Source organism: Mytilus californianus, unplaced genomic scaffold (genome assembly GCF_021869535.1).
Source record: "Mytilus californianus isolate M0D057914Y unplaced genomic scaffold, xbMytCali1.0.p SCAF_9, whole genome shotgun sequence".
NCBI classification, from domain to species: Eukaryota; Metazoa; Mollusca; class Bivalvia; order Mytilida; family Mytilidae; genus Mytilus; species Mytilus californianus.
In genome coordinates this window covers 90,447,844-90,519,932 of record NW_026262745.1, presented here as the reverse complement: position 1 = coordinate 90,519,932, position 72,089 = coordinate 90,447,844, and the positions used below count along the sequence as shown (strand labels likewise).

At 31.5% G+C, this 72,089-nt stretch overlaps 2 protein-coding genes and 1 long non-coding RNA gene across 3 annotated transcripts; 2 read left to right on the top strand and 1 right to left on the bottom strand.

Moving 5' to 3' along the window:
• The first annotated feature begins 13,429 nt into the window (after positions 1 to 13,429).
• On the top strand, positions 13,430 to 27,781 carry LOC127714028 (glutamate decarboxylase 2-like). Its single transcript, XM_052219978.1, has 9 exons — positions 13,430 to 13,438; positions 14,110 to 14,189; positions 15,186 to 15,357; positions 17,322 to 17,332; positions 19,244 to 19,331; positions 20,572 to 20,721; positions 24,122 to 24,226; positions 26,481 to 26,570; positions 27,578 to 27,781. The coding sequence occupies exons 1-9, from the start codon at positions 13,430 to 13,432 to the stop codon at positions 27,749 to 27,751; spliced, it is 879 nt and encodes a 292-aa protein (XP_052075938.1). The 3' UTR covers positions 27,752 to 27,781.
• A 14,475-nt stretch (positions 27,782 to 42,256) lies between these two features.
• On the bottom strand, positions 42,257 to 49,166 carry LOC127715999 (uncharacterized). The gene is made up of 2 exons (XM_052222100.1): positions 49,125 to 49,166; positions 42,257 to 47,432 (listed from the first exon to the last, which is right to left on the bottom strand). The coding sequence occupies exon 2, from the start codon at positions 47,418 to 47,420 to the stop codon at positions 46,080 to 46,082; it is 1,341 nt and encodes a 446-aa protein (XP_052078060.1). The 5' UTR covers positions 47,421 to 47,432; positions 49,125 to 49,166; the 3' UTR covers positions 42,257 to 46,079.
• On the top strand, positions 48,192 to 69,110 carry LOC127716047 (uncharacterized). Its single transcript, XR_007988728.1, has 3 exons — positions 48,192 to 48,289; positions 66,556 to 66,823; positions 68,400 to 69,110. It is a non-coding gene; the product is annotated as an uncharacterized LOC127716047 (long non-coding RNA).
• The last annotated feature ends 2,979 nt before the right edge of the window (positions 69,111 to 72,089 follow it).

The following is a 72,089-nucleotide window of genomic DNA, read 5'->3' as shown; positions in this document are numbered from 1 at the left end:
GGCCCTTTTACCTGAATTTAAGCTGAAAAGTGACAATCTCTCTTATTTTTGTTTTGGCTTTCCATAATTATTTATATTTTTATTCTTAACAAATGTTCCTAGAGTGATCGTTTGTTTTTGTTCCTAAACAAATATCAAGTATAAAAGTACATCTTTGATTGCATTTTATTGATAAAAATCTATATTTTATTAAGACAAATGTCCAATTTACATAAGAGTTTATATTGGAAATAATTTACGACAGCTTGAAGGGGTCATAAAACGATTTCCTAGATATCTTTTTACTCCTTTTACCTATGACTATCATGTTTTAAATGTTATCAAATATTTATATTTGTATTATTTTCAAATAAGAAATTTGAATATCGAACCGACTGCTAGCAGCCGGTTGGATATTGAATATTGAATAATCAATAACGAACCGACTGGTAACTTCACATCCATGTTTTAAAGGTACTGTACCACAAAACAAGCTAGAACAAACAAATGTCAGTTAAGTGGACATGATATCCCTACATAATCGGGTTTCATTTCGAATTTATATACATGTCTGTTTTTTCATGATTTTGATTTGTTTGAATATATTTATCGTTTACTGTACACAAGTGGGAAAGATAATAAATAGAAGTTTGTACATCATTTATCGATGAAAAACTGACATGGTCATTGCAAAGAAAAAAAACAGAAAAACATCTAAAAACAAACAAGTGTCTACAAAATTCTACTTTTTAAATAAAGACTAAGCAAATAAGAACCACAACTAGCCGGACTTGATATCAGCTGCTTCAGGAGAATAGGCATATATCCTGCTTTAGCTATGGTGCTTTTCGTATATCAGATGATTATATATTTGTTAACTGACACCACAAGATTTAAACTTCTGTTACAATGTTTACACAAAAGGACTGACCTGCATTTGATGTTGTCTAATGTTAATTCTAATAATAGATTGAAATGTTACAAAAAAGTAAAGGATGTACTTTGTTTTGTAACGGTATTGCATTTTAAGTTGTCTGAATGTGTCAAATACGGATGATAAACTCGAACATTTCTGTAAAAAAAAAGTCAATAGTTTAGAATACTTTCAATATATTTTATTTAAAATATTAATGAAAAAATGAATTAGAATCTCTTTAATAATACTATTCTTTATACAGGTTTAAACTAGTATATCGGGGCCTTTTTCAAGCTGAATATGCAATATGGGCTTTGCTCATTGTTGAAGTCCGTACGATAACATATTATTGTTAATTGCTGTATAATGTGGTCTCTTGTGGAGAGTTGTATCATTGGGAATCATGCCACATCTTCTTCATGTTCTTTGGATTTTTGGAAGGGTAAATCATAACTGAACTGGTAAACATAACTGAACAAAGTGTAAACCAAACACTCGGATGTCAAAACAATATAAAAAGTTTTAAAAAAACAACATTTTTTATTTAATACTTAAAAATAGACAAAGTCATTTCTACATCCAACAACTAAACAGTTATCATAAACAACAAAAGCGGAGAATATTTGTCCCGACAGCTTATGGATTAATATTATTTTCCCAGAACAGTTATTTAGTTTATTTCTTTGCTCAACTTCCAGCAAAATAAAAGACTTTTATTTTTACACGAAATATCATTCAGTTTGGAAAAATTTGAAAGAAAATTTAAATGGATCTTTTGTTTTAGTTTTGATTATTCATGACCTTGATGAAGAGAGTCCACAGAAAAAGTAAATGCTGAGGAATAAACAGCTGGCTCTACTTTCACTTTCCAAATAAGGTATCCTTCAAATAAAGACAATCATTGGACCCAACAAAAATCACAATATCAACAGCAATAGATGAAGAAAAACACTAAATCTTCAACTTTGAAATTCTATATCTGCAAACAAAAATAAAATTTGATAGAATGCATAAAATTCCTTCGAAGTAGAACAAAATATAACAGGAATTGAATCATCTGCTCATTTAGGTTGGTGTCTGTCTGTACCAAGTCATGAATATGACAGTTGTTATCCATTCGTTTGCTGTGTTTGAGCTTTGGATTTTGCCTTTTGATTATGGACTTTCCGTTTTGAATATTCCTCAGAGTTCGGTATTTTTGTTATTTTACTTTTTAAGATGAAGCATGAATCATACAAGTTCAGATTGCTATTGCCACATGTTTTGAGGATAATTTGCAACATGAACAGTCATTTGACTAATTTATCATCTTTCAGGTACATTCCATATCATAAGTAATTATATGCACTAGTTTGAGCTGATCTGTTTTAGTGTGTTCTTCAATCATAAATTAAAGTTAGGTCAGTTTGTTGTTAGGTGAACCTTTCATTCTGGATTAGCTATTGTAAATATAGTAACAAACTGGTCAAATATCGTTTTTAATCAACTTTTTTTACTTGTTCTATGAGATGACTGATAAGCAATACCTATGTTATTTTTTTTTATTGGAAGTAAACAAAGGTAACTGTAATTTGTTGTACAATAAGCAAACAAACAAACTGATCTTCATTGTTTTTGTACACACTCAAGTATTCACATTGATTGTTATCAAAATCAGCTAGTATGTTTTTTTTTTATGAATGCTTTTGTCATTCATGTTATGCTTATCAGTTTATTTGTGTGCTGTATATACTATTTCTCATTTGAAGAAATGAAAACCAATAAAGCAATGAAAATACATCGAAACAAGTTACTTTGTCTTAATTTAGAAAATACGTTTACTTGCAGTGTTTCAACCAATTTCAGTCAAACCAAGGCAATAACGATGGAACAATGTTTTTGTTTTCTAAATATGCCAACAATATTACATACGGTGTTTTCTGAATGAGAAAAACTACTGTAGATTTGAGAATTAAGGTGGTACATAACACTACAGGGAGATAACTCAGTAAAAATCTACTGAACGTTTTAATAACGTTCTATTGTAAGGGAAATATGAAGTTTCTTAATGATCAAAATTATTGTTTGTCAAACTGTTATGTATCCAATGAAATTTTTCCGATAAAGTCTGTGGTTCAAGTTTTTTGATTTTTTTGTATTTTCGTCAAAGCATCAAGGTAAATATTTTTGTCAAAATTTTATGAAAATTAAACTAGCCAAATTAATTTTGGTCAAGGTGTTTGGTACCACCTTAAATACGAAAAGTGAACAGTTTAAACACACTTGAGTCAAACTGTCCGTATAAGATAGTATCCGTATATTTACTGATTAGTTGTCTACTCAGTGATCTAGCCAAAATTTCGTCCTTTTGTTACGATTGAAATATGTTAAACATCTTGAATCGTTTTCAGATGTTATAAAAATGGCTTTATACAAGCACTGCATTACCAAGGACCATTGATGAAAATAAATGCCTGTTTTTTTTTTATCTACCTCAAAAATACATATTCAAAAATAATGTGTGCCTCAATCCTTCCTAGTAAAACAACACTATCGAAATTAATGTTTTACTATTGTTCATGGTTACGATTTCAATTTACACGCTAGTGCTAAATGTGACGATGATTAGACGGCATTAACACTGCAGTGCAACAAAAACAAACGCCTATACAACATACATAGAAACGAACTATTTTATAACAACTGCCATATTCCTGACTTGGCACAGGATATTTTAAGAAAAAATGGTGGGTTGAATCAGGTTTTATGGCTAGCCAAACCTCCTGCTTATATGGCAGTGTTAAAAAAATATTGCTAAAATGACATCACTACGTGACAGATATATAGCACAAACAAACGCAAGAACACTCAGCACAGAGAAACGCATAAATAGATAATATAATAGTCGTTACAACATGTAAACCGCAGTTTAACAACGAAGATCTTTAAAATTCACTCCAATATAACAATTTTCATCTTTAAATTGCTCATCTAGATGAATATATAATTAGCATCTGCTAACAAATGTAATTTCCACATGAATATTAAGCATTATTGATGTGTCATGGTTACAAGGCATGTTTTTATTTATCTTATGAATGGCATTTCTAAAAAAGAGATGCCAGTATTTTCCATTTTTTTTGGAATATTACACAACGGCATTAAAATTTTGTTATTTTTGGTCTCCAAGGATGAATAGTTTTACACAAATTGAGAGCTCTTTAAGTCCTCTGTTGCTAATATATATGTCGATAACAAAAAAAATGACAATATTTCTTTCTCTTTTAATTAATATTATTGTACTGGATAATTGAGTACTTTTATACCTCGGGATGGATTTCTAGACATAAAAGTGATGAAATTTATGATGTAAGTTTCACAAATCTTGGACATCATAAATATTAAACGTTCAATGGATTTTATATATATACTTTAACACCTAAACATTTTCTATTGTCAATTATTAGTAGTGAACTTCATCAAGCGTGAATTGAACACGTTAAAAATGTTATATTTGCATAACACATTCTAAGTCTCATTTCAATGTATTTTTTATGGCCTATCATGGTTCATTAAGTATGAAACGTTTGCATGGTTTACATATTAAAGTTTCTGTGTGGGTTAATTGAAAAGGAATCACTGATCAATAAGTCAACGGTAATCAGTATTCAGTTTTATCAGCATCTGTAGTTTTTATTCCGGTGCAGGTTATTTGACATTGCTACTTCAGTCATGATTTATTGATTATGAATGTTTTGCATAGTTTACATGTGAACATTTTGCCATTTCAATTTCAACATTTGCATCATATTATCACCATATCTTGAAGTACAATATTTTTTAACATGAAGGCGAGACTTATTTCTCTGGCAGCAGTCTTTATTAATCCTTTTCGTAACATACATTTTTTGTGAAGTATTTGAATCTAAAACGTTTTATTTTAATGAAAGCCAATTTTATCTGTTATATTGTGTTTTATGTACGGCACAATTAAAATGTTCGAAATTCATTGCATGTATGTGTCGTTGTTATCTTTTGAATTTGAAAAAGCAGCTGCCAAAATTTCTCACAATTTATATCGTACTTTTTAACATAAAGGTGATACATATGTCTGTGGCAACAGGTTTTATTAATCTGATCTTTAAAAAAAAAACTTTATGATGAAATCTTTCAAAATCAAACGATGTTTATTTACTGTTATATTTTACTATATTTAATTAAGACAAATTTATCTATTCCAGTGTGTTTTATGTACGACTGCATGTATGTGTTGATTTCGCGTAAACAAATACATATGATTTTACTTCCATTTATTGTAGAAGAGTGTATATTGATGTTTAACATAATCTGTGTGTGACAAATAAACTCAAACTCCTCAAAAACACTTTCTTTATCTATGTCTGAAACATTGCAATACAACCATTCTCTCTCTGTATTTTCTGTGAAGACGCTAAACGGAAACCGTCAAACAAAACGTTCCATTTGCTAAATAGATGATCACGTGCAAAATAGCAATATTTTAGGCCAAAATTTTCAAAACTGAACCGGTGCGTAAGAAAGCATTGATTTTATATACAAACCCAAACGTTTTAATTAATTTGAAACAGTTTATTTTTTTAAACAAAATCATTTCTAAACAGTAAAATCACAAGCCGTTCCCAGAGTACCACATAATTATATAAAGGCAAACATATATAAGTGATTTGAAAAACAATACTTTTCAAAGAATAAAACGTAAGTAACCACGACAATCCTGATCATGTTTATGTGGTATCTTAAAGCATTTTTTACATGTATGGAAAAGGAAACTTTTTGTAAGTTTAACTTTGTAGAACTATAGACATTTGCGATGTATTTTCTAAACAATATAGCATAGACTAATATAAAACCGATGACATACACAAAGTCAAATTCAAAGTCAGCATTAGTTTGCCATTTATTTCAATTGAACAGTGACCACTTAATTCGGACAATCATCGAACTCTGTCAAAATGGGAAATATATCTATACAAAGAAATATATATAAAACCGACAGACTTCAGACACAGATTTGTATATTTAATCAGCATAACAACAAACTTTATTTTTTGGACAAATTTACAAAAAAAAAAAAAAAAAAAAAAAAAAAAAAATTCCACAAAAGGTGATTTATTGAAACGATAGTATGATGACTATCAGATTAAAAACCATAAATTATATCTTTCCAAATTATTTCAATGATAAATTATAGTTCTTATTGATTTCAACATCTCAATTGCATTCCAATGCAAGTTTAATAAAGTCAGTCCCGTCAGTAGTATGACTGAATGCACAGTGCAATGCATGCATATATTTTTAACTATTTTATATCTTTCTTTTTGTAATACACTATTTAATGAAATAAACATCTTGGACTCGTATCTATGCATATTTTCAGTAGCAAATTATAATGTGAATGAAATATTCAAATGTTTCTATACTTTTTAGTAATGCCTTATTTTAGCGACTGTGAAAACTGTGGGTAAGTTTATTTTATGTTTGTGTCTTTTCACCTTTCTTTTTTTATTGATCTTTGATTTTGTTTAAAATTTCCTCTTCTTTTGCAATGATTGTTTGATGTTCAACCCATTATAATGTGTACGTAATGTCTTACAATAGTATTACTTTACAATGAGATGCTTTACGTATGTTTCATTTAAATCACAGTTGTTGTGTTATGTTATACTGTCTTGTCAACGCGGTGTCGAAGTACAACCATGACTTGATTAGTATATTGTTTTACATAAAGTTGCAATCCATCATATCTTTGTTATACACCAAGACCAGTTCGAATGTTGGGATGATACATCACGTATGGTTTAAAATTAAGGCAAATAGCTTTCTTTACCTTTAATTTGTATTAATTGATTTTTTCTTAAAGAAATGCACACATCACCGAGACAGCTAATTTTAATCAATAATATTTGACAAAAAAAAAAAACCAACACATCTTTTGAATAAGTAATGATTTTTGTGGTTTTCATTTTTTAACAACATTGTCATTGTTTAGTTCACTTTAACTCTTTTTTTCACATTCTTCATCTTTGTACTTGAAAAAATAAGTGTAACATTTGTTACAGGAGTAGAACATGGTTCGATTACATAGATGAGGAGTAAAGCAATAAGCTGTAAATTATTTCAACGATAACGTTTAAAACGTTCTGGTTTTACCTAGAAAACAGTGGAATACTAAACAAAGACAACTCTGAATTCAAAACACTTGAGTTAACTATTCGGGAAATGTCTTCACTCAAGTTTGAAGTCTTTCTCAAGTCAGAATGTTCTTATGTAGTACATTTTTTCTTGTATTTTTATTATTTTCAAAAGCTTCATTTGTTGTAAGATGTGTCAGATCTTTGTTGAAGCATACATTAAGCTTATTTAAAAATGTTACATTTTATATAACACAAATTTAATGAATATACAATCTGGTGTTGATTATCAATTACAGTAATTTCCCCAACTTTATCTTGACTCATCCATTGTGGTTAAAAAAAAAACAACTTGTCGATCGGCCCCACCTTCCCACCAAAGTTTTGAAAATGTTTTTTTTTCAAATGTTGATAAGGTTTTAAAATATCTTCTTTAAACAATATACATGTTATAGCATAAGTATACTCATTTCAGATTCATTCAACAATTGGGGCCTCGGTGGTCCAATGGTCTCAGTAGTTCTACTACTGTAATCACTAGCCAGTCAACACTGAGGTTGTGAGTTCGAACCCCGCCCGTGCGGGTGCACTCAATTCTTATCTTAATTGACAGGAATCATCAGTTATTCTATGAAAGTTCAATGGTTTTCTCCGGGCACGCCAGATTCCTCCACTAATAAAAACTAGCCGCCAAGAAATAGCCCAAAAGTGGCGCTTAAAAGTGGCGTTAAAACACCAGAAATCAAATCAAATCATTCAACATTTGATATCAAATAAATCGGTTGGACAGAACTTTATTATTTCATTAAGTCCATAACACATACTCATTTGTTTGATATATAGATATAAGAAGATGTGGTATGAGTGCCAATGAGAGAACTCTCCGTCCAAGCCACAATTTGTAAAAGTTAACCATTACAGGTCAAAGTACGGTCTTCAACACGGAGTCTTTGCTCACACCAGACAGCAAGCGATAAAGGGTCCCAAAAAATGACTAGTGTAAAACCATTCAAACGGGAAAACCAACCGTCTAATCTATATAAAACGAGAAACGAGAAACACTTATGAACCACATCAATAAACATTAGGTTCCTGACTTTGGACAGGTGCAAACAAATGCAGCGGATTTAAACGTTTTAATAGGTACCAACGTTCACCCTTACCTGAAACAATAGTGTAACATCACAACATAAAAAGACACACTATAAAATATCAATTGAAATGGCTTAACTAAATCAAAAGACATATTAACACAAACAAATAAATATACACTGAACGAATAAATTTGATCTATGACACAATGTAAATACAAAATCAAATATATATATATACCTCATCAAAGCAGGTTATCGTTCATATCGCTAATAAAGTACGGAAGAATGCATACTATTGTGTCAATTTAATAGAGAACATGAGTTCATCTGAATTGTTGTTGTTCTGTCATGAGTTTTATGACTGATTTGTCTTTTCATAATTGTTTTTCCTTCCGTTTACTCTTCTTTTGATTTTGACTTCAATGGCTTCTTTATATCCCACTTTTTTAATGTCTATAAGAATTTTGGTATAGATCAACCAGAAACCTTGTCTGCAAACTTTAAACTATTTTTGTAACGTGCACATGGTTCTCTAAATTGGGGTTCCGTTTTTTTTTTTTTTTCTTCCCACATATATATCACAAAAACGTATAACATCACACGAAGCTGTAATTTCAAGACATCCGAATAAACATAAATACAATATTTTTCTTCAATTATATCAACTTATGTGTGAAAAATCATCAGGTACTTGAATAGTGTCAATTTGAGTTTTTGTCATTATAACCTAATCAGAACAGATTTTTGGGTCATTAAAACAACCCTGGAACTAAAGTCTGAATAACTGAGTACACACCTCCACGTACTAATATCAAATAAGACATCTATATACCGTTCGAATGGACAGAGGTGCTATGATATAACTTAGAAATGGGAAGTCGTTAATGTTAAATTGTATGACGGTTTTACCTAAGTTTCTGTTTCTTCCATTAATCTGTCATTTCCTAATTGATTTTTGAGATTAGAACATCGGTAAACGACCGTCGCCCTAACTGAACACTCTGAATTCTAAAGAACATTTCATTAACCACCTAGTAAATGTCCCGTTGGTGGTCTGTTTAGAAAGAAATTGCTATACATTGAAGAAAAAAGTAACATACTTCTTCAGAATATGTAGTGAATGCACATCTTTCACATAAAGGCACTAATACATATATGATTGAATTCTCTTTACAAATTCTGCAGTTTGTCTGCTAAATGTTATCCTACATTAGCATGGTAATAAGATAACGATATAATAGCGCATCGTTTTGATGGATATGCGTATGGCCAAGGAGGGTCTCGAACGTCCCATTACTAACACATCTGTCAAATCAATTTTTGAAAACAACTTTTTGATTTTGCCACATTCCTCATGGATCTTTTTCGTGACAAAACTTATTGTTTTCAATTCTAAAGGAGAAGCGTTTAGATATCCACCATTTTGTGAGTTGATTTAATGAACATATCATATTCGATATAATATGTTTTTTATCAATGCAGATATAATTGATTTCTGAAACTGTTTGCTAAAGATTCAAACTAAAATCCGTTATTATGGTATTAGAGGTTTAGCTAGCTATACAACTATCACAAGATGAATCCACCATTTTCTATATAAAAAAATTCATGTACCAAGTCAGGAATATGACAGTTGTTATCCATTCGTGTGATGTGTTTGAGCTTTTGATTTTGCCATTTGATAAGGCACATCCCGTTTAAAATTATCCACTGGGTTCAATATTTTTGTTATTTTATTTTCTATCAAAAGATAATGACAAAACTAATAACGAATTGTGCAGTTAGGATGCTAATTTGGCAATTTTGCATATTTATATTTCGAATGGTTATCAGGCCCATATAGTCTTACAATCATTGTATGCTTCAGATTTTATCGAAATGATGTTTATAAACTCTTAGTTGTTCGTATTAATGTTTGAAAATATGCTAGTTAAACATAGATTCATGATGATTCTTGTCAATGTCAGTCAGTATTGTATATAATAGAGCATTAATCATTCAGATGGCTATTCGTAACTTTATATCGTATTTTAATCTTATAAGGCAAATACATTAAAAGCGTGTTGAAAGTTTAATGATCTCAAAAATGATATTTCCTTTTTCATTTTACTGCTTTTTATATCTAATAGCTATTGTACACACATCATGTCTGGTCGTCCGGTGTACATTATTATACAACGATCATTTTTAATTGTTATATTTGTTCAACAGGTTTATACATTGTTATATATGGATTTACATTTAAACAAAATATATATTTCACACTTATTTTTCTCTGATTTTAGAAAACAATCACCACCAACACTCTACAGTTACCAGTGCAACCAGTGTTGTTAAGTAAGCTATGAAGGAAGAATGTGTAAAAATATTGAACATGCAAAGGTGTTTATAAGAAACTGTCAATACGATGAATACCTGTCAAAGAAAATAGTAAGATTATAGATATTTACACGAGGATAAACCAAGAAAAACACAATCTTTCTAAAACGCAATATCAGCAATATGAAATGATAACAAATGACAGGGAGAAAAGCGATGATTACAGATTTATATTATACCATTTCCATACAACGCCATGAAAAGTATTAAAGGTGAAATAGCATAGTGAAAATACACAAACCTCTTTATCATGTTTATAATTGTGTAGAATAACTGTACTGTTATACAAAGGAAAGGAAATATTAGAATTTACAAAATTGTATACAAGACTGTGTAGATCACTCTTTAATCCTAGATATGAAACAATATAATATGCTACAAGTAACATAACCAACCGTGTATACATATGAATAAAAACTTCTACTTAAACTGTTTTGTATTACTTTTTCAAGACAGAAAAAGCTGCTGTGTAAGTATCATTAACAAACTATTTGTTGTTACAAGTTTCTTTCAAATATTGGAAAAAAAACTAATTATGAATTGTGACCACAAAAATCAAATACCATCGTTTATGAAATATATTTCAACGCAATGTATTGCTTTCGTAATACCTTTTTTGGCGGCGGGGGCTTAAAAACAAATACAAAATATAGATTTCTTGCTAAGGGTAGTTCACATTGACTGGTTTCTTTAAATTAGACAGTTTCTTCAATATCTAAGCCTTATTTCAGAAAGCAGAAACGCGTAATAAAAATATTCGTTTCGATAAATAATTGTATATAATTCATATCGCATTTGAATATATCTGATGGAAAACAGTATGTACATGTTTTTGTTGACAATAAAAAAATAAAGACAAAAACAGCAATATGGTCTCATCGCACGATATCGAATTGGAATATTTCCTACAGAGTGTACAAGAGTATAGGATGCAAAATTATCTGACTGATCGCAAAGCATGAAAAAAAGGAATTACGCATATAATTATCTTCATGATTTTCACCTGTGTATAATTATTCTGATGCTATATTTTCTTATCTGAGAACTTTTATTTACTTTGAGAATTTTTACAGAATAAAGTTCATTCCTCAAAATGTAGAGTGTATTAAAACAAGGAGCAGTGGCAGTAAATAAGTCGTTTGTTTGTTTGACAATTTTATCTTATTTATCCAACCTTGCATTTTCTTTTATAGCGAAAAACCGTGAGTATAAGTTCATATCACTTTTTACATAAGATAAATACATACATATATTTAATCTCTAAATTTACTTGTAAAACAGATAAATGGCAATGTACAAAAAAAGACCGAAGATACAAAGGGGACATTCAAATATCATTCGTAACTGATAACGCAATTGCAAAAACTGAAAGACAACAACATGGCAAACGAGTCCACAAAACAATTCATAGAAAACCACACTGTGAGCAGCCTGAACCCTAACAAAATCTGTCGGTGATCGCAAGTATAATTTTCCATTCAATCAAATAACATAGTGGTCTTGTGTTAAATTGCATAACAGGTATTTCGTCAACTCTTAGCAACAAGTAATATAAAAAACTGGTTGATATCGTTAGTCATAGAGAAAATGAATATAGTCTGCATGTAAACATGACATTTTTCATAGTCAAATGGTTCATCTAGATGTATAAATAAATGTATATATATATATATATATAATCTATCTTCCACGAAATGTGATTTCCGCATATATTTAATGAATCCTGACGCATTTTGTTATACGTGTTACAGTTTCATATTTATTTATCTAATGACTTGCACAACACTTTAACAAAACATATTAATCTATTTGAACTTGTTTTGGATAATTAGAATTATTAAATCTGGTTATAGTTGTTTTCGTAATATATTGCATATTAGATCAAAGATGGCAGTTTGTGTTATTGTATACACTACAAACCAATCCTTGTTTGTGTGGAGAAAAAGCAAATTGATTTTTATAGTTTGTTCTTATGCTGTGCTTTTTACCGATCACCTAGAATTGAGGGACGCCGTATTGCTCAGAGACATGCGAATACCAGTCAAATTATATTTATGCCTGTCCCAAGTCCGAAGACTGTAATGCAGGTGTTGTTCTTTGTTGCAGTATATAGCGTTTTTTGTTTGTTTTGGTGTTTAGTAGAAATGCAATCATGCACTATTTTAGGTTTATATAAATTGATTCTAAAGTTTTTAATACTCATATGGTTGGCTCGTTGACGGTAAATCACAACTGTCTGAATATAGTTCCATATGTTTTAACGATGTATTCCTTAAACTTGTAAGTTTCGTTTCATATGTGGTGTGTCATAAATCTTTGACAATGTGTGCAAGTAGTTACGAGCATTATTCGACTTAACTTGAGTAACATAGTGGATGTCACTTGTGGCTTTGCATAGGAACTACTTATCCTTCGGGAACATCTGCATTCACTTCGGTTCTTTTGTAGCTTACTTTTATCAATCTGCAATTGTCTGTGAAGTGTGGACTTTGATTTTGCTAGTATTTTTTTTTTCTTTTTGAACGTTGTGTAGATTTCATTGTTCAAAGTAATTTTCCATTGCCCCCTCATGTTTCAGTTTTCTTTCCTATCGATATATGTATATGGAGACGAATGTGTATCTGGATTGCAGTCTCTTGTACGTGATTTTTTCTTTTTATTCATATCAAACATTCATATCATTTCGATCTTCAATCGTACGAATACATTAAGGTTATTTTTTAATGTTGCATGAGCATTTAGAAAAAAAACCCGGTTATTTTTTCATTACGATTATCATATAAGAAAAAAAATGAACTTTCCTTGTTTATAGTGAACCTATGAACATAACGTCACTTAGAAAACACAAAATCGATAGATATATCAGTGTATTGGGATTTCAAAAGAGGCGGGTATTTAGAGAATACTCCAAAATGGACTCCGTAATTGAGAGAATTCTACAAATGAGTAAGGGAAACGTAGCTAACCATTTTACAAAATAATAGTTTCAGAATCTTCGGCAAATTTATTCAGTTTAACTGAAATGGAATAACCTTAGAATTTGAATTATCTTTAACAAAAAAAAAAAATGAAAATACTACTATAAAAAACTGGATTAATTCACATGATTAACATACTAAAATTGTCCATTTCAATGTTAGAAAATCTATACAATGCTACAAAAAATGTAAAATCACAAAAATACTGAACTCCGAGGAAAAATCAAAACAGAAAGTCCCTAATCAAATGGCAAAATCAAATGATAAAACACATCAAACGAATGGACAACAACTGTCATATTCCTGACTTGGTACAGGCATTTTCAAATCTAGAAAATGGTGGATTGAACCTGGTTTTATAGCGCTAAACCTCTCACTTGTATGACAGTCGCACCACATTCCATTATATTTACAACGATGCGTGAACAAAACAGACACAATAAGTAACATTGTCAAAATATGGGTACAGCAGTCATCACTGTGTCACAGTCTCAAAACAAACAAACATTTAACAAAGAAGCACAAAAAGCATCCATCTAACCATTTGTTTTGCTGTTCTTTTTTTATTTTGTCGCCATGTGTGTACTTCCATATTTTTGGCGAAATTTTTTCAGAGTCATTTTTCTATCAATAAAGCTGCCATGTTGCTTGGAATTGGTCTGGACAACGTAATTGCAGTAGACTGTGATTCAAAGTAAGAATTCCTCACCTCTACCTGCAAGCAATTACTTCCATTAGAATAAACGAATTAAAAAGACCGAAATGAATAAAATTTAAACATGTTAGAGTAGAATGAAATTCAAAAAACACATGTTCCGTCGGAATGTTAACAAAATTCTTTACAGTACCTCGAGTGTGTAATTCCTCTGATTTATTAGATATATATATACTGTTCCGCAAACCTTCCCAAACGCTCCGTATTGTATAGCAAATAAACGAACACAACAAGTCACGGTTACGTATTTCTTAAATAATTCTCATCATGTACGTTCGGAGCCAAAAATTCATGCATGAAAAACAAAAATTGGACCTAAACACAAAACCTTATAGGGGCTAAGGATGAACCGTATGGTTATCGTATATCAGTTACAAGACATGAATGAAACTGCGAATATGTCGGGAACTTGACTGATGATATCTGAGGCTCAAAATCCCACTAGACAGTATAGACTCATAAATAAAGAAGTTATACCGGGTTAAATTTGAAACACCAAAAAAAAAAAGAAAGAAATTATGAAACTATTGTTACAATATACATTTATGCTTGATACCTATTTAGGCTAAACAAAGATAACAGTTAAGTGACTGAATACACATTAATCAGAACAAGCATGAAAATCCCAAACCGCAACAGAACATTAGCAGAATATCTGAGAATCGTATGGAGAGAAATACAGTTTTAGCTTCGATATACTATACATTTGTAATACGTAAATGTAAAGAGTAAAAGTATAAGATTTTTTGTTTTAATATCGGAATGCTGACTACATAGATGATGAATATTAACCAAACGTATATATTTTACTTTGATGTCTTTTGTATATTTGATTGGGTCAATTCTTATTGAATTAAAACATTACTCTAATTGAAAGGAAGTTTTAAACAATATCACAATTGATAACTGACAACAAATTATTTTGATAAACTATAATATCCTTATGATATGAATGAAGTATATTTGTATTTGAAGTGGGAAAATGAAGGTAGATGTCTTGCGTTCAAAAATAAAACACTCAATTGCAAACCAACAAACTCCTTTGATGGTAAATGCGACATGTGGAACAACAATTCTGGGAGCTTTCGACCCGCTGGAAAAAAATGCCGATGTATGTGAAGAGTTTGGGATGTGGCTACATGTAGACGTACGTCCAAACAGAGATATGTAATACAAACGAATAGCAACTCCATTTATTCTATTGAATATATGATACGGTTTTTTTTTCATTATTTTTCAAACTTCTTTTTCACGTACAAATGATTCCTTCTATCTTATTTTTTTTCTCCTCAATTTTTAAGAATTTTTCCGTGTATGGTTCGAAAGGTGTGAAAAACGTATATTTTCAAAAATTAAGATTTTATAAACATTGAAAGTAAATAAATTGACATCAAGATATTGAAAATTCAACGAAATCACAGATAGATTGGTACATGGTGTTGATATTTTTTGTACACCTTATGTTGTTGTTGATAGTAAATATATATGATGTTATAAAACATGGAAAACTAAATGTAATTTTTGCAGGTATCATTTGAGTATTTTTGTGTTAATTCGTACATGTTCGATGAAATCACGAATACTGCGTGATACCACAAAATTTCATGGCATGGCAGAAGGGAGCATAGACAGCATGATTTTTTGGCTCGTTGAATACACATACTTTGTTGGAAAAGATGTTATTTTTATTTTATATAACTTTTTTGACAACAACTTGTAAGGGAATAATTAATCCTGTTACCGGTAATCAAATGCAGCGATCATTACTTCGTCATTTCACTCTACCCAACTATTTATTTCTCAAAGGGTGAATTCTTAAATCTGCTTAATCAAAATTGAGTTTGGAAAAAATAAGAATAATGAAATCCGAAGCGAGATGATATTCTCATTTTTGTCTATAAGTGACAAGGTATAAACAGGAGTTTCTAACACGCCTGCCGGAATGTTAAAAATGTACAAGACTTACTTTTGTCAAGCATACTTCTATAAAGCATTTTAAGATACTTTTGTCAGAGGTAGAAACTAAGATCACTGATGCATCTAGTACATAGTAATTTTTCATCTTTCCTTAGAATATTGTTAAATGGATTTAATGAGAATGTATCTTCAAAAAACAAAAATTACTCTTTACTAAATTGAATCAGTTATTTTTTTCACTTTGTGTCTTTAATTATAATGATGAATGTGTTCTAGGAAGAGTCTAAATATCTAACGTCATTGCTCACAAACTGTTTTTATGAAATGTTTTGCGTTTCACTTATACAACTGCGTACGAAAAACGGACATGCGTGGAATACTAGTATTTGATTGAAGTTTTGTTATGTAGGATGATCTTTTAATTTATTATTATTATGACAAACCTATGATAGCAAGGGGATATTATATTTTCTGGTATGTGAGTCTGTCTGTTCGTCCTATTCCAAATATGAAACTTTTAGAACTGTATACCAAAATAAAGTTTGACCCGGATTTAGTGGTTCACTGAACATGGAAATGTGATAATGTGAGAGGACACGATGTCTTACGGCCACGTATTCTTGTTTCAAATGTTTTGAATATACATACTTATACATGTATATGTGTATCTTTCATATTCATAATCGCCTCTTTGGTCTTTTAGTAGCGCGCTCGTATCGACAGTAGCTTGAACTTTGTTTCTATTGAAGCAATGAAGCAAACGACTTAAAACTTGGCACTCAGAGCCTTAACTTGGTTAAAAAACCGCAATGCCAAACGGAAATGGACGGTTAATAGCAAATCAGAATAGCAAAATAGCTTTTAGCGTTCACAAATTAAAAAAAAAAAAGAATTTCAAACAGGTTTAATTGATTGATTGATTGATGGGACAAAAACTGGATGCATATTCAGGACAAGTAAAACAAAATAATTGAATAATATGTAGACTCGGTCGACCAAGATAACAGCATGCATTTCAACTGCAACTGGAAAATGAGAGCATGATAGACAGGGGAATACATCTTTTCTTGAAACAGTCCTCCTATGGATCCTTGTTATATTTGTTCTGTGCATGTAGAGCTAGTGGGGGCTTTTGACAAAATGCATGGCTTATAACAACTGGGTGAACTATGAAGTATGGTTTCTATTAATCAGGTTACATGTCAGTAAGAAGTGGACCGCAGTTTGTCTCATAGGAATGCCAAATATCTGTTAAAAATGACGTCCACCTAAAGTAATAAGTTCGTTGTCAAGAAAAAAATCAAGCATCGTTGCAGGTTCAAAGTTATGACCTCTTGTTTGAATATTTTTTTTACAAGATATTCTTTGTCTGTCTTGAAAAAGATAGTTGTTCGTTTGATTAAAAGAAAGTTTTACTGATACTTTTGTTAAGTTAATCATGTGTAGAGGGTGTAAACGTTTGGAGCCATCGTCACTCTGTACTGTTTACTATGAAATACACGGTATATATTGTCTCTTTATTTTATTTTTTTTCAATAATAAAAAAATTGGTGAGGCGGTTACCTCATTGGCTCAATGGAATCTACGCCACTGCTCGAGTGCGGGTGGTCCTGGGTTCGACACCCCCCCCCCCCTTATGTAGCTACATATGTGGTAAATGCATAGAACTTTAACATATTCCACTCCTAATGTTGCCTAGTTTAGGCCTAGTTTAGGCCCCCTTTTTCAAAATCCTAGATTGGCATCTTTTATTGAAGTCTTATTATCTAATGTTTTTCTATGTTTCCTACCTTACAAACTCACCTCAATGATCTTTTTATTAAAAACAAATTCGGTGACCCCCTATAAATTGTTTATCAATGAAATGGATAAAATACTATATATAAGTAAAGGTACGTCAAGAAATATATAAAATATTTTGCCTGGAAATGTCTTTTGTGTTTGAACTCAAGTAGCATTTGCGTTAAACAAAACAACACAGAACAATCCATAATCGAGCACACCTTTTGAAATACAATTTATTTAGGGATTTTTTATCTATACGTTTTATGATGAATGGAACATATTTTTATTTAGAAATTAACTGGAATATTCTGACAAACACTGATTTTGACATTTCTGAAATTCTTCTTATAATAATTGCCCCTCATTTTTCATCATGTTAAAATTATCTAATATGGACGAAAATTCCAGAGTATGATTTAAAGAGTATTTGCATACTTGATTTAAACTTGAGCGACGTATTCAACCAAATTCAATGGTTGGAAATAACCATTTTCATTAGGTCCGTACGTCGAGTTACGTACGTATGTCATTTTATTAGAAATCTCTACTAAGATAATTCCTTGACGTATATATTCAATTTTGTTCTGCTGTATAGCTTTAATATGTTTCTTTTGCAAGATCCGTGTTTTTCAATACAAATTCATCTTTTCTGCGGAAGAATGTTAATGTTGTAATGTTATACCACTTTTTCATGTTAGGGTGAAGGTTGGCGCATGTTAAAACGTTTAAACCCCCTGCATTTTTATGCACCTGTCCTAAGTCAGGAGCCTGTTGTTCAGTGTTGGTCGTTTGTTGGTGTGGTTCATTTGTGTTTCTCGTTTCTCGTTTTTTATATAGATTAGACCGTTGGTTTTCCTGTTTGAATTGTTTAAAATTTAGTCTTTTGTTAGGGCCCTTTATAGCTTGCTATTTTGGTGTGAGCCAAGGCTCCGTGTTGAAGGCCGTACTTTGACCTATAATTGTTTACTTTTTACACATTGTGACTTGGATGGATAATTGTCTCATTGGCACTCATACCACATCTTCTTATTTATAAATAAAACAGCAACAACTTTATCCTACTTAATTTAAAACTGAGATAAAACTTTAAAATATGCAGATGTTTCTCTATAATGATTCGTGAAGAACTACACAAGCGTTCACTAAATATGTATGTAACACCTTCTTATACACAAAGACAATAAAAAACGCAGTTGTTTATAAGTAAAAACACAAATAAAACATTAGTACATAAATCAAAGCAGGTCGAGTTGAAAAATTGTGATACAGTAATGAAATTGAACATCCGGCATATTAATATTATCGTTAAGATAGAATATTTTTATCTGAAGGGCTGATTCTATGACATGGAATCCACACAAGATGATGGGTACGCCTTTGCAATGTTCAGCTATTTTGTTGAAGGAAAAGATAATAATAGCTAATTTAACATTTCAACTGAGTATACTCGAACTCTTAGTTAGTTATTCATTTGTATGTATCTTCTCTATATCATATTTCATATATTACTAGCCAGTTATAGGTATGAGATATAAAATATCTTATTAAAATTACAGTGCTTACGCTGCTTTTAAAATATCATTGAAAACTAATCAGCGAATGCACTTTCGACACTTGTTTGAACATTTTTCATTGTCCATATGTTTATAAGTTGCTTTATAGAGTTTGATTGTATTCGGAGAATCTGCTCATCAATTACGCACAATACAAACTCTGCCAATCTTACCCCGAGAACGAGGATCGAGAAAAGCCCTTTAATAAAATTTTGATGATCTATATTTGACCAGACTTTTATCTTTCGAGGGTTATTTAAAAAACGGAGTAAATTTAAACACAGACAAGAAGCTGTCAGATTGACAGCAAACCGGATTTTCCTGCATGTTGGTGTTTGCAAATCTGGACCCCAAATCAGGATCAAATTAAACAAAATAAATGATTATTTTTAGGATGTTGAAATGAAAAGGCCAAAAACAATCTAAGTATCATTTTTCGCTACTTAAAGGTCTACAACTCAGCAACGATGAAAGCTAAAATCTTAAAAATCGAACTTGACCTTCATTTAGGGACAGGAAACAACATATCTAAATTTACAAATATTTCGTCATAGCGTTTACAAGTTATTGCACGGACACTGTTTGACAGCCGCCCACCCGCCATACATCACCAAATTAATAACCGATATTTTACCTTGGAAATCCGGTTGAAATGCAGTTATTAAGCAATAACCCTTTTTGATGAACATATCACGAAACTCCTTATTTTTTTTTTTTTTTAACATTATTTGAAAATGTTAACTTTCTGTCTATATGAATACCCCTATTAATTCAAAGTTCATTCATTTACGAAACAGAGTTTATATTATGTTAATCATTTGGACTGTGCTGCTAAAACCTCAGTGGTTATCCATTGTAAATCCAGTTGATTCATATAAGATTTGACCACAGATTAAATATTCAACAGTTGTTAAAGAGTTTAAAGATAACATTACCCCAGGCTTGAAATGTGAAAATTAATAAAAGAATTGAAAAAAGTCTATTACATGACAGCCTAAACTTTTATAATGGTAACTGCAAATATTCAGTAACGAGAAAAATAAAACCGATTTTCCAAATTCCCAAAGTGTGATATATGTTATTTTTTTTGTTGAAAATCATTTTAGGGTGTTTTACTGGATGTCAACCAAACTGGTGCAACATACCTATATCACAAAGACAAACATTATGATACAAGCTTTGACACTGGTGACAAGTCTTTACAATGTGGACGTCATAATGATGTCTTCAAATTATGGTTAATGTGGAGATCGAAGGTAAATATTGCAAATGCGGAAACAAATTTTGCCATCCTCTAGGATACTTAATCATTAGGATATTTTTTTCAGTGGCTGTCACTAATTACAAAATAATCAACTTTTGTATTGATTTCATCCTATGAAGGGATATCAGAAATCGTCAAAAGAAAACATCACATAGTACAACAGACCATATTAACTAACACCCGACGCATCTGAAAGAAAGATATATAATGTAGATACAATGGATAAGCATTGGTTTGTTAAAAAGATACCACGAACCTTTTTATCCATTGTGTCTTGTTAAGACGTCTTTTCAAAATAACAGTTCTTTCATTAATTAAACTCTATTGTCAGTGAGTTCAAATAACCACCTAATTATCTCAAATGATTCACAAGAAAGAACAAATAATTAGAATTTATATATAGGGAGTCGATTTAAATCATTAAATCATGAAGACAAAATCGTAAGCACTTACATTATACTGTACTGAAATTTCCATTTCATCATCATTCATTTGAATATAATCGACAAATCTATAATAACAAACCAACGTTAAAATGATTTACTCTCCATTATACATTTAGGTACATCTCACCTCGATTAATCTTCCTCTTAGCATATTCTTGAGTGAAAGAAAAGCAGTTAATCTATTCTTAATAACCCTTTCAGTTAAGATTTGTCATAGACCGTTTTAAAAGTACACCAAACGAAACTAACTGTTAGAGATGTGCGCTTTATATTAACGGTGTTTGTCTCTCGTGCTGCGTGGAGGCCTTAGACAGTTTCCCCGTGCTTGATATGTATGCTCTTCTGTTTTTTTAAAGCTATGGTGTGTTTATCCTTGAGATAACTTCTCTGATGTGTGCCACAGCATTATCTCAATTTTAGGCCAGTTGTGTACTGTTACGGCCAGAAATCACCTTTTAATTGTAGCAAACAAAAGACAAATATCAAATATAAATTTTAGAATCCATTTATGCATTTTTGTATTATTCAAAAATATAAGGCAATATGTGTTCTAGAAGAATTACCAGTCTTTCACCTTTCATTTGATACCTTAATAACCAAAATGTATTCTACATAGTTTAATATTTACATATATGCGTAGAAACTATTTTGTTTTTAGTATGTACTACTTTCCAGTACGTTCTTTTTTGACCGGGTCCGATTTGGTGGTGATACATCTTACAAAGTCTATTCGAATCATTTTGCAAAGAATTCAATTCAAACTGTTGATGGGGACCGTCTTAAACATGTTATGGAATGAGAGCTTTTTAAGTTTTTTTCGGAGTCGAAGGCCTCACTGTTACTTTGAGATGAAGAACAGCAAAAAAACGCTGTTCCTTTGCTTTTTGTGTTTTTCGCTGTGCATGTACTGATTTTGTGTCATGGATGGATACCCCATAATCCTTTGTTTTTCTATTATACGTCAATAAGACAGCAGCCCAACGACAAAAATACCAAGGAAATTTAGAGGGTAACATATAGTTTTCAACAATAGATAGGTGTCTACAAAATATGTCCAGTTCTAAATCGTCACGAATATATATAAAGATTGTGAATAAATTTAACAGAAACAATTAAAAATATGCAATAAAATCGCAATTCTCCAGATGATGCGACAATTTAGGAGAAAGCATGATAATAAAAAAAAGTTAATAATTCAAACGTTACCAACGTTTACTACTTAGAGGTGTATTTTCCCCTTTCTTTACCCAAGGGAACTTTCCTAGAAGGCGTGGATTGAATATTGTCCGCATCTTTTCAAAACGTTCATGTAAATTGATTGCGTCATGTGTCAAAACAGTTATTGACCAATCAAATCGTTATACATCAAATAACTTGCACGGTCGGTAAGTCCTACGTCGTTCGAGTCAAGTGGGGTCATCCGAGCCGTGCAGATTAAATTACATATACCGATTTGCTTGTTCAATAACCATAACTTATAATACACCAAATAAGAACAAAGGAAATACTAATGGAGAAAACAAGGATTCGAACCAAAACCGACAACTTCTAATTTTGATATAAAAATAAGAAGATGTGGTATATTTGCCAACGAGACAACTCTCCACCAGAGACCAAATGACATAGACGTTGATTCTACAACTAATTCAATTTAACCTCGCAGCTACTAACTTATATTATAGATCGTCTATTATTAAAGTATATAAAAGTGTGTGTATCATACTTTAATTTCGGTTTTAATAGGACAAATAAGATCATTCTAAAAAGTGAAGCGAATAAAAGTGTGCCGTGTGTATGGCTGTTCAAATTCACCCCCGTAAGAGAAGGCTAAAATGTCCAATAAATCTATGTATTGCATGAATTTTTTTTATATAATACACATGTATCTAATGAAAAATGTGTTTACTCCTTATAATTCTCAACCAAAACATTTGTTTCGTTGGATACTATTTTAGGACATACGATACATTTTTGATCCCACGGTGATACATACAAGCTGTAGAAAAATCAAATATGTAATAAAAGATGTTCCCTCGTGTGCTTTTTCAGAGGGAATTAAAATCAGTAGAACAATGCATCTTTCCCCGATATGTCATGTCGCGAAAATAACATTTTACGTTAGCAACGTCATTATATCCCCTGTATCTTTATACCGAGCGTTGGCGAGCGTTAAATGTTGACAAATATAATGCCCACCCCTGTTAAAATGAGCATAGAGCATGGCATGATAGAATTTAGATCTTTTGTACTTCGAAACGGTTCTATAATACACGTTTGAAAGGCAGCCAGTTTGAATTTATGAGCCAAAACGATATCGAAAATCAACCGTTTCACAATAAAAATTAAACAGATACATGTAAACTTACTTTTAGAACGATTTTATTTAATTTCATAGCGAGCAACACCAACACAAATGTCCATTTTGTTCTCCGGCTTTGTTCAAAATACAACTGAAAAATTCAAATTAAATTAATTGTGACATCAATCACGTTCAAGCCATGTTCTATTGCAATTAGAACACATGGCTTTATTTCCAAAGCGAAAGAAGAAAGTCATATTATAATTGTATTTTAACGTCAAATCCACGGGTGACATGTCATAACTAAGGATTTGGCCGCCATGTTGACTTATTGAAATCAATAAAATGTGGGAATAATGCAATGAACAAGAAAATGAAACACCTACCTCCAAACTCTATTTCAATGCGATATTATCCGAATTTGGTATCAATAGTTATATACAGTTATTTCTCTCTGAATTTGCCGTTGTTTTATACTAATTGTTTCTCCTGACATCAGTTCCTCTTTGTGTGTGTGTGGTGTTCAAACTTAAGTTTTGTGTGTAATATTCTCTGAACTATTAAATTAAGTTAACGTTTCGGCTGTTATCCTCTTCCATCATGTTTGCATTTTTGTAATACTCGTTTCAATCAATATTTTAATTTAGGGTGATAATGGTTTTAAAGATCAAATTGATTCGTGTTTCACATTGTCAAAATATCTTGTCAGTGAAATAAAGAAGAGACCACGTTTCCAGCTTGTTTTGGAAGAGGTAAGAAATTAATCGTGATTGTGTACAAAATAAAAGATTCCATAAGTTCGGCAGACAGACACGTGAGTGATTCAGACATAGATCGTCAGTTAATAAGTCACATGGAAAATTAGTATATAAGTCATATGGAAAAGAAAATCATTAAATACTGTAAACTGAATAGTTTTCGTGGATACTTTTATCGCGTTTATTGTTTTCTATCCGAATTTGCAGTGATTTATTATCCTCGCAGTTTTATCAGTTTGCTCATGTATCTATACATTAAAGCGAAGTTCCATGTTTTGTATGTTGACGATATATATAAAGCGTATATTTTTGTATTCTTAAACGTTGCTAACGAAAATAAGTTGGTTTACAGTAAGCCGAACAGACAATGATTATATCGGTCACAATGGCATGAAACCGCCAGTAAGTCAGTCACTTTACACAGTTCTGAATTTTTTTAAGGTAAGGAAATATTGATACATATACTTCTACTATTTGTGCGTGATTGGAAACTTAAATAAATATAATGAGACCTAAATGTGCATGGTGTCCGCGTATAAAGATCCCATTTTTAAATTTGGTTTCGCTTTTTGACTTTTACAAACGCATATGTTGACTTCCCTTCTAACTTTGCATTAACTAAAAGCAAAATGTTGTTTTGTCCCATTTATTTGTCATTATTTTATTTAGAGCAATTCGAAATAGTTAAGAATAAATGAAAAGATAATTCAATTAAAAAAAAAAGTGTTTGACATGAAATTTTGGAGTTACTACCCGTTCTTCACATCCAACACAATTGACATATAGCATATATTTTTTTTGGGGGGGGGGGGGGGGGGGGGGGGGGGGGGAGGTATCTGGTCTTGTCTTACTTTAGGAACAGTAACTATCAGATCTAATGCAAATATCAGAAAGGAGACGACAGATAACACGCATGCACGATTAATGTATAAGGTTTGTCAATAAAAGGGAAAACACATCATTAAGTATTTCGACAAACTTTTTTTTTAGACAAATCTTACAAGTTACTTTCTTTAAAAAAAGAAATGCAATCGTGAACCTAAGTGCCTGTATGGTATATAAGATCAGATAATTGTTATATAAAAACTGCTGTTCAATGTTGGATATAATTTTCTTGTTAAATAAATAATTTCTCTCTCTCCCATCCCACTCTCTTCCGATAGATAACATTACAACATGCTAAATAGGAGGCAACCACTGTATGTTCCATTCTGAGGTGCTGTTTTGGAAATTAGAGTAAGCTTTCTGGCTAAAGTCGACATGTAAATGTGATAACAGTCTTTGTTTTAATGAAGTTTAAAGAAATGAATCATCATTATTTGATACTGTAGCCAGGTTAAAAATAATTCAAAACCCTAAGTTATATTCTTATTTGTTAATCCCGTACTAAAACCGTTATGGAAAACCAATTACACTGGTTTATATTAAATTAGTTTGTTTAAACAAATCTCTCTTTTAATTTCATAACTTGTCCTTTTGTAAATTAGCCAAAACACAATGAATTTGTTGATTTGTTTTTTGTATACGATTGTGTGACAGACGGAGGGAAGCAGGAGTAAGAGTGCCAATTCAGTATAGCTTATGTCCAGTGCGCAATTTAAACATAATTTGTTACTAAGTTGTGCTATGTTTTGTTTGTTTGCATCTTTTCTGGACGTAGAATTTAATTGCTGCTTAAACGGACTTTGCTGATTTTTTTAATAACGCTAAAATGGCTCAGTTTTAAAACGCTCTATACATTGACGATCACTTAATCTCCAATGTGAAACCAGGTTTTAATTTAGAAAACTTAACATATGCGACTCTAATTTAATTAACTATTGATGTAGGATATCATTCACCGACCGTGCGAGGGATGTACATCCAGTCAAGGTCGTTAAACACTTCCAGTTAGATATTATTCAGCTGCAGCCTCGATTAACACTTATCTCTATAGCAACTGTACAACGCTAATGCATATTCATTAGATCAATTAATTACCTTTTACGCAGGACGCCATAGAAAAGAACAGATGTATTCCGAAAAGACAGTAGGTTTTCCGGTATTCCGAAAGACTACAACATCAGGCAATATATATGCGTGAACCCTCAGTAGTTCACGCAATAACTCATGTAATTTTCTGTAAGTGTGAGAATACACGATCATGATTGATGTACTTAACGCAATTTGTAAGTAATCCTAGACCAGATTCTATAGTCTTTAAACTGAAGGGTTTTTTTGGTAAGAATATTTTATTTTTAATTTTCAGATACAAGGGCCAAATATATGTTTCTGGTATATACCTTCGGGTATTGTCATAACAGACGAACACGATGAAGGGAAAACACATCTGAACAAGGTCATTAGTTAAACTATATACACATATTTTGGAACTATCTTTTTCCCTATTTTGTTATCATCTAATTTTTTTCTCTCTTGTTGAGCCTTTTCAATAAGTTATCACGTATTAATTAAAGTGTTAATAAACAAAATATTTGTTTACTCTTGTTGAACATGCCTTTTCCAATAAGGTATTTCTTATTAAGTCTCTCTTTTTGACTTGTAAGCACATGAACGCTTTTGCTACCGTTTTGGAAGTTTAGCCAATGTCTACTTGAAATTGAATGCCAATTCGTTACAAATGTATGATCATTCAGGGTAAGTGGAAAAGTAAATTACAGATAGAGATGCCACGCGCAGTATTTTTAACTTTGTATATTACGTTGTCTTTGGTATATATATTCATATAAAATATGTGGTCATAGTTTGGGTGTGTGTGGGGGGAGGGGGTTAAAAGAGACAAATTATCAAAATATTACATTTCTTTTGTAACGCGATTTGTATAATTATATGCATTTTGGCTCACCAATATCGTCCGCTCATTAAACGATTCTTTGGTACTGGTACGACTTGCGCAATATTTTTTGCTTTTAAGAGTTCACCAGTCATAAACCTAGTAGCTTTTGAAACCTAAGATTCTTCTCAAATACAAGTAAAAATCGTTGAAAGATAATCATTCACTTGGGGTTCTACTTCTCTTAATGCTTCTCTGTGATGCCAACGTTCTCATAAAAGATAGATTACATGAGCACATGTATCTGTACAATATCATCTTTTTTTACAATTAATATGAGGCCAATGCATCTGTTTCCTAATGCAGAAGACAAAACCTACTGCAAGAAAATTGGAAAAAGATGTATTGCATAGAAGGAGATGTGGTGGTGGGATATAATTTCAGGATAACGAAAATGCAAAGTTCACAAACTCCATACTTTTCAATTATATTTCTTTCTACCATTTGTTTTAAAACCCTTTTTTTATTTGTGACTGTTTTTTTTTTCTTTATTTTGCATTATTTTTCTACAGGTTGCGCCGAGTTTGAAAGCCCTTATGATGGAAAAGGGTACCATTATGGTCACTTATCAGCCTCTCGGAGATCTACCAAACTTCTTCCGCATAGCCATCTCAAACCCAGAAATACAAAAAGAAGACCTCGATTTTGTTTTAAATGAAATTGAAGAACTAGCCAAATGTTTATAAAATGTTCCAAATAGAAGTGCGAATAATGATACTGTCACTTGGTGTTGGCAGACAGATTGTTGTCGTCATGCAAGTGTTTAGATTATAAGGACTTAGTTTATAAAACTTGTAATCTGAAATGTTTGTTAAGAATATTTTTATTTGTATTGGTGCTTTTTATTTAAAGGTCATTGAGTGATCTCTCTTTATAAAGTTATTGCAAACATGATAATTAATAAATAACGCAGATAAATAGATCCAATATACATACTTAAATAATTATCTGCCAAAAACTAAGCGTGTTTTCATAGATAGAAATCAACCTGTAGGAAATACAACGATCAAGCGTATTTTTATTGTGCTATATAACAGGACTAAAAGCATTATTCTCAATTGGTTGTTCTTTGCATCTGTTATTTACATGCAACTATTACTATAAATGTCGTGGACTGCATTTTTCGTCCAGGTACTTTGTACTTGAAATGTTATTACCGTCTTCTCGGTTGTATTAACTCTTACCATGCTGAATTGTTTTCAGAAAATGTCTGATTTACGTTTATTTGCAAAAATATGCAAATTATAGGCAAATGAGTCATACCCTGCTGCTGATATATTCCATATGTATTCCATTAAAGCTAATATAGGGGATAACGGGGCGGGAACGTTGATATGAAGAGAATAGGAGGGTAGGAGGGGTAGGTGGGCCGAAGATATATTTCACAAAGGTGGTCATCGGGTGCAAAAAGCGTTAATTTTTACCATTTGTCGTCCTATTTCCTGACCTGGAAGACGGAGGGATGCGGATAGATGTGTAGTCTGCATATAGAGTGACCCCAGTGAACACATTGACCTGAAAGTATAAGTATGGTGTTCTACAAAGTTTGGTTTCACTTGGACCTGAAACCGGAAGAAGTCGTTTCCTAAGTGTATTTCACTAATAAACACGAATAGTAGTTATATATCCACTGGTTGACACTATTTTTAGAAGTTTGAGGCCTCTGTACTGTGTTTCCCAGCCACCGAAGGGAATGCCTACCCCCCAGAAAACCTTTTTTTTTATCCGATTTTAATTTACGAGGTTCGTATTTGGGCTGAAATTGCACCTTTAACCTGAGAAACATGACAATAAATAGCCTTAGGTCGAAGGAACATGCATGAATTTTAAATTAAGTACTATACAGTTGACTTCTAAAAGTATTTTTGAGGTGAGGCCGTAATATTACGGTTTCAGCATTTTAGGGGTTACGAGTTGAGCGATGCATGGTCTTCGGAGTGAATGCTGTTAGCTACGTGATTGGAAGATATTACTGACTCAAGTTCGTTGATAGGTTGAGAAAATTTGAAACCTAGTAAATGCCTTCGAATCCCACAGGGTATCGGATTCGAACTTTCTATATCTCAACATAACTTGACTCAATTAACGCGATATATTTTCTTTCATAAACTATATCTTAGAAATATAAAAATGTATATTGAAATTCGAAATCTTTACCTAGAAATAGGAGGCGAAAGATACCAAAGGGATATTCAAACTCGTAAGTCGAAAACAAATTGACAGTCTCATGGCAAAAATACGAAAAACGACCAAAAGACAGGTGCTCCGGAATGTTAAGCAAATCCTGCTCTTCATGTAGCACCCGTCGTGTTGACGCTTAGAAGCTTTACTATTTAAAACTTTTTAGTAAAAAGTATTAATTCTTCAAATTTACCCTCAATAGATCCATATTTTTTCCAGATAGAACTCTAAGTTGTTGGTTCAATACTGTCTCGCATTACAAGATGTTTTTGTATTATATTGTTTCCGTGTCAAATATGATAACATTATGTATAAATTGAAAATTTGTTTTGGTAAAATGTTCAATAGGAAACAACTGTTTGGAAAAAAAAAACACATTTCAAAACAAATCAATGAATTTCTGTATTTTTCATTTCGTTTATAGATAAATTTCCAATATAAGTTACACTTAGAGGTTGCACTTTATAAATACAGCTCTGTCACAAGCCACGCCTCTTTTGGGGAGATATATTATATTCATAGATATGTTAATTTGCTAACGTACTAGTTCCCAGATATGATCTCTGTGTTTCATTTCATAGAGACATAACTTGGGAATGTTACCAGTATAGAAAAACATGGTAGCGCCTAAAATTTAATTGTTAGGAGGTCCAAAAATGGAGGTAGGCGTAATATAGAATTTCAGTATAAGTTTGAACTCTTAGAAGTTCAGGGCATATAAACGTTGAAAATATGCTGCACAGCCCTATATTTTGACCTTTGAATAAAATAGTAGTGCATAACAACTTTCCGTTCTGGGATATAATTTTTTAAGAAACTTCATAGTAAAAGTGGCACAGTTTTAGCCCCAAAGGGAGTTCCTATGGGAAATTGCATTGTCTATATTTACAGAATTGCAACCTAGAGTACAAACAGGGTTTGTTTTCGGCATCATATTAACATATTATCATTCTGATATACATTTATTATTCAGCAGACATTTAACACCTTCAATCTTCATGTCTATTATATCATATAGAGTGAGTGTAAAATGGGTATACATGTATGTGATATTATGCTCTTAACCTTTTGTTTTTTTTTTGGTCAGACGTCCAATTCAGAACAATGACATATTACACATTACATTTGTACTTCCTTTGTCTATACCACCTTTTTATCAATTCAAATTAGTTTCAAAAAGCCTTTCTCTCCTAAAAAAGCATTAACTTGTGTGCAAATGTTGAATAATAATGTCTGTGCTATATAAATACATTCATGTAGTAAACACTTGTCATATATTACTGCAAAGAGACGGATAGATTTTTGGAAAAGCTAATACTTGTTTATAGTGTTTTTTTGTCATTTAATTATCAATGATTGTTCCGTTATCTAATTTTCCTTTACATGCATGGCCTATTACAATGATTCCGAAGTCACACCCAAGTATACACACGTAAAATATGACAAAAAGCTGCGTCACTATAACCATCGATCAGTACATAATTGGGACTAGGAAAATGTCAGTCGTTCTTCCTGATACCCCTCGTTGGTCTCGTGGTAGCGTGTTCGCCTCAAGTGCGGGCCGGGTCAAAACAAGGACTTGGTATTTGCTGCTTCTCCGCTAAGCACACGGCATTATGGAGTAAGAGCAAAGACTGGCTGGTTAAATGTGTCGGTCTAGTACAAAGCAGGGTAAATATTCATATTACAATAGCATGTTTCCGTCCTGAATATGCATATCAATTTGCCGCTGGACGTTAAGCAGCCATGCATCATCATTATCATCATCATCCTCATACCCTACCTTTAATTAGAGTATACTTCACATTGCTATAAGCTAGTGAAATCGCCATATCAGAAACAAAGTCTGACATATATTTTAAACTGATTATGATATAAGTCAACGCTATATACATAGACAAAACACATATAAATCAATAAATAAAGAATAAAATATAACAGAAAATAATACAATAGTGTTACAAAACTACATGTCAATTATTTTTTTCGGTGTCTATTGCGAAGTACAACATTAAAGGACAATACTGTAATGTATGAACTGAAATATCTACTGATTTTCCAAATAACATAAGCTGGTTTTCGGCTGACTAACTCTTTGTTCATAGTTTGAGCGAAGCGTTAAATACAAGAGGTTCCAGTTTACCAATACGCCATGCATTCCGTATTATGAATTACTCCTGTTAAAATGTCACCGTTTTAGCAACATTTAGATTCCTGACGTCTTATTAAAAATGGCATTCTATAAAAATCTGAACTTATTGTAAAATTTCTCTACTTCTGTCATGAAATCGGTGATTGCTGCAGTAAGTCTAAATGTTCCGTTATTCTACAATTCTACTCATACATCTGCTCTTCCTTTGCTTTTTTCAAAAATCACGCATCTCAAAATAAAAATCTTAATCCCAATGTTAACTAGGATATAGTAATTTGGTCGACTGGGACTTCTTCTGTCCAGCAGTAAGACCTTAGCTGACAGAGGTTCGGTCGGAATGGGGACATCTGATGCACAACATTTTGAGATTACCATGCTCTCTGCACGTAAAAAACAACATTGCAGTAATTCTTTTGTTGGTTCAAAGTTGTCCTGGTGCATACAAGGCAAAATGTATGCCCATTTCTCAAACAAGAAATTACATATTCCACTTTTATTTCATACAGACATATCATTAATAAAAATTAAGTACACTCATACTTAAAGAAATGTATATATATATAATGTTATCCTCATTGAAAACAACTGAGCAAGTAAATTTTAATTTCTACTTAGAAATAAGAGCAAAATGCTAACAAATTATAAAGCAACAAACATAATGAACCAAAAATTACCAAAACAGTAATTTTGTTATAATTAAAAAGTGGCAAAATGGTAAAAAAAAAACATCTTTGAAACAAGTCATGTTAAAAATTTAAACTTAAAATCAAATTGTCTCTAACAAAAACAAAAACATTCCTTTTGACATTAATATTTATTGACCTTCAATTCTTCATCATTCCTTCTTGCATTTTTAAACTCTTTTGAATAAGTAAGTTACTGTAAACGTATTGAGGGATTTGTTTTTCAGACTTCAACAGACTAGAAAAAAAGTGTCTATAAATTGTCACACATATGTCAAACTATGATTATCTCTTTTATCAAAGTTAAAAATTTTCTAAACATAAGTTGTTGTGAAGTCAACTAAAATGGGCCAAAAAACAGAAGAAAAAAAATGAGATGGTTTATAATGTATATTGATAAACACCTAAGATGTTTAAAAATCTATAAATATTATTCAATATCTTAGTCTAAGACTGACATGAATTGTGTATTAATCACAATCTACTGTGGATATTCTATTTATATTTCATCAGTTGTAATTTCTAAATTTCCTATCTAATAAATGTTAATTTGTCCTTAAAAATCAAGGTAAGAATGACACAGTAAGTACCTAGATTTAACTTAAATAGAACTAAATCATGGCTTCAATACATAGAGACTCTTGCTTTTAAACTGGCTATTTTTTGCTATTCCTAGGTCTTTCAGTCTCTGACAACTTAGCTGAGAATTGAAAGGCCTAGAGGATCCAGGTGAAGGCTTTTTGTCTAGTTGAATATGATCTGAAGGAAGACTGAAAACTTCTGCCATTACTAAAGCCATGTCATATTTAGTCATATTTTCATCACCACTACAATGATATACACCTTTAATACTGTTATCCTGAAGAAAAAAGACAAATATTAAAATATTTGAAAAAAATTAGAATAGTAATTTAAGAATGATCTAAAATTGAATATCAATTGCTTTATTTCTATATATTAATTAGAAGTCACAAATAATGTGTGTCAGTAGTAAATATGGTAAATGCTACTTCTGATATGAACATAAAGAGATGTGGTATGATTGCAAGCAGGTCAACTATCTACAGATGCAAAATGACATGGAAATCAGTAACTATAGGCTATCAAATGCCCTAATCAACAATGAGCAAAACCCATACAATATAGTTAGCTATGTATAACTGACATGACAAAATGACATATGTGTTTGGTATAAACTTCACTGGGTAATGCTCCTTACATTTTATTTGCAATGTCAACCAAAAAAAAAAAATCTCAAACCATAAAGGACCTGAACAGAAAAGCTAAGACAATTACAAATGTTGCATTTAAATTAAAAGACAATAACATAACCCATGTATTACGCTCTCTTTGGAATTTGAATGAAAATAAACTACAATATTAACATGTATTTAGTAGAGGGCTTTTACAAGAAAGTATCATAGTTCTGAAAGTATAAAAAGTCGAAGTACAGTGGGTTTTTTTTAACCTTTGAAAAAATGCCTTTTTTGAAGGAATCTTATTTCTTCCATATAGTTTTGTATTATTCACACCCTTGCCTAGTAATTTGAATTACCGAGAATACACTGTGAAATATACTTACAAAAATTGAGTAACATGCCACTAAATGAACAATTAAAATCTAAGAGGAAAAAAATATTGCCAAAAACAGCTCACATAGATTTTGCCTATTTCACCTGTCTATAGTGGGCAGCCAATCAATGTCCACTCAAATTTATACGTTTTTTCTAGTTAAATAGAAACTTTATTACAAATGCTTGATTGAAGATTGTCTATTCGATAGTATACATAAGTTGGAAGTTTGACAACCATTTGTTGCCACCTGTTCCCCTGTGTACTGTTATAAAAAAGAAAGTCCTTCTCAGCTGTAGTGTATATTACATTGTGAACCAGTCAAAACATCAAGAACAACATCAGTGTAAACATTTATTGAAATATCTAAACATTGTATCAAAACTGTGCAAGAAATAACGATGTTGTGAATCAGAATTCACCTCCAGCTGTAAATTTTCAGTTGGAGAAGCCATTTCTTTTTCTGGAGAGGAATTCTCATGTTGTGAATCCATTCCCATTAGTATATCACTATTGAACTTTTCCATTGTCTTCTTAAAATATTCTTCTAACTGTTTGACCATTTTATACATCTCATTATCTTGTTTGCTTGATAAATAGCTGTTCTGGTATAGATGTCGCATGTCACCACTAAATTAAACTATTGACTTATGAAACCATGTGTTATAACCGCAGTAGTTGAAAAAGAAGAGACCATGTGTTCTAACCGCGGTAGTTGAATAAGAAGAGATCATGTGTTCTATACTGTATATACTGCATTCCAAATTATTCTAAAAAAAAATTAAACACATTCAAACAATGATCAGAAAAATTACAGTACATGTCATAACAAAGACTCCATTTGGCTTTACACCAATATTTAGGATCTCAATTTTGTAATTACAGGAAATTAAAAAAAAAAAAATACCGGACACTCACTGTCATTTTTGGGATACCAGTTTTCATAGATTTTGCGGGTATACAATTTCAAATGTTCAATGATTTACACACTTTCTATAGGGTTGTATGCAGACTTTTACAAATACAAGAAATTAAATATAAATAAAAGCATTATTTTCTACATCCACTTAAACTGATACCAACGAACAACTTTCTAACCGCAGTAGTTGAATAAGAAGAAACCATGTGTTATAACCGCAGTAGTTGAAAAAGAAGAGACCATGTGTTCTAACCGCGGTAGTTGAATAAGAAGAGATCATGTGTTCTAACTGCAGTAGTTGAATAAGAAGAGACCATGTGTTCTAACCGCGGTAGTTGAATAAGAAGAGACCATGTGTTCTAACCGCAGTAGTTGAAAAAGAAGAAACCATGTGTTCTAACCGCAGTAGTTGAATAAGAAGATACCATGCATGTGCTCTAACTTCCACCTATCTATTTAAGTGTATACAATGAACAATGAGGCTGTTTGTTTGATTGTCAGGTGAACCGTGCAATCTTTATTACCTTTGTTTATTGATGATGATGATTGGCAAGTTAAATGCATATTGAACACAAGAACTTGTTCAAGTGATATGAATATATATGAACCCTGTGTTGTAGCAGTAAGAACCAGCAGCAATCAAAACATGGTACATTCACCAAAAGTATACAAAAAATACTCGAAAAATTCAACTGTAATAATCAGCATATTAAATAAACCTTATATTTAAATTACACTTAGCTTGTAAATTCAAATGGCACAAGCCTCATAATTCTTTATTTCCTGATGTTCATATTAAAACACATATGTTTCATTACTCTGACCTTTATTGTACAGAGATCCATTGGGTTCTTAACAATCTCAAAGTAATCGCAGAGGTCAAAGTCAACTGGGTCCAATGGTTGGTAGAAAGGCCACATATAACTCTAAAATGCACATAAAAATAATAAACATATCATGAAGATTTTTAAAAAAGGCAAATGTGAGCTTTGAAAAATTTGTTGACCCTTCTGCTGAAACATTTTACAGTGAAAACGTGGTAAAAAATAACTGTGTGTTGAATTGCAAGAAATAAAAAAAGAAAAGATAAGAGGTTGCAATGATGACCTGGATTATATTAGTTTACAAAATTTTATCAAAATATAATAAAAGAACAGAATTCCAATGTCCCCCACCTTGCACATATGTTATCTATCCAAGGTACAACGGCAATAACTAAAAAATAAAACATTTTTTTTTTAAACTTTTATAGAAAAATGAAGGCTTCCGAGTAAATGCAATGCAACTTCTGTTATAATTAATATTTCCATGGGGCATAACTCGTTGAAAATATTTGACCAGCACTTTCGAAATTGTCAAAGACATTGCTGATAAAAACCTACGATATACGTTTCATAAAATGTTGGCAAGAATTGTACACATGAGAGCGCTAACGATGCAATTTTCCAAATAATTAATGTTTCCAAGGGCATACCTCTTTTAAAAATAATTGATCGGCACTGATTTTCGAACATGTCCAAAACATTGCTGATATAAATCTATGATATAAGTTTCATAAAATTCTGGCAAGAATTGTACACATGAGAGCGCTAACGATGCAATTTTCCATATAATTAATGTTTACAGGGAGCATAACTCCTTTCAAAATAATTGATCGGCACTGATTTGCGAACTCGTCCAAGACATTACTGATATAAACGTATGATATCAGTTTCATAAAAATCTGGCAAGAATTGTTCAGGTGAGAGCGCTAACAAGACCGGACGGACGCCCGGTATTTCTATGTCCCCTGCAACGCGTTGCGCGGGGGACAAACATGTAATATGATTCATAATATAAATTAATTTTTATATATTTCTTTATCTATATCTACATGTAACATTGAACAATGACAAATTTTGCTGTTTTTGAAACTAATTAATTTCATATGCAAAATTATTACATTTTTTACAAGTACATTGTATTTGAATTAACTATAAATTCAAATATTACCTGATGTTTTTCCCTCAACAAGTCATCTACTAACTTCATACAGGTTTTCAAGTCTACATCTTGTATTTTGAGTTCACACTTCTGATTCTATAATAAACGGATTTTGCTTTAAAAGTCCTCTGAATTCCTGCTCCTGAGAAAGTGCTCCCATTTCCAGTGTGCTTTTTAGTACTTTGAAGTATCACAGACCCTGATAGTATCTTAACAGGTTGAAAGAGACTTGATTTGAGTATAGTCCTTATTCTCCAACTTTGATTGTGGCACTGAAAGTCAGATACCAACCTCAATTTCCAGCTGTGATTTGTGCACTATATTGTGACAGAATACAGTGTTCAATCTCTAACTGTCATAGAGGTACTTACATTTTGATAGGATGTACAGCCTTCAACCTTAAATTGTGATTGGTGAACAAACAAGTTAAAGTAATACAGCCCTCCACCTTCAATGTGATACTGGTACTAATAGTTTGAAATGGTTTATATGGCCCTCAATCCCAATGTATGATTGTGGCGCTAAAAGTACAGCCCTCTACCTCCATTTGTGGTACTAACATGTAGTGTCGTCCTCAGCATCCATCTTTGATTGTGGCGCTAATAGATAGAGTACAGTTTGATAGTGTACAGCCATTAACCTCCATTTTTTGTTGTGAAATGAATATTTTTGAAATACCACAGCCCTCTGACTACATTTGTGATGCTGGTACTAATAGTTTAATAGATTTCAGTCCTCAGTACTAAAAGAGAAGCCCTCCATTCTTGATTGTGCATTAAAATTTTGATGGTGTACATCCTTCAACCTCAAACTGTGATAGTGACCCTGACACTTTAAAAAGCTGCAGCTTGCAAAAAACTGCTGTGATAGTGACATTGACAATTTAAAAAAAAAATGCGGCTTGCCACCTCCAATTGTAATTGCTAGAGAGGGTAAAGCCTTCCTTGAACACATATACTTTTGACTTCCCCCTTAATATGTTCAAATATATTTTCCCCCAAACTTTGATAACGGCTCTAAGCGTACGGATATTAGATATTGTCTTCAAATCAAAACTTCACTACCCCTCTAGTATTTTCAAATAACACCATGGGCTTGCTCCCTTAATTCAGAGAACCACATTTTAGTATAATACATTCTACAATAAAAATCTTTTTAGATAGCACATGGTAAAAGATACAACATGTATAACACTAAATATGTATGGAACCATGTCAATGTTTAATCCTTATAATACTCAAACAAACATTTGTTATAATTTCTTCCGATCTCAAATCTATTATCACACATCTATATCACAGAGTGAAATATACAAAGTGTATACAAAGGTTAAAAAGAAGATTCAACAACATGGTCTATCAAAGTGTAAATCAAGGAACACATTCTAGCTGACTAATTCAATCACATTCAAGTAGATAATAAACATGATAAAAATCATATAAATAGATACACAAAAATGTTTGTTTTAATGACATAAATAATTCATCTTCTACAAGTTGACACACAAGTGTTAAACACATGGCACGCTCTTTGCGAGGCATCGGATTTAACGTCCCCATTCTGACCAAACGAAGCTGCGTATTTATACACCCAACACAGCCATGCTGACGCCCTGGATGCCCTTATAAAAAAAATATCTGTCCATCTTTCTTTTATAAATTTTCTCTATTCTCTACAGAACCTAGGACTTTATGTCTTATTAACTTGTTATGTGTGCATTTTTTTCAGATTTGTAAGGAAATTGGACTTCGATCTTTACTTTTGTATAACGTAGAAGTACATTTCTAATTCCATTCGAAATAGGGAAAAGCCCTGTTTTATTTAAGGTAGCACGCTCTAAAGATGATGTGATTGTGACATCACCAAGCACATATAGTCAAAATGATAGCCTAAGTTAATCCTTTGCAGATCGAGACGTCTTCGGGACAGGTCATGCGTATACACATTGTGATAACGGATTAAATTTGTTTTACAGGTAAATTGATGTTTGATCATTGATTAAGAAAAAAGTAAAATAACAAAAATACCGAACTCCAAGGAAAATTCAAATTTGGAAAGTCTATTATCAAATGACAAAATCAAAAGCTCAAACACACCAAACGATGTTATTAGAGTGTTAGTGCAATGCATGCCTTTATGAAATTTTACAGTGTGTAGTTTGACGAGACGTTTATCGATTAATTTCAGAAAAATACATGCATTGGAACAGATTTTTGCAGGATGGATTTCTATTTCAGACGTGTGTACATGTATCGGATTCCACTTTAACAGTAAAATTAACAGGACATAGGGCGATTTTTAATTCAGTAGAATTGTATTCCCTCAACAACAACAAAATCAGTGGGGGAGGGATGACCGGGAACTTGGTTGGCATATTCATACTGATAGCTGCATTGTTTGAAGTAATGATTAGTAATTTGTTGATTTGACTATCTCAGCGATATTGACCCCTCAATAAAATGACGCATACCACTTTGACAAAATATTTCCAGTTGCGACATAAGAGACTAATAGTTTGGTTACATTTTGTTGTCGATATCTATAACTCATTCTGAGTAGAAGCCAAATTGAGTAAATGTCAAAATTTAGAACATGGGTGTGACCTTTAACCTTGACCTCATTTTCTTTCTAGTGGACCCAGAACCTCAAAGAAAAAAAGCCCAGGTCTGAATCAATTATGATTTACCAGCTAAAAATCATATCACTTATATCAAATACATAAGGGGAAATAACTCTTCTATGGATTCTCCGGATCCCTTCGATCAAACTTTTATTTGACAACCTGAGGCATGGGGATGTAACGAGCAATTTGGTCCCATAATTTTGTCAGTTTCTTTGAGAGTTGCGAGGGAGTAGAAATCACAGGGAAAACAGTGTTTTGGGGGATAAATCTTACAACGAAAAGTGTTCCGTTAAAAGGTGTCAGTTTCCAAAGTCTATAAAATGTTCGATATCATATACAAAACCAAAATCTTGCTAAATGACAGGAGCGGAGGATAAAAGATAATCAGAACAAAAGTAAAAGGTCTTTCCACGGAAAAATGGAAAGACCTAGTAAATGAAAATAATAATAAACAAACGAAATACAGAAAGGTATTTCAGTAAGGAAGACAGATCTTAAAAAAAAAACTAAATACAATAGGGGGTTTCCATTAGGAATGAGAGCCCTTAATTAGAGAATAATTGAATGTCTTTCCTATTTAAATTTCCGAATGATTGATATGAAGCTACTTCTGGTTTTTCGTAAAGTTACTAATGACATCAAATCATAGGTTCATCAATATGAGTATTAGAAATATATGGTTTATCTATACTTTTATCTGAAACAAGGGAGATCATTTTTTTACTTCTTGTTTAGAATATATCACTTCTGGCGTCGTATGATAGCTTTATTCACACTGATTCCAAAGATGTATGGTTTCTATATACTTTTGTCTGTAGTAAGGTAGATAATTTTTTACTTCCGGTTTTTAGAAGGTCACGTCCGGTATCAAATGAAAGTTGTCTTTACACTAATTTAAAAAAATATATGTTTTCAAAAGACTTTTGCCTAAAAAAAATGGCGATAATTATTTACTTCCGGTTTATCGAAGATCGCATCTGGTCTCAAATGATAGGTTAATGTATGCCTATTAAACAAATATATGATTTCTACAATGTAGGTCCTTTTTCATATAAAAAGTACCAAAATGGCTACTTCCGGTATACTTTTGACATTTTCAAGGTAATCTGTAACCCGTCATTTTGCTATAGATCTTATGGCGTTATCATGTACCTAGTTGAAGTAATAATAGTTCTTTTATATATTTATCGTTAAAAATGTCAGAGAAGATCATAAAGGAAGCAAAAGTCAAAATTAAGAACATGATCTTGACCTTTGACCTTGACATCATTTTCTAAGTTACGACCCAAGGCCCTCAAATAAAAACACTCTAGGTTAATACGACTTACGATTTATGAGAATAAAAAAAATAGCGACGAATGTAATTGCTAACGGTAGATAACTCCTATAAAATGTCACTGGATCGGTTAGATCGAAACCAGACAAATTTTCTAAGGATGAAACAAACAATTAAAAAAATGAATAAAAGATAAGAATTATGTCCCTTGGTAATGGAGATGTGGTTTTTTTTTAAGCCCGGGAAAAATTAGAAAAGTTGTTATTATTTACTTGTTCTGGACTCATATCTTCAGGATTCTATCGTCAGGAAGTTTTTTGCCATTGATTCTACAGAAGTTTGTGACATTTGAGTAGTATTTGGTATAAACCTGACTTGTTTACATGCATTCCTGAAATCTACTCACAACTCTATACAAAATGTCCCTTACCAGAAGAGACTTGTCCATACAGTTTAGTACAAAATATTTCCGAGGGACAACCTACGATAATATTTTAGGGGAATATACAGAAAATTACAAGTCTAGATGATGTGAAATCTATTCAATTTACGGAAACTAACTGCATAGTATCTGTACAAGATTTTGAATCTAGGGAAAATTTGTTAACTAGTGAAATAACATTAAAGAACAGGTCAGTTTCATTTTATGATGTTGAGGAAAATATTACAAATGTCACTGTAAAAGACTTACCATACGAACTAGATAATTGCTTTTTTTGCAACCCAGATGCTTCGTTTCGGAAATGTTATTCCATCATCTGTTCAAAGAGGGTATATCAAAGGTACGACCCTGAAAATGGGACCAGGTACATACAAATATTAAACTGTCAGCCCACATTACCGAACAGAACAAAATTAGGTCGTTTTGATGTACGACTCTTTGCAGACAGTCATCGTACAGAATGTAAATACTGCAAATCTTCTAATCACGTTCACCTGTCCTCAAAATCCCGAGCTACAACAGGAGCAAAAACAATGCTATAATTCCACACAGAAAGGTCACATTGCTAGGGATTGCAAAAATCAGCCAACATGCAGTTTTTGCAAACAGGATGGTCACAATCGAACAAAATGTGAAAATTTTGCTTCTGAAAAGGCAAAACATGACTTTGGTTCCTATGCATCCGAAATATTAGAAGGTCGTCAATTGATGCAGAATGAGCAAAACAAAACATGTGAAACGTCCATTGAGACAACAAACAAAACTTTACCTTCGCTTAATGAAAATGAAATAGTTGCTGAAACTAGTATCAAACCATCTCACACAATGCATCCTACACATAAACCATCTGAACATCTAAAAGACAACGTAAACCTCATCATCGGTGCATCAAATGCAAAACATCTTGGTGACTTTCAGCAAAATGTTGTCAATGCGTCAATCTCCGGAGCCACTCTGGACGATATAGACATGTGTAATAATTTAGGTCGTAAGAAAATTAACCCATCAGTCACTCACATAAAAATTGCACTGTGTTTAGGGACAAATGACATAACAAAAAACAGAGATGAAAGTAGTTAGATGATTGTCATGTACACTAAAGCAATAGCGAAAGTCAAAGAGACTCTCCCCAAGACACATATGGGTATCTGCAGTGTTTTGCCCCGCAAAGGCAAAGGTCACAACATCACAAAGCTAAACGAGACAACGAACTTAGTTAATACATTCATTAAAAAACTCTGTTCAAAAGACGAGGAACTAGACTACATTAGTATTGCCAGTGAGTTTTGTAAAGCGGGTATTGCTGTACGATCATTATTCGACACAAGTGACGTAAGTGGTGTCCATATAAGTCCAGAAGGAAAAGACAAAATGTTTGCTTTATTAGCAAATTTCTTTACTAAGTCACACACACCAACATCTGTCCTTGAAACCCCTGTCATAAAATGGATGGAATGTACATTGTAATACTTACAGTTTGAAGTTACCACTACATTGATTTATTTAACCATAACAAACTCTTTAATTGAGAGTGATTTAAATAATAAAGAAAGAACTACGTTTCTGATAAAGTTATAAAGTAATGAAAGTGATTTTAAAAAACTATGCAATACTACAACATAACATTTGAAAATGAATTACGATATGTATATCATACGATAAATTTCATACAGAAAGATTTTAGGCCATTGAATTAAAAAAAAATCAATTGAGAAAGAAGCACCAAAAGTAATGTAATAAACACATGAAACAATGTGAACTATTTCAAAGGGAAACTAACAAGCAGCTTTAAATTTTGTCTTGATGAACAATTTTGATTAAGATATGTGTATGGAATCACATTATTTTAGAATATTAAAAGACTTATTACGCAAGTTAGACATAATCACACAATAGTCATCATTTTATCAAGCATTTCAAGAGAGAACTGATAATTTTAAAATTAGTAAATAAGCAAACAATTGATTATTTTACGGCTACATTGTAGGAATAAAAATGATAATTGAAACAAGAAACAAAACAATACCAATTAAAAACCAATTGTTCAGAGAACAATTGAAGGTCTTTCAACATCAATTTTCAAAGTTTTTGATATAAAGGTACCTCCGGTTTCCTCACAGTTAAGATTGGTTTCCAATTATAGGTTTGTGTGTAATGATTGAAAAATATATGTTTTCTATATATAATTGTCTAAAATAATGTAGATAATTTGCTATTTCCGCTTCGGAAAATGTCACTTCGGATCTTCTTTGATGGCTTTATTCACACATTCTTAGAAAAAAAAAATTTCTTTATATATTTTTCCCTAAAAAAGGAGATAATCTTCTACTTCCGGTTTATTGATGGGTGCATTTGGTCTCAAATGATAGGTATTTATATGCCTATTTAGAAAACATATGATTTCTATGTACTTTTATGAAAAAAGAGCAAAAATAGCTACTTCTGGTTTACTCAAGGTCACTTCCGGTTGACATTTCTCAAGGTCATATGTAACTCAACCTTTTGCAAAAGACTTAAAGGCTTTATAATGAACCAAGTTGAAGTAATAGTCAATTAACCTTATTTTAAAACATTTCAGGGGCAATAACTCCTATACGATGTCATTAGATTGTTTCACATCATATGTTCAAATGATATATCATATCTTCATGACAATAAAGTGAATAGTTTGCATTATTTCTTTTAAATATAACTTTAAAGTGTCAGAGAAAATGCAAAAACAAGCAAATGTCAAAATTGAGAACATTACCTTGACCTTTGAAATTGACCTCATTTTCTAAGTTAGGACCCAAGAACTTAAAAAAAAAACTCTAGGTTTACACGGTTAACGGTTTATGAGTTACAAAAACATAACGACATATTCATTTGGCAAAATTAGATAACTCCTATACGATTCGACCGGATCGCTTCGATCCAAATCAGTCAAAAATTCCTGAGGATGAAACAAACAATTAAGAAAAAGAATTTTGTCCATATCTTTATTTGTTACAAAGAAGATGCAGACACAAGCTAAACAGTGAATGGGAAGAAACTCTCACAAAGAAAATTGTTCGCCTAAAAGAGGTTAATTCTAAAAGCGCTTAAACTGTACAATAATATAAATAAATTTTGCGAAACAAAAATTGGCCGCAAAATCAAACTTTGGCAGAAGAAAAAAAAAATAATAAAAATTAAAAACCTATTCTCCTCGAAGGTCTTTCTACATCAATTTTCTAAATTATTGATGAGAAGCTACTTCCGGTTTACTAAAAGTTACTATTGTCGTCCAAGCATATGTTTCTTCATACTGATTCAATAAATAAATGTTACCACATATTTTTGCCTGAAATAAGAGAGATAGATGTTAACTTTCGGTTTAAAAAATGTCACATGATAGCTTTATTTACACTGATTCCAAAAATATATGGTTTCTACATACTTGTGCCCGTTATAAGGGAGATACATTGTATTAGGTACTTCCGTTTTAGTGAAGGTCACTTCCGGTCTCAAATGAAAGATTTATGCATATTTAAAAAATTTATAGTTTCTAGGTACTTTTCCAAAAATGGCTACTTCCGGTTTACTTAAGGTCACTTCCTGTTGATATTTTTCAAGGTCATATGTCACCAACAGTTTGCAAAAGACCCTATGGCTTTATCATGCACCAAGTTGGAGAGATAATCAATTAACCTTAAATTTAATCATTTCAGGGACACAAACTCCTATAAGATGTCATTGGATTGTTTCAGACCAAATGTATCATATCTTCATCGCAAACAGGCAAACATTTTGCATTGATTTGTATATATCTTAAAAAGTGACAAAGAAGATCATGAATCAAGGTAAAGTCAAAATTAGAATATGACCTTGACCTTTGACCTTGACCTCAATTTCATTTTAGTGAACCAAGGACCCAAATCAATATTCCTTAGGTCTCTATCATTTACCATTTATGCTATACATTAATGTATTACTTATGTCATATACAGAAGGAGAAATAACTCTCATATGGAGTCTTTGTATCGCTCGGTCAAGATTGAACAAAACATCCTAAGGATATAACGAGCAATTTGATGAAATAAATTTGTTGCTGTCTTTTAAGGTTACGGAGGAGATGCACTCACAAGGAAACAGTGTTGGGAGAGATAAATTCTACAAAGAAAAGTATTCGGTTCAGCAGGGTCATTTTTAAAGGCCAATAACTGTGCAGTATCATATACTAAACATCTAAGCGACATCTTGCGAAACAAAATGTATATGCAAGAAAGAAAGAAAAAAATCAATCAAAAGAAAATCAATAGGTCTTTCCACAGAAAAGTGGAAAGGCCTAATAAACTGAACAAATACGATAGGTCTTTCCACAAACAAGTGAAAAGACCTAATTATTACATTTGACAAAGGTTAACATATTTAGGACTAATAGTCTCAGAACATAATTTTGTACATGATGTATCAACTCTACAATGTCATACAAAAAATATCTGTTATTGAATATATAAAAAAAAAATTAGAAGCACCAAAAGTAATGGAATGTTTCCATCATCTGATTCAATAGAAAATGGATATAATTTAAAATAAAATAATAATTATTTGAAAGGAACACTATTCATTGTTGAAGTGGAAAATATATTTTTGTCCAGTTTTAATTTATAGAGTTAGGTATATATTGAGATTAAATGAAATGAATTAAAATTTATCAAATCATCGCCAATTTTGTGTACCTTTGTGGCAACGTTTTGGACACTTTTTTTTAATATATTTTCTTTTGGTTAAATTAATTACAATTTTTCTTCTCTTATGCCTTTTTACCGTTCTACAATAATGTCCAGTTATCATGCATAATTTTTTTTTTTTTTTTTTATTCTATTCATAACATAATTTTGGTACATATTTGAAAAACTATCTACAAAATAGTATTGGTAACAACCCCTCTAGAAAAATACTCATTCTAAAACCCAAATAAGTCCCATATAATGTTTATAAAACTAAAAAATACACCCAGAACACCAAATAGGTATTAGAGCGCCAGGAGAAGTTGATAATTCAAAAGCAAGACAAGTTTACGACTATATTGATATATACGAATGTGATGGAATAGCATTGTACCGAAACAAATATTTCAGCATATCAATGGCTTTCGGCAGTATCGATCTTTTGCTTAAAATTGATTAGCCTGACTTTAGGAAAACATTGAACAGTATCTTTTAGCTGATCATGTTTATGACCCTATCAAATAAATGCAATACTGCAATTGAAAGTACCAGAACAACATTCACTGAAGATATTTTGCCGCTGTCGCTCTTTGCGTTTAGTATGTGACCGGGTTCAGGGGCTAATGTTATTTTACTCGTTTTTGTACATCTGCTGTAGGAAACTTTGGTTACGTTATTGTTAAAATGTCCTATCACCATAGCTGGCTTTCGTGCGATATTTCGGTTAACATGCATGCCGCGATAGTCAGAGTCAAAATGAGTGGCATCAAACTCAAGGACAAAGGATACTGTCGTGTCATCAGACTTTAAAAGCGTGTTGAAAGGAGTCCACAAGATAATAAAGTACGTGTGTCCATGATGAATTGTTACATATGACGGTAAAAAGTTTCCTGTCATCTGTCCACCAGGATTTCTGTTAAACTTGAATACAGTAAAGAAAAACCAGGGTAGACGAACCAGGATTTCTCCTGCTATTCTTTCAACGGGCTTATTGTAATGCGATCCGATGACTGATTTTAGTACACCAATTACACGATCACAAGTATCTCTTGTGCATACACTATATATGCTCATCATGTGTTTTTCGATGTTCTTGATGGAAGTTAGACATTCAGTGGAAAAAGTCCTTGATGTGTTGCCATATTTAACTGCCTCTGCCAAAACAGCAGTTTCGCATCCTAGGAAGTGCAATCCAAAGAGGTACTTGTAAGTGTTTACGATATTAGTGCCATTGCAGTATTTATCTTGTTGAATAATGTAAGAAAAAAGTTTAGGGGACTCCAGAGAAAACTCCTTCTCTTCAAGGATCCTCCCGATATGTCGTACTTCTGTCATAATACTGTAATAGCATTTCAGAAATCTGTCAGTGTCTGCTAACGACGAGGGATTTTTTAGAAAATGAATAAGGTCTGTATAGCAGCTGTTGATAATTTTTGAGGAGGTAGCAATTTGGTTTTTTAAAACAACCAAATTAATTTTGTTATCTAAATTTTGAAGGAAAACCAGTGTTTCTGTCTGAAGCTGAGATAAAGTGGTTAGTTGTGCTAAAATCTTATTCATAATTTCCTTAGTTTCATCTTCATCTTGTCCCTTAAAAAGTCGTATTATATCTCCAACTACGGGGATGGTCTCCATAAAGCTAAGAATTACATCTCCAGGTGTAATGTCATTATCATTTTTCAGAGAGTCTGAAACTTTATTGGCTCTTTCTATTGTAGTTTCTAAAGCTGTTACTGCTAAACTAACCACAGTTGACACAGATGCCCTTGATAGTTGGAATTCAGATACTACTAATATCAGTAAGATTCCACCTACCCATTGAAATCGAAACATCTTGATGCTTGTCTGAAAAAAAGATAACACTTTTCATTTTTTTACCATCAACACAGTATCAGTGAGAAGCTTAAATATTAGGTTTTGATATTTAATTTTGTCAGATTTTTATCTTTGTACTCTTATATACATATATTATCATTTAAAGGTAGTTGCAAATATATGTTTTTTTTTCTTTAGAGAAATCTTTATACAATAATAGATATTATGATGATAACATGATATAACAAAATCTTTGAAAATGCTAGTTATTGTTAATCAAGTAAATGATTTGTAAATTAATTAAATTTCGATTTTGCTTTTTTTTTTTTTATTACAAACGAAAATCACATTGCTTGTATAATTTTAATTACCAAACCCATGTGCTGTTTAAAAAGATAGTTTTCGTTTTATATGGTTGACTAACAGTTTATAGTATAATGAACTAATGTTTTCTTTTTCGGTAACCATAATTAATTCGTTTTGATAGAAAATAAAGTCATATTTCAATTTCTGTTCAAAGCACTGTGTGCCTTTAAGGAGTGAACTATACAATATCTCATTTTAATTTTTAATATATATACAGTTTGACAGATATTTTACAGATCATAAAATACGATAAATACTTTGAATTCAAATTTAAATTATTGATTTTTACAGTATTGTACTTATTGTAAGACGTAAAACTCCCTTACTACTTTATTCGATATTAACTGGTTTGTACTTCTTAAGGTATAAAACTTAAATTGTTGGATATAGATCAATATTTTGTTTGATTTACATATGTTTTTTTAATTAAATCAGCGAAATGATTCTCTATGGAAATATGTCTGTGTATTTACTAGTGTTTTTTATCTCTGAATTTAACGACGGACCTGTTAGTATTGAAGGTAAGACATCATTATTACATGTTTAACGAGATGAAACACAGTTAAAACTAAACATGCCTAGTACGTTTGGTAATCTGAAATGAATGACAGTCATGTTATTGGAATAACATTAAATTAATCGATGAATTTGTAATTGCATGTGAGTAAGAAAACAAAGACATCGACTGATTTGTCATAAAATGAAGCCTTATAATCGACTACGACATTGAATATACGACAGGAGTCATACATTGTGCAGTGGATAGGGATTGCTTACTCTTCTTAAATATAATACATCAATTGCAATGCTTGTTTTTGCTAACCAACGCACATTGGAAAAATATCAGATACTGCTTATAAATTTTTATTTTAACATTTTTTTAACACCCTTATACTACTCACTTATAAACAGTTTTGTGCAGACGATTATAATAATGAATTCAATCATTTAATTAAGAGTTACACACCCTTGCACATAAACCAATGAGTCAAATTAATTTGAAAAACTTCAATCCTAAACTATTTAAAATAACATTGTGACAACAAAAGATGAAACACAATACGATGCAATACAATAATTTTGTTGTCAATCAAAGACGCCCTCTGACGGCAGTATGATTACAAACAAACTATTACAATGGATATTATTAATTCGTTATGATGCATAGAACACATCAACATGACAATAGAAACAATGAATGTTTTTATTAAATTAATTTAATTCGAACTTCATGATTTTTTATAACCATATCCAGACAATGTGGACAGATATTTTCATATGTTAAAATTAAAAAAAAAACAATATATCAAAAATAAATGGAAATTTTTTGGATACATTACTGTAAAATATACTTACATTTTTAAAGGACCGTTGGTATAATTTCAACTGAGACACCTATAGACATACTTGTTAAAATGAATAATGAATTTCGATTGCCGCATTTTTATATAAAAAAAAATTTCAGTAAGTTTCCATTACAATGTCGTAAATATAACCGTATTCATTAATAGAACGTTCAAATCCCCAACGAACAGGATAATACACTTTTATTTTTGGATACAACGCAACTGGAAAATCTGGAAAGCAATATATAACGATTGGTTAATTATTAATTTAAAAAATAATTTAGGAATTCCCTTTGGCATAGATCCGACTTGTCCTGGTTTGGCTATACTTTTTACCAAAATTTGTTCTTTGTTTGGTTTTAACTTCAAGGTTTATATTTGTTTCATCATTAAAAAAAAGAAACATTGACTTTATTGACGAGATATTTGTGTAGGAAGTGTTGTCTGTTGCCATACACTTGTATATTGTTTATTTTGTTACCTTACCTCATTATAGACTGAAATGTTGTATATTGGACGCGCGTTTTTGTCTACAAAGGACTCGGAAATGATGCTTGATATGAAAAAAAATACGGACTGTTGTAATGAATTAATCAAAGACTTCTTACCCATTTTCATTGATGACTTTCGGCATTCTTTTTGACTGTTGTATTTAAATGTGAAGTATAAGAGTTAGTTTTCCCTTTTATTGTACATTTAAAAAAAAACCCAAAATGTCATATGAACTTCAGCCTTGTATTCATGAAGTTCTACAACTATTATGATTAATTGCTATATTTGTATACCATCATTTATAAAATTCCAACTATACAAGTGTTGAATATATGTAGGACTCGGAGGTGCACTGGGAACGCTGAAGTGCAATGGCTGAAGTGCGATGGTCTACGCCGAAGTGCAATGATCAGTTCGCTGATATTCGATGGTCTATTTGACAGATGATGTACAAGTGTTATGAGAAGTACATGCAGAGTTTATCAATAGTTAGTTAATTGATATAAGTTTACATTCATCATGGTCTATGACTGTCCTTAACAGAAGTTGCATACAAAACGAGAGGTCATCATTTTTGATTTTCTGCATGTTGACATAATTCTGCGTTAAAATATTATATTTACTTTGTTCCTCACATGGGTTCCTCGTTTACCGTAATATTATAATACGGAGAGTCTGTCTGTGGACCCGTTTGTATATGAAGAATGCAATTCTTCATCGTACGTAAAAGGAACATTTTGTAAATTTAAAAAAGAAGACCACAGAGGGTAAACTTTCCCATATCCACCAATCTACGTTTCTCGTGGTAATTAAACTTTAAAACCCCTTATTAACTTATAAACTTGACAAAATTGTACTGGCTTCCAAAGCTGCACAAAACTCCTTACTTACAAATATTGATTTATTTCGTCTTCAAGTCATTGTTCCACTACTAAACTATATATTCTACTTACTAGCACACTTGGTACAATAAAAAAACCCGGTAATAAATTGTTAAAGGCCTTTGCAAAAAGTGGAATTTATTACTTTGAGCGTCAAAAATTCGTTGGAAGCACTTGATAAATTGCATGCTTATATTGGTGATTTCGAATCAGTTCAATGTTTTGATTTTTCTACCCTATATACCACTTTGTCTCATAATCTTATTAAGAAAAAAATCACACACCTGATTAAATTGGCATTTAAAAAGAAAGTCGGAATGCAAATATATATGTTCAAACTCTTTTAGGTCATTTCTTAGTAACAACAAATAAAAGAACTATGTCAACTTGACCTGCTTTGTTCTGCTTTTGAATTTTTACTAGATACCATTTTTGTTCGTTTTATCATCAGGTTGACGAAATTTCCATTGGGACTAACTGTGCACCACTTATTGCGGACCTGTTTCTGTATTGTTATGAGTTACAATTTATGACTAAAATCAGCAAAGACCCATCGAAACAACATCTGATTCAAAAATCTAATAACTCTTTTAGATATTAAAATGATATATTGGCTTCAGTATATACACTTAAAAGATGTATCCTGTTGAACTGACTTTAAATAACACAAATACTTACAATGAACGCTGGTATTTCCTGTATCTTGATATCTATATCTTTAACGGAAAGCTTAATTCCAAAAATTGTGATAAAAGAAGTGATTTTCATCTATTGTTAATTATCCATTATTAGATGGTGACGTTCCCTTGTCGCCATCTTATATTGTTTATATATCTCAACTTGTTCGATTCGCTCGTGTATGTAGCATAGTATTTGATTTCAACGAAAGAAATCTCTGTGTTACTGGAAAATTATTACACCCGCTGGGTTTTCGATATCACAAACTAGTCAAAACATTTACTAAATTTTATCATCGGTACAAGGACATCATTCGTAAATAAAAATCAACATGTAGACATCTTATACGTTCAGGTATTTCACATCCAATATTTTTTGGTAATATTCTTTACAAAGAACAAAAATGTCGGTAATCACCTAAAAAGCTTACCAAACCTTTAAACAGACTTATTCGGATAGGATATAAACACGATACTGTTGTCAAGTCATTAAGGATTGCATATTTTGGTAGTAATATTTGATTGCATCGGAAATAAACACATTAATTCTAAACCAGTTGTTGGCAAGATACGGGTTATGTTCTTCTCATATACTTTATGATGGTATGATACTAAACACCTAACGGGAGGGATTGTACTTAATTTCCATATAATGAAGACATAATCTTTCAATCAGTTTTATTGAGGTCTGGAGATGGCATAGCAGTAACTACTAGTAGTCCTTTGTTCATTTATGTATCATTGTCATTTTGCTTAGTTTCTTTTGTTACCTATTCTGACATCGGACTCGGACTTCTTTTAAACTGGGTTTAACTTTTCGTATTGCTATGTGTTTCTTTATTCTACATTTGCTAGAGGTAAAGCGGGAGGGTTGAGATCTCACACAACATTTTTAAACTCGCCGCATTTTTGCACCTATCCCAAGTCAAGAGCCTCTGGGCTTTGTTAGTCTTGTATGTTTTTTTTTAATTTTAGTTCATTTATATGTTTTGGAGTTTATTGTGACATCCATGTTTACTGAACTAGTACTCAATTTTATTTAGGGGCCAGCTGAGGACCACCTCAAGGTGCGGGATTTTCTCGCTGCGTTGAAGACCCATTGGTGACCTCCGGCTGTTGTTTGCTGTTTGGTCGGGTTGTTGTCTCTCTGACATATTCCCCATTTCCATTCTCAATTGTATTCTACATCGACACGAAAAGCATTAACATTGTAGTTTATGTAGACCATCGCACTTCAGCGTAGCTATCAACAAGATATCGTCATAATACAATGATACTGAAATGCGTGATCAAAAACGCACTTCAGCGTCAAACCATCGCACCTCAGCGTGACCATCGCGGTTTTATTACCATCGTTGTTCAGAGTCCTAAACATGTAACAAACATACTGTTTGTTAAAAGGCCTATGCGCAGATCATGCCTTGAACATTTTTGTTCAGATTTCCACCAAGTGCTAGTGCAAAATGTTTGACATGAACTTTCAACTTCATTTGCATAAAAGTTATAAAAAAATAACGAACTCCTAGGTAAATGAAATAAAGGGCAAACTTCATGATTCCTGACAAAACTAAACGCTTGGCTATTTCAACGAACAGAACGGATCAACAACAACTGTGATATTCCGGACTTGTTACAGGCATTTGTTGAAAAAAATAATGGGTTAAACATGTTAAATATATGTAAAGCATAATCAGTATCTTCTAAAATCGTGATAGAAAATAAATGCTTATGGATTTAAAACCTAGGCTTACTTATCGGAAGGCAACCTTAAAGACTGCACCAGTTTTCCGTAATGTCTTCAAATGTTTTAAACACTCATCCATTTTGTTTTAGCTATTACTGATACTAAAGGAAATAGGCAAGGTCGATAAAAGTTATGACGCATTTACTTCCTTACTTTTTTATTTATCTTTTTTTTTAAATTATTTTGAATTCATGTAACCTGCTATGTTACAATGAACGATGCAGTATTAACTTGATTTATTTCTAATAATTAAAAATGAGTTTTTCTACCGTTGTTTGCTTCAAATAAGACTAAAAGCTAAATTCTTATAATTATCACTTATGATGTACTATAAGTACATCAATCATACACTTTTAAAAAGATGATGCAATAGAATATATTTAAAACTGTCTGACAAAAGCATACACGTGGGCTAAAAACCCAAAAAGCGTCAAAATAGAAGTAGGCGCTTTTTTTTTGTGTTTGTCATAGTTCCTTACCATATTTAGTATAATTTCAAAATTTATATTTTCTAGAATAAATCAAAGACTTATATAGTTTGGGTGGATATCCTTAGGTCCGGTATATTTTTACTATATATCCTTATTTGGTTGAAAGATTCCATCTAACCATTTCTGAATACAGTTTGCATTATATGCATTAGGTCCGATTAGAAAGTTATACGCATTCACTATCAATTCTATACCTATTAAGATATTAACTTTAGTTATGTAATGAAGTAGAGACTGAATTGTTTAATTTATACGGGTTGTTTAATCATTGGGTTTAGAGAAAAAAAAAACAAAAATCGCGAAAATACTGAACTCAAATGAAAATTCAAAAAGGAAAGTCCCTAATCAAATGGCAAAATCAAAAGCTCAAACACATCAAACAATTGGATAACAACTGTCATATTCTCATATTCCTGACTTGATACAGGCATTTTTTTATGTAGAAAATGGTGGATTAAACCTGGTTTTATTGCTAGCTAAACCTCTCACTTGTATGCCAGTCGCATCAAATCCCATTATATTGACAACGATGTGTGAACAAAACAAACAGACATAGTAGGTGAAAATGTAAAAAATAGGGGTACAACAGTCAACATTGTGTTATAATCTTAATCACTATAAAAACAAACAAATATGTAACAAAGAAGCACAAAAAGGCATATAGACAAAGCACGTTAGCAAAAATGTAAGACAAGAATACACAAATTTACCATGATAGCACAATAACGCAATGACGAGGAGATATAGTTAACCAAACACAACTTATGTAACATGCAGATAAATCTGTAGCAAAGAAGATAATTTCCTTTTTTCTTATAGTTATCTTTTCAGCGCTGTTTTTCATGTTCTTGTGTCCCCTTCATAACCGTAAAAGAAACCAATGAATTTGTTTTGAATTGTTGGTATTTTACTCAGAAAATATTGGGTTCAAGTTGTACCAAAGACATTATCCTACCCAATTTCATAAAAAGACATGTGACTTCAATAAGTTAAATGAGTAACTTGAATCTAGCCTTTCCTATTTCACCAAACGTCATCATGTCACCATATCCATTTTTCTCTTTGGTTTAAGATTCACAAGCCATGACATTGACGTAATGATTTAATTTCAAGGGCATATTATAAATTATAAGCAGCATTTATTATTAAATATTGTCTTGAACAATAACAGAAAAAACAAAGGAGCTTATAAAAAATTGTTTGAAAATTGAAACGCAGAGTTTGTTTCGTTTATGTTCGAAACAACCGTCTTTGGACTTTCAATTATAAATAACACGACTAATGAATGATTACATGAATTTGGAAATTACTTGAAAATCGAATGCGTTCTATCCAGTGTTTTTTTTTGCAATAAGATGAAAGGTACATGGAACTTTTGAAACAGAACTTTTTGTTTAATTATTTTTTTTTTTCGAGAATAATTTAAACAAACAATATATATATTTGGTCAAAACTTACCTGCATTATTGAGCGATGTAACACATATAACTAGTAGTGTTAAAATTATCGACACTGTCGAAGGCTATTCATTAAGGCTTAATGTTTGTCAACACGATTATATAACGTCATATTCGTATATAACCATCTTATATTAGTAACTTTGTGCAAATATTTAGACTTAAACATTTGTTTTCTTATCTGCGCAATATCGTCTATTCTAGACGATCTAGTACATATTAAATTTGCTGGTTGGTCCTTTTTATACATTGTTATAGATTTATACTGTGGATTCTTATGATTCGTTGGATACCAATTTTCGTGGAATTCGTTGTTACACCTGAGAAACTTGTGTAATGCGAGCTTTAGCCAACTATTACTCCTGTTTCGAGCCAAGTATAAATACAGCTGATATTTAAAGACACTAAACAACGATACCATTGAGTTATGCCTATACTACGCCTATTGTCATCATAGTTTTCAACTTCAAACAATTTTTGAAGAATCTCAATATTAAAGATGTCTAGTATCAACATCTTGGTTACACCAGTGCAAGTTCCCCAAACGAATCTATAATTAGACTGGTCATGTTATACCTGGTCACTTTAACATTACCAACAACACTTCACTAAGAAATATGTAAGCCAAAGGGCCAAACTATCGTGAAAAGTCGATAAACTGGAAACACAACTTCACATAACATATTGAAAGTCCAATACGCTAGACAATGGGCTTAAGGAAATAAGACTTCGGTAAAATCTGTGTGGTCTTTGATTAAAATTAGGATAACACAACGCAATAGGTCTACAAACGTTCGTATAACATTTATCTGTAATATTTAAATGTTGCTTGGCACTTGTTTAAAGTGTTACGACAGTTCACTTGGAAATCAAACATATACTCACCCGACACTAACAAAAAATTAAAAACTGAAATAAAAAAATCAGTGATTCATTGAGGAAGTTCAACAAAAGAAGAAGAATGAGACCTTTTGTGAATATACTGGATATCCATAATAGACAGGTACTGACAAACATCGTTATATTGCTTGGTCTGACAAATTTCCAAAAATATCTCTTCAACGCTTTTTCCGCGTTACGCCAACATTATTTATACGACAAGGTAAACATAGTTTGAAACAGTAAAACACAAGTTTTACACCGGCTAAGCTTCAAATACAATACAGTTATCTCATTTCTGAAGCATAATAAACAAATTAGTCCATATCATTTATTTTACCGTTGTAAAATGTCCTAAAGCGAAAAATTGTTTTCATGCTTCATGTACGCCCAGAATGTATTAAAATAAGTTTATTCATTTATCATTTAATAATATACTATAATTAATATTATTATATGGGGGTTATACGGAACAGCCAAAAACTGCATCGTATGGATAGGGTTTTCATGGATAATATAATAACCGTATTTGTCTTACTTAAATCGAAATAATTGGTTAGCCATTTAAAATCATATTTTACACCACGTTATCGCTCGGGATAAAATAATCAAATCTAAATGCCAGTCAAATGGTTAGATTAACATAAATTTACGGCTGAAATGAATTATTCTTCAACATACAAATGTCATATATGGACTTTAATCGGGGTTAAGTGGGTTAATCTGATCTGTTTTGTTTGTGGCGTCAAAGATTAGATGTATGTGGACGAAACACACGTTTGGCATACCAAACTGTTAGTCTGGTATTTTTGATGAGTTGTTTTGCTCTAATGATTTCAAAGACAAATTTGATTAACATGTGTTTTATCAGAATATATTTAACTGGTAAAAACCGGTTTAACAACACATTACATAAGATGAACTGTGTTATATCACGTGAAGTCAATACACCTTTTCAAAAAGATGATGACTTTTATAAGTTTTATTTAATAAACTTAACTATTGTCTGTATGTAAATCTTGTTTAGATAACATGTCAAAAACATCCAATTAGGCTTTTTTCAGAAGATGATTGAATCGGTATAGAAGTTGAGAAATGTTTTTGAAACATACGTGCTTGTTTTTTTTTAAAGTCTGAACATGATACATTATATATTTCGCAATATAAATATATATAGGTCTAAGGATAAAAATAAATCGACGCTTTGTTCGCTATTGACGTACAATTTCAAAAGATTTTTTTTTATTTTGAGAATATATGAAAGGCATACTTTCGTTAACAATCATTTTACATTAGTCATGCTGTTAGATACAGTTAAATCGTCAACAGCAACACACAAACGTAGTCCGGAAGTAGGCGGAGCTTTAAAGCGATATCTGTATAGTATACAGATACAGCCTAGTGATATCTGTTGGGCTGTAAACGTATGATAAGACACTCCATTGCAGGATAAATATATATATTTAAGCCAACAAAATGTATCATATTAATCAAGAACTGAATAGTGAAAGCAAAAAGCTGCTGTTTATATCATTATTTAATAAAAAAATAATCTACAATGCTTTAACATTGTGAAATAAGGTTTCTTTGACACTAGAAGTCACTTAATTTTATCAAAACGTGCTTTATAACTTCAGATATATTACAAGAAAGAACCTAGAATCCCAAAATGAATGCATGTTTCCTTGTTGGTTTACATTCAAATATAAAAAGACAAAAATGTGCTAGATCATAATGTAAATACCATTAATTTATGCCTATACTACGCCCATTGCGATAAAAGTTTTCATTTTCAAGCATTTATTGAAGAATCTCAATATTGATGATGTCTAGTATCAACATGATGGTTAAACAAGTGCAAGTTCCCCAAAGAATCTATAATTGGACTTGTCACGTTATACCTGGTCACTGTAACATTACCAACAACACTCCACTACGAAATATGTAAGCCAAAGGGCCGAACTATCGTGAAAAGTCGATAAACTGGAAACACACTGAACATATCATACTGAAAGTCCAAAACGCTAGAAAATTGGCTTAAGGTGATTAAACTTGGGTAAAATCTGAGTGGTCTTTTATACAAATTAGAAAAACACCACGCAATAAGACTACAAACGCTCGAATTACATTTAATTTCAATACTTAAGTGTTGCTTGGCACTTGTAACAAGTGTTACGACAGTTCACTTGGAAATCAAACATATACTCACACAAAACTAACCAAAAAATCAAAACCTGAAATAAAAAAAAAAATCAGTGATTCATTTAGAAAGTTCAACCAAGAAGAAGAATAAGACCTTTTTTCAATATACTGGATATCCATAATAGACAGGTACTGACAAACATCGTTATATTGCTTGGTCTGACAAATTTCCAAAGATATCTCTTCAACGTTTTTCCGCGTTACGCCCACATTATTTATAAGACAAGGTAAACATAGTTTGAAACAGTAAAACACAAGTTTTACACCGGCTAAGCTTCAAATACAATACGGTTATCTCATTTTTGAAGAATACTAAACAAATTAGTCCATATCATTTATGTTACCGTTGTAAAATGTCCTAAAGCGAACATTTTTTTCATGCTTCTTATACGCCCAGAATGTATTAAAATAAGTGTATCCATTTATTATTTAATAATATAAAATACATCCAAAACTGCATCGTATGTATAGGGCTTTCACGGATAATAAAATAACCGTATTTGTCTTACTAAAATTGAAATAATTGGTTAGCCATTTATAATCATATTTTACACCACGCTATCGCTCGGGATAAAATTATCAAATGTAAATGCCAGTCCAGCGGTTAGATAAACATGAATTTACGGCTGCCATAAATTATTTCTTAAAAGAGGGGCGAAAGAAACCAGAGGAACAGTCAAACTCATAGATCAAAATAAGCTTACAACGTCATAGCTAAAAAAGAAAAAGACAAACAGACAAATATAAGTACATAAAACACAACAAAGAAAACTAAAGACTAAGCAGCACGAACCCCACAAAAAACTGGGGATGATCTCAGGTGATCCGGAAGGAATAAACATATATATGTCATATACGGAATTTCATCGACAGCGGATAAATGTTATACTAAACGGTGTTAATTGGATGAAACTGATCTGTTTTGATGCTGGCATCAAAGATTAGTTGTATGTGGACGAAACACACGTTTGACATACCAAACTGTTAGCCTGATATTTTTCATTAGTTGTTTTGCTCTAATGATTCCAAAGACAAATTTGATTAACATGTGTACTATCAGAATATATTTAACTGGTAAAAACCGGGTTAAAAACACATTACATAAGATGAACTGTGTTATATCACATGAAGTCAATAAACCTTTTCAAAAAGATGATGGGTTTTATGACTTCAATTTAATAAACGTTAACCTTTGTTTGTATGTCAATCTTGTTCAGATAACATGTCAAAAACATCCAATTATGCTTCTTTACAGAAGATGATTTAATAGGTACATGTATCGATGTCAAGAAATGATTTTGACACTTGATTGTTTGAACATGATGTATTATATATTTCGCAATACATGAATAGGTCTACAAATAAAAATAAATTGGCGCTTTGATCGCTATTCACGTAGAATATTTTGTTTTAGAATATATGAAAGGCATATTTTCCTTAACAATTATTGTACCGTAGTCATGCTGTTAGATAAAGTAAAATAGTCAATGAAGTTTATTGCTAGATTTGTTTATTTTTTTTTTTTAAGAATTTGTTACAAGAGGAGAGTATAGAATGATGCTTATTCAATGTTTAGGAATATTTAGTCAAACCTTGTATGAAGGTCACGGCTTGAAATGCTGTATATGCCTAGTAGTAATGCCCATGCGATTTAATTTGAACGTTACTGGCCACTTTTTTTTTATCATAAAAGCTATCTGCTTTTTATTGCAACCTATTTATACAGGTCTGAAAAAAAATTGGCGAAAGATACCAGAGGGACATTCAAACTCGCAGATAAAAAAACAAACTGACAACCCCAAGGCTAAATAAGAAAAAAAACAAACCGACAAATAATAGTACACAAAACATAGAAAACTATAGACTGAGCTACACGAACCCCACAACAAGTAGGGGTGATGTCAGGTGCTCCGGAATGGTAAGATCCTGCTCCACATGTGGCATCCGTCGTGTGGCTCACGTTATAACAAATACAGTAAATATTTTAATTCGGTAGGCCACATTCGCGAAAAAGGAAGGGGACTGTAGTTACGACAAAAGGAACATATCCGGTATTATCGGTGAAACGAATATTCCATAACTTACTATATTGAGTCACAAAAACATTATTTATGATGAAATAATCGATATAGTTTCATTGAATCTCTATCGGGGTAAAGGAAAAAAGATACCGAAAAAACTTTCAAAATCCGTTAGTCCAAGAGAACCCGACAACGGCATGGTAAATTAAGTAACATGATTAAAATTTAATATGTCAACAACAGTCTTTAAAAAAAGCCAAAACAAACTGAGGACCGAGAACACGAACAATACAAAACAAAAAACTGGATATATCTACGGTACTACTAAAAAATAAATAAATGTTGCTCCACATTTGGTATCAATCGTGATACTCATATTTAAGTAAAACTTTGATTTAGGGGTTTTATAAACGATATGATGGGCTCATTACCTTTATAAATGAAGATAATATCATTTCATATAATGAATTATCAAGAAAACGCATATTATCAACATGCATTGTAAATGAATAGCTTCAAGTTTATGAACATGTTCACTCTCGTTGTGATCTTTCTTTTATTGAGGAAATTAAAGTGAAGTAAAAATTCTAAGAAAGTGCAAGATTATTGTTCATGCTATGATGAACGCAAAGGATGTTTTTATCGTTTATTTTTGTACTTTCGTAATCCTGTTGAATTTTATATTACTTTCACATATTTGAGATTCCGAATTTAAATATGAAATGGATAGATGAAATAACACGGCACGGTTATTTTTTACAGAAGGGTACCATAGTTGTGACTTTGATTCTATTCTTGAACATTTTCAGCCTATGGATAATGGCTTTGTAAAATTTTACGTTTTGTAAACATGTTTCAATATATGAAACATTTGAAAATTAGTATATATGTTCTGAATGACAACAAGATAACTCATAAGACCAAATTAATTAGAAGTTAACAATCGTCTCATAACAAGAATACGATATATGAAAATAAGATATGTTTCACTATTATATAGCGTATTTACCTGACGATATTAGGATATGGGTATTTACTCGGATCTTAACAGGAAATTGTGATAATATTGGAAAACCGACACGAATAAAAATAATAAACAATGTCAAAAAGTTCAGGATTTGATTAAATCTGTTTTTGGGTAAGTTGATGTAAGCATACGATCTGTTTTGCGTCTTTCACCATTAGGTTAAAAATCTTTAACGAGTATATTATATCACTGTGTAAACACGTTAACTATGCGCTAGGAAAGTCAAGTAGCTAAAGCATTTTTCTGAGTAAGTTTAAAATAATTTCAAACAGATATACTCTTCCCTTTGTTAGCATTCGTTAGTTGTCACTTTCCTATAGGTTAACAACTTTTGGTATATTGATAACTTTAAATCTGAATTGAAGGTGGAGCACGAATTCTGTGTTAATTTTTTATTCTGATGAGACATTTGTATGGTAAATTGACATTTCTTTGTACTATGTTCCTATTCAAAAATTATATTGAATCTATGCGTGTATTGTCTGCATTGAACAGATTCATAATTTTATATTTACGTATAGTTATTTGATTTGATTTTTTAATGATTAACAATTCATATATTCAATAGATTTCAGTTTTTTATTATTGGTTTATTAAAGTCATTCATGTGTAAATATGATTTTATTAATTTGTTTTGAAGGTTTAAAACTATTATATGCCAATATAAAGAACCTTTCATAATTTTTTCAATATTATTCAGTTACATTCAAGTAATAAACACACCATCCATGCAAGACCCTTATGGGAAGTAAAAGTCGTTCTTTACCCCCATCATCCACAACATACTTGTTTTAGTAAGGCCACTTCCTGCAACAGTGCATACTCAAACTTTGAAAGCTGCAATATTGTACTATACTATACATACAGTGTTCTGTCTATTTATAACTTGAGGTAAAATATTCAGGTGAACAACACACGTGTTAATAGAGATTTCCAATAAAATGACATACGTACCTAAATCGACGTACGCACGTAACGGGACCAGTTATTGCTAACCTATTAATTTTGTTAAATGCGTCACTTTAGTTTTAACTAAGTATTCCTAAACTATTAAACACATACATGATAAATTTTATCAATATCAAGTATTTCTAAGATGATGAATAACGAAAGAAATCATGATTTTTATATATCACGTGATTATTGAGATTCCCGCCAAAACTTCACTGTCATAAGACCACGTATATACACGTATCTTTACCCATCATACAATTGATTTGAGTCGTTAATCATGGTTTTGATCATGACTTTGTATTTCGATATACTTTGCAAATGAACCTTTTATTATTTAATATTTGACATGCTTATATTTTTTCGTTATCAGATTGGTGTCCCTTTTTCCTTTCGTCTCTTAATGTTTTATAATATTTAATTTCCGTGGGTATTTATAATTAGACAGAGATTTTTCTAGCAATTTCAGAAATATCGAAATTAAAGTTTTAGTCAGAATTTGTCTCTGTTAAAGTTGATAACTCGGATTGCATCATACTTTATTTGGTATCATTTCTAACGTTCTCTTCTTCTGCAGTCAATCTTGTTTTTTTACAATCTCCGATTTTATTCCCAGGGAAAACGTTCGACAATGGGATGTGTATATTTAAAAAATATATTAATACAGGTCTTGTACTTCTTTAAATTTTAATAGTTGACATACACTTTTCTTTCAAATGAAAGTCAACATTAAAAAAAAGAATTTTGTAATTAATAATGATATATGTAAATAAATGTGTACACCAATTCGTTATATAGATTGTAATTTGGAAGGTGTACTTGATTAGCAATTGAGTTCAATTGTTTTGTTGGACCCCTTGATCGAATGATTTTACGACTGGATTTTTCGGCTTCACCACCAAGCATGATGCATTCACGAGTAAGAGCAGGTGCTGGTTTAATCGAAAATAGACAAGTGTGTCTTTGTATCGGGTACGCTAATTTACCTAGCATATAAAAATGCGACTGTAAGTGTTGGTCATGTATAAAAAGGTATAATCATTTATCATTATCATTTCATCATCCTTAATATATATGTGATATTTGTCGCTGGATATAAGACAATCATCATTATCATCATCATCATAAGTATTATAGCTTGAGGCTAACTATTCGTCGTATTTATTATATACTGACTGATTTTAAAAACGCAACACTCATTTTGTTGATTTTTTTCCACATCATATTTGATTCTCATACAACTACTATTAATGCTTACCATACTTCTTTCTCTTAAGAAAAAATCAACATCTGACTTACCTGTGGTTATTGAACATACCGGATTTTTGAAATCGCACAAATTTCTTAAAGCGAAATTTGGAACCCATAAAAGATTTTTTCAGTTTGTTTTGCTTCGTGAAACAGTTCTTTCAATCCTTGGCGACACTTAAATCAGTTTAAAAATGTTGCATCTCCATATTGACAAGACTGAGGAATAAAAACTGAATCATCCCATAAGAATACTGCAAACAAGAAAACGTGAACGTGCTGCAACCATACAGTTTGACTTCAGAAACTCGTCTTACTGTCCATCCGACAACGATCATGTAGACGGGATTTGTTACTGACCATCAATGACCAGATCAACATGTAGTGACAATGCAACGTCAATAAAATTTGATTACGCAACGTCATTTGCGAGACATGTTTACGGCCGCAACGTCAACTGCTTATCAAATTGCCGAATGCCATTGCGCACAGATTCATGCCATAAACGTTTCCCATAAACTGAACTGCCAAAGAATCGACTGAAGAAAAACATTTAAAACCCTGAAGATTCCACCGCATAATTGCCAAAACCCATTGTAATGAGTGGAACAAACGCATATTCAGAAGGTGTAAAACAGAACCCAAAACTTGTGGAACAGAATTGGTTGATCTTTCTGACAATCATTTTGGCGTTTGTAACAGGCAGTCATTGCTTTTGACGGTGCTACATTCATTCAAAAATTCAAAAAGAATCATCTAGTGTTGCGTTTCTAAAGTCGGTCAGTATAGCTTGTAAGTATCATAGCTTGAGGCTAATTCGTATCTGATGTTTTAGCCAATTTATGTCGAGAACTTATTTTACGCATGCATCTCTTTTCTACATAGTTTTTATAAATGTTCAAGTTAAAGCTAATAGAGATCATAGAAGTTTGTTTATCAAATGATCATGTCTACTCACAATTAAAACAGTTAGAAAGGGATTGACTCGTCCGACTAAAACGAAGCTCAAAAACAGCAATTACTAGTATATTCCAAATAAACTCCCTGTATCGATCTTAGAGTATTCACAGCTACTGAACACTATCTTAAAAACAACTACAACTAATAAATACAGAATAATTATCCTGTCTAGAATATTAATCAATTATTTTGTACTATTACACCACTGTATTAGGTAAGTGGGCCCGTTAACATGTTTAACCCCGCCACATTATGTATGGATGTGACTGTACCAAGTAAGGAGCCTGTAATTCAGTGGTTATCGTTTGTTGCAGTGCTTTCGTTCATTTTTTTGTACATTAATTAGGCCGTTAGTTTTATAGTTGTAGTTGTTTTACATTTGTCATTTTGTGGCCTCTTATAGCTGACTATTCGGTATGGGCTTTGCTCATTGTTGAAGGTCGTACGGTGGCCAATAGTTGTTATTTCTCTGTCATTTGGTCTCTTGGGAAGAGTTGTCGAATTGGCAATCATACTACATCTTCTTTTTTTTTTTACATATCACAAATTAAGTAAAAAAGTACATAAACACTCTAGAAAAGCAAGACCTTGTGTCATGTCAAAAGCACAGAGCGTCTGTAGGAACATTAGTGTTCATGACTGTATAGCAGATTATATGTAGTTTCTATAAAATGTAATGATAATTTATCAGTAAAAGATACATGATTATTTGTTAGTGGAATTATACATTAGATTACACACCAGTATCACATTTTCGTGTTAAGTGAGCTCTAAATCCAGGAAAAAATCCAATTCAGTTTGTAGTCTTAAACTTTTAAATATTGTGAGAGATGTCTATATTAATGTTCAAACATTGTTGTTTTTAAAACGTATTTATCAAAGTCAAACGACAATTATTTAATTTTTTGTTGGTGCCATACAATTTGTGATTATGACCGGATCCAAGATATTTGAAAGACGGCGTAGTTCCCGAAAATTGAATGTATACTGCCGAGCGGAGCAACGCGAAAAAAATTAGACGATTTTATACTAAACATTTGTATAGATAACGTGGAAACGTGAGATTTTCAAAATTATTTATCTACCCCTGTATCTGCGAATGCACGTTTAGGTATACATGGACAAAAACCTCGTTCCATGCATTATTATAGTTGAAGACTATAAAATACTATTTGATAAATGTATCAATGATATAAATTTCTGTCAAATTATCTTGAATTAAATTATAGAATATTTTTTTTTAAAGTTAGTCGCGTTCACCTTTTACATTCGGGTGTGTTGGAATCTAATTTTTAAACGTTAAAACTTATAAAAACAAAAAAAAGAGATAAACTTCTCGCTTCGGATTTCATTATTTTTATATTTTCATGATAAATTTTTATTTGGTAGTTTTTAAAATTCACATTTTGAGAAGAACTGAAATATGGGTCAAGTGAAATGACAAGAAATGATGGGTGTATTTGATTACAAGTTGATAGCTTAAGTATTCCATTAAAACATTTTTGTCAATAAAATGCTTCAAAATTGAATAACAAAATATTTAAAGATTAAAAAAAGTAGTTGGGATTGATTTTTACATTAAGTCTATATCAGCAAAAAATGCGTGTTCAAAAAGCAAAAAGTGCATGCAGTGTATGCTCCCCTCCGTCATGCTTTAATGCAATTGGACGAAATACGTTGAGTTAGGTCGGTTATGTCGAGTAAAGTCATTTTACTGGAAATCTCTAATAGACACATATAGACATTCTGCGATCAAGGATACACTGTTTAAAGTTGTTGTCCATGTTATTTAACCTACAACAGCATTGATCCTGCTACTTGTACAAGTATTTATTGGTTTGATATGGTGTATGTTATTATGTCAGAATTCAAATGAAGCAGATAACTTTCCTTAGTTAAGTTGCATAACTTGATTCCCTAAAGACAAATACATATAAATGTGTCGACACCCCTTACACCCCCTAACACACACACACAAGATACACATACGCACAAACACGAACATAGAACACCATAACCACCACTTTATTCCAGAAAGTTCAAACTTATGGCAATGTTTTAGTGAGAAATTGTGATAGGAACCTTTATTAAGCATTTGACTTTTTATGACAAAAACTACACTAGTATATGAAAATCGAATTATATTAACTCCCCATAATGATAAAATGTTGGGAAAATTAACCAGAGTATCTTACATTATTCACAAAGAGGGGCTAGCAAACAATTTTTAATTAAAGCTTAATAAACGTTAAAACAATTTTCTACTAAAAAATGATTGTAACTTTATTCAATTATAAGGACTTAGTTACCCATGTCTACTATTTTTTTTGGATATTATGAATTTTAATGACAATAGTTAAACTTACTATATTATAGGTAATTGTGGTAAAAACGAATTTATTATTTTTTAGATAAACGAAAAAAATGTTGACGGGCGAGAATTATATGCCTAAGATTTTGCCGCCAAATTGGACATAAGAAATAACAGGACCGCCATTTTATGCAGTATAAAACCTTAATGGAGTTCGACCATGTAACTGAATAACAGACATAGTGGTTAAAAGACAATGTTAATGCAGAGTCATTCGATTTAAAAAAAAAGATTAAAATACATTGTATATAAGAAAACTGATTATAATCACAATAAAAAAACATAAAAATAGAGGGATGTCTCAAAAGGTAAATACTCGCTAATATATATCAGCGGTAAGAAAATTCTATGGGTTTAAACTGTGACACCTTGTATTTGAGTAAAATATTTTGATTTTCTGTTGTCAACCATTACTGAATGGAAAACTTTCTGTTATAGAAAAGAAAAGGTATGGGATATCAATCCATGATAAAACAAAACCGTATATGCACAGAAAAGAAAAACTCAATAGGCAAAGGAACAGCGCTCGTATTGCTGTTTGTCATCTCTTAGTCACATTGAGTCCTTCAACATGGGAAATTGTGACCCGATTGCAAAATATACGTGCCAAAAGGACGCCGTCCATAATTGTTAAATTTATTAACCAGCAAAAGAACATTAATATGCATAACCTAATTTATGAATTACAATCAATCTTACAGTATTTTAAGTAATATTTTCTTTGGCCGAACATTCTAGATGGACTGATTCGTAGTGATTGTGTATATCCACCCCTCATAGCCCTCTTGGTTCTTAAAAAAATAGTCAGTTTGAGTTTTCAGGTACTTATTCAGGAATAATTTGTTGTTTACCAAAGTAAAATCACATCTAATTTGTAACTTATCATTCACAACTTTCATAGTTTTATAAATTATTTCCCAGTCTAACACATGAAATAATTTAATCGGTATTTGAATAGGCGAAACTTTCCCACATGACATTCAATAAAACTTCATTTTCCCCTCTTAGCATCATATTTCCCCCGGTGCATTATATTCCCCCTCTGTACTTCCAGGGCTAACTCATTCGACGCTAAAAATGGTTTATGTTGCGTTGAAAGGATATCTTTTTATAGTAGAACTATTATTATTATTATAGTCAATACCGTGTTTAAAATTGCGAATTCAAAAATAAGCACATGTAAGAAAATGATTAAATTATTTGGTATACTGTTTATGTCATTAATAGTTATCAAAGCTAGAAGTAATGAAATATGTAAATGAATGAATATTATACATGTTTTATGTTAAGAAAGTAAATAAAACTTGTTGTTAGACAAAACCAAGTGTAACAATTTCATAGAGCATATTACTATATACACTGCTGCTTAAATAAAAACATTAATGATTTAGCATAATGAGGTAAGGCACTGAACGTTCATATTTTGTTCAGGCATGTTTTTTTTTAAAGATAAGCAATGTGTTTCAAATTTATTGAAACGATTCAAAAACATACAAGTTAAGATTCTTTGGTTGATATCAGGGTAAATTATCACTACCCTTCTAATATAGTTTTCTCAAGAAATTTGGAAAAAAACACCTTTCAAAGATCATTTCATTGTAATTTTAAGAGTATTTAATTTTGTTTAATAATGTTTGTTTAATGTACTCAATATAATAGTTAAATGTTACTTTTTTTGCTTGATTGACCTTACCTCTAAACAGGTAATAAATACCCTTTGCAACAGAATTGTGTTGATACAATGGTGATCTTTATTTTTGTTATTTAAATCATGCTTTTTAATAATCAACATTACCTTTTCGTGTTTATAAACCACGAATTACATCATATGCAAGTATATATCATATCAGTTTTTGACATAATTACTCGAGAATTTCTTTTCAGGCATCAACTGCTAAAAACTGGTCCTTAAAAGAAAAGACGTGATTTGTTGGATAACGTTATGTCATGTTCGACTATATATGTGAACTATTTGCACAGTATAATCAGAACCTGAACAAGTACCCACAGATCAACAGTACCTAAGTTGCCTACCACATGTGAATTTAGAACATTGAGACTTGGAAGAAAATACAGAAAAGAATTTTAAAAAGTGGATGCATTTACTCCTATAAAACAAACAATATCAAACATATGGAGCCGATCAGTTATAATTGTTTATGATTAAAAAGTACCAACATGAATATTGGAATATACAATGCTAAATAACGTGACCATGCTGTTCTTCTTTTTGTTTCTAAAAGTATACCAAATTAGTTATGAAAAAAATAAAAGTACATTATCTGGAGTGCAGTTATGATTTATTTCATGCTGTATGTTATGAACTTTGTTGCAAACGTTTTTTGGTCGTACAAATCACGCCGACAAACACTAGAGCATAAAGTAATCATTTTGTCCGTCAGTGTACCCGAAACAAAAGGTTTACAGATAATTTCTAGAGTTTCTCTTGCTAGAAAGGAATAATGTATACAGATGCTAGACATATGATAGGAAAGTAGCCTATTTAATCATTTGTGGTCAACATTCCAAATATATAGGTCATTGTAACTAAGAATAAATTTTATAAAAAATGGTTGCTCAGTTGCAACTCTTGGACAAATCTTAATAAAATTAAAGAAATAGAAAAGGAGAAGATGTGTTTTTATTTTTAGGTAAAATGGCTTTATCCACAATTCACAGGTACTAAACAATGGTTTTGAACAGTTTTTGGGTGGTACATTAATTCGAGTTTCCTTTCCATGATTGGAATGACACTTATGCAAATGGGAGAAATATGAATAGGAAAGAGGTCAAACTTGAATTTCACTGTACAGCCATTGGACAAATGTGAGTTGCCACTCAAAAAATGTCCTATCATTTCAACTAAAATCAATATTTTTCAAAACAATATTATCCAGTAACTACATGACTGATTTATATCAAATAAATACCATAAGATGTAGAAATGTTTAAAATTTAATTGTTTATTTGGCCAGGACATTATTTATGCTCATTTTAATTTTCTGACAAGGTGAACACAAAGAAAAATATTTCTGGAAAAGTTTGCAATGTATTCTAACCAAAATAGAACTGTAAAAATTTGCATTTGTGTTTAACATATCAGAAAATGCAAACGATACTCAAGTACATTATGGCCAAATAAACCATAAAACTGCAGACATTTCTACATCTTATGGTACATATTTCATAAAAACCGCTCATAAAGTTACTTGGTAAATTTATTTATAAAATGTCGATTTTGTCCAATGACTGTAACTAAAAATTGTAGCATAAGCTAGTCATTATCATTTTCATAGTTGTTCTGGATAAAAGGAGAACAAAAAATACTACAGACAAATAAAGATTGAAACAACTGAAACATATATGAAAAGAAATTGTAGGGTTTACGTCCTGTAAAATTGAGTTTAACTATCGGACTACAAATGTACCTCATGCCTATTCACAATGAACAAGATTACTCAAATAATGTACCGATTGCTATTAAAATTATATATAAGAACTCCAGTTGACAGGAACGCAACTAACGTTACCAGGAAATGATATATTTTGATTATCTTTTATTGTTATTGCTAAAAAACATAAATTTTTCTCGTTAAATTGATGCGTCTACCCAATAGAACACGAAACATCTTGTGCAGGATAATATGAAAAAATTCAAACATAGAAGAAATGATAATTTTTTATTTCAATTGAAATTTTATTTGACCAATCACCCAAATGTTTTTCATACTGGACATCGGCATACCTTGATTTGCAAAACATTTGTAGGGAAAATAATTGATAGATGCTTTAAAAATGAGTTATTCAGACTAAAATTGTTATATGTTATTAGAACTGATGAATAAAAGGAAATATTGGGTATTCATAAACGTGACAACAATCCATATTTTGAAAAAAAACTATCTTCCATGCATGCTCAAATGATTATCTAAGCAGGTTCCAGATGAAAACAATAAAGGGTTTTGGTAGTCACATTTTGATTTTACTTAAGTTTTGATAGTTCACACAGTTTGCTTGTAAGCATTTAATTCGTTGAGGGATGCTTATTTCGCCTTTCTGTTATTTTCTATTATTCAGTGTTGCTAGTAGGATTTCACAAAACACAGTTGTCATTGTTTAAAGGCAAATCAATGTCTTTCAAATATGAGTGCATCTGCTTTTTCGCTTAAATTACACTTGCATTGTTTTAAAGAGATGACAATTGTTTGAAAACCCAGATCAAAGTTGAAGCTCTGGTTACATTATCCCTATTTTTACAATAAATTTGCCTTGGCATATTAAGTATCAGATGCAACTGTTTGTATTCGAGCGTCAATGACGTACAAAATTATAAGCCTGGTATCTTTCTTGATTTTTCTGGTAGAAGTTTCCTCTACGAGGGTATCACATAATTCCCAAATCTAAGCCGAACAAGCTGCACATTTACACATTAACGCCCTGCTTTTGCAATGATTTCAACTTGAAGAAGGGGTAGTAAGGTTACTTTGCAGCATGTGTTTCAAACAAGTTTTCGCTTATCAATATCAAAATTGCCGATAAAAATGTTGTCCTGAATTGAAGTACTTGATCTTCATTTTTGCAGCATTTTTCATTGTTGTGTAAAATACATATATAATGTAATATATTAACTTAAGAAAAGCACAAAAAAAAAAAAAAAAAAAAAATCAGCTTACTTTCACTTTATAATTATCTCACTTGGTCCAAAGATGCAGTTTAGATATATCCATTCTTTTTTTCACAATCGTTAGTAATATTTCCAAACAGACATATTTCATATTTGGAATCAACAAAATATTACATTGTACATTGATACTTTTTAAAATACCGTTAAGAAAAAGTATTTTAGTACTGTTATTTGAAGTAACAAATATCTTAATATTTGTATTCTGTTGAAAAGCAAAAACAAGGAAAGGGATATTTAAAGCTAATCAACGAGAAAAACAAGAGCAATTTCATCCCGATTGATCAGTAGCCTTAATATCAGTCTAGTGGAATTACTAAATGTATGATTACTAATCTCTCAAACAACCAATTGTACGTCAGTATTGTTCATGGACACTAATGATGACTATGAGTCTATATACTTTATAAAATTAAAATATGACAAAACTAGTGAAATTAAACGAATATGTTAGATTATAGACCTAGTAAAGCATGAATGGCATATCATTGTCTTATTTTGTGAAGTCAGCTCCTGAATTCGCGTTTTACGTATAAAACCTGATTTCACTTCTTTTGAGATAATGTTTATAAAATTGAAATTTTTCATATATGCTAGTTCTAATTGTTTAACGAATAATGTATTAATGACTATCAAATATACATTTAATGGGTTTAATACTGTCAAAATTCAAGGCCATCAACTGTAGTTTAATGGTTTATAACATAAAGAACACTGATTTAATGGGTCTAAATTATGTACCTTTAAGGGGTTTTTAATGGTTTTTTAAAATAAATGTTAATGGTAATTTAATGGTAGCTATTAATGGCCAATTAATGGGTGACTGTGCAGTAGTGAATTTTGAAAAGAAATATATTTGTCATTGTCGTTTACAGTTGCAAAGAAGTAGTCTT

Excerpts from the sequence above, each read along its gene's own strand:
- LOC127714028 (XM_052219978.1), top strand. Across the intron at positions 19,332-20,571 it reads TGAAGGAAAAGATAATAATA|GGTGTTTTACTGGATGTCAA; the intron begins GCTAATTTAACA and ends AAATCATTTTAG. Across the intron at positions 20,722-24,121 it reads GGTTAATGTGGAGATCGAAG|GGTGATAATGGTTTTAAAGA; the intron begins GTAAATATTGCA and ends ATTTTAATTTAG.
- LOC127715999 (XM_052222100.1), bottom strand. The coding sequence starts at position 47,420 with ATGTTTCGATTTCAATGGGTAGGTGGAATCTTACTGATATTAGTAGTA.